The 71596-nt window shown below is 46.5% G+C and overlaps 1 protein-coding gene and 1 long non-coding RNA gene across 2 annotated transcripts; both read left to right on the top strand.

The window, feature by feature from the left end:
- The first annotated feature begins 37602 nt into the window (after window positions 1–37602).
- LOC120297787 lies at window positions 37603–53015 on the top strand. The gene is made up of 4 exons (XR_005553886.1): window positions 37603–37732; window positions 39509–39612; window positions 39845–39959; window positions 52705–53015. It is a non-coding gene; the product is annotated as an uncharacterized LOC120297787 (long non-coding RNA).
- A 12941-nt stretch (window positions 53016–65956) lies between these two features.
- LOC120297785 (maestro heat-like repeat-containing protein family member 1) lies at window positions 65957–71236 on the top strand (the record flags this gene model as incomplete). The annotated part of the gene is made up of 5 exons (XM_039320801.1): window positions 65957–66172; window positions 66700–66816; window positions 68398–68520; window positions 69232–69381; window positions 71073–71236. Coding segments are annotated over exons 1-5 (689 nt in total), but the record flags the coding sequence as incomplete, so codon positions are not given.
- Between the last annotated feature and the right edge of the window lie 360 nt (window positions 71237–71596).

The raw sequence follows: 71596 nt of genomic DNA, 5'->3' as shown, positions 1-71596 counted from the left end.
CTAGCTGCCCAGGTCAGTAAGGGCCGCGCCAGGGGTTCAAGTTCCTGGACATCTGGTGGAAAATGATCTGCAGGACTCAGGATGGTCGGCTGAGCACCCAGGGCCGGCAGCTGCCAAACTCCTGGAAGGAAAGTGTTTCCCCCCAAAATGGCATCCAGACTCAGGAGGGTTTTTTCCCCCTGCTGAGAGTCTCCTGGTTTCCTCACCAGAACTGTCTCTTTTCTCTTTTCTTTGTATGCCCTTTTTAAATGTAGCTTTCTTTAGCTTTGGGGTTTTGTTGGTTTTTTTATTTTATTTTGGGGAGTTTGTATTTTAAGGTTTTGAATAAAATAAAAAATTGATTTTTAAAAAAGGAAATGATATGAGAAAAAGTACAAAAGAAATCTTAATAAAAGATTCACATTGTAGCTGCCATCCTGTAAGGACCCACCCCACTTTGCCTCTTAAGAAGACAGAACTCTTGGAATAATTCTTCCAACAGGAATCCTTTATTAAGAAGAAGTGGCTGCAGGCATGCTAGACAGGACTTGGGGTCCAAGCTCTCCCATTCAAGGTTTTAAGGGGTTCCCCAGCAGTCCCACCCAATCACCCCCCTTCCAGTGATAGTTTCAGGCATCACAGTTCCACCCCTTTGCTTCTTTCTTCCGTCTGTATAGAGACTTCAGATAAACTACATGAAAGGTAATTAGTTCTCTTTGTCATGGTAAAGTTCTTTGATGCTAGTTATATTCAAAGTCTTTCTTTGAAGTTGCAATAAACACATTCAACTTCTTAGGAGTATACTGAAGGAAGTGAGGGCCATAAAGCCCCTTTGTTCTCCCCCTTCTCTCCCTCTTATGGCAGAATCCAGAGAAGGCAGAATTGGGGTTTTCTATAATTGATGATTAAAGATGAAATATAATTGGATTCTGACATCCGGCCCCTCTTAACAATAAGAGAGATCCACCTGAAAGAAAACAAAACAGGTATAAAAGTAGGTATAAAAGTTAGTTAGGCTTGTTGGGATACTCTGTGTGAAACTTCTTCAATAGCTTCGGGGCTCTGACATGACGTTTATGGACCCACTCATTTTGTGAGGCAGGGAGGTGTTTCCAGGCAACTAGGTACTGAGTTGCTCCATGATATCTCCTAGAATCAAGGACTTCCTTTATTTCGAAGTGTTGTTCACCCTCCACCATGATTGGAGGTGGTGGGGGGGGGGATTTTTGGCCGTAGAGGTGACTGATGCTCTCTTTTCAGCAAGCTGCAATGAAAAATTGGGTGTATTTGCCTGAGATTTTTGGGTAATTCTAATTCTACTGTTACTGGATTTATGATTCTTTTAATTGGAAAAGGTCCTATATATTTTGGTCCAAGTTTTTTACAGGGCTGTAGGGACTTTAGGTATTTTGTAGATAAGTACACCATTTCTCCTATAATGAATGGTGTAGGCTCAACCCTTTTTTTATCGGCTTGTGCTTTGTATGCCTGCCTAGCTTCATCTAGTGATTTTCTGACTATTGGCCAGGTGTTTTGTAGTTTTTCCATCCATTCTTTCAGTGAACGGATCGTTGGTTCGTTTGGGGTTAACCCTGGCATAGGGTTGAAACTTTGACCGTCCGTCCAATCACTCTGTTGGAAATTTAAAAAACATCTCAAATATTGCTCAAGTACCGAATGGCACCGTTCCTTTTGTCCATCCCCTTGTGGATGATGGCTAGATGTCAGTCCCTGAGTGGTCCCTAAGAGGGATAAAAATTCCTTCCAAAATGCAGACGTAAATTGCACTCCCCTATCAGAGATGATGCGTTGGGGTGCCCCGTGCAATCTGTAAATGTGCTGGATGAAAAGTTTTGCTAAGGCCTTTGCAGTGGGAATTTTTTGGCAAGGGATAAAGTGCACCTGTTTGGAAAATAGGTCCGTGACTGTCCAGATAACAGTATTCCCATTGCTTTCTGGCAATTCCACTATAAAATCCATGGCTATTTCCCTCCAGGGGGCTGAGGGACTTGCCACTGGTTGTAATAGCCCTGGCGACTTCCCTTGCAACCTCTTTGCCGATGCACAGGTTGGGCAGCTGGCAACATAACTTTCTATGTCCTTTTTTATTGATGGCCACCAAAATTGCCGTTTCATTAAGTGTAAAGTTTTTACAAATCCAAAATGCCCTGCTGATTTTATGTCATGGCAAAGCTGCATGAACGTGATTCTTTGGGTTGTTGGTATATATAACTTTTCCCCTACCCAAGGCAACCCGTCTCTCATTGTGCACACATTTTTATTTTTCTGGAACCATTCATCTGTTTCCAAACTTTTTCTGAATTCAATTCCAGTTTGGCTGTCCAGTTGTGGTTTTAATTTGGCTTGGGTTCTTGTGGTTACTGGTGCTGCCAGTTGTGACTCTGCCATTATTGGTCTAGAGTCTGTGGTTAGTGCGCTGTTATATTGAGGCATGCATCTGCCAGGATTAATTGCATAAAGACTGCAGGGCCCCCTTGTAATCCAAATGGCAAGACTTTGAATTGATAGCACCCCATGGGGCAGTTAAATGCAGTCTTCCATTCGTCCCCTTCCTTAATTCTCACACGATAGTAAGCTTCCCTTAGGTCTTGTTTAGAAAAAAATTTCCCTTTCGATAGGTGTGACAGCATGTCTTTCATGAGGGGCAACGGGTATAGGTTGCTTTCACTGATTGTATTCAGGGGCCTATAATCCACGCATAAACGTAAAGAGCCATCCTTCTTCTCTCTAAAAAGGACCGGGGCAGCCACTTTAGGCTTGGCTGGCTCAATGAAACCTCTCTCTAGGTTTTTTTTAATGAATGTTTCCATTTCCTCCTTCTCCTTTGGGCTCATGGAGTATAATCTGGGCTTCGGGAGTTTTTCCCCAGGCTTGAATTCAATGGCACAGTCTGTGGGTCGGTGGGGGGGGGGAAGCTCATTCGCCCTCTCCTCACTGAAGACTTCAGCAAGGTCCTTATATTCCTCTGGTATTTCTGTTAATCTTTTTTCCTCTCCTATGGATGCTTTTTCTATTCTTGATTCTGGTAGCCTCCCTTGGGGTTTTAAGTCCATAGGGTCCCCCTTCAGGAATTTGATTTCTGTCGTCCTCCAATTTACCCAGGGGTTCCATTTTTTCAACCATTCCATTCCTAGAATCATTGGGCATTCCATACCTGGGGTCACCACAAACGTTATGTCCTCTTCATGTTTGCCCAGGGAGAGGTGTATTGGTAGAGTGGCTAGGGTAGCTGGCACCCCCCCTGCTATGGATCCATCTAACTGGCCAAATGAGATTGGTTGTTCCAGTCTCCTGGATGGGATGCCCAGATTCCCCACTAGTGTTGGGCTAATGAGGCAGCGGGTGCAGCCAGAGTCTATTAAGGCTTTCACCTTCACAGCTTCGGGCATGGGGGGGATTAATATAGTCACTGTTTTGAAGATGGGTGTGATGCATCCACTTACCAGGGGTTCGCCCTCTGAGCTGTCCTCTGAGGCATCCACCGGCCCTGTGGTGTAGGCTGGAGTTCTTTCCCCTTGGTGAGTAGAAGTGGGGGGTTCTGCAATTTCCATCATTCTCATGGCCGTTTCTTTTGGCTTAGCTGAAGACTTTCCGTGTTTGTTGATTGGGAATCTGTCTGGGTTGTGCTGGGGGGCCTTTGAGCGGCATTCTACAGCTCGATGCCCTTCTCTTCCGCACTTGAAACACCCCATTTGCTTCTTGGCTGTATCCGATGATTTCACCGGTTGGTGTGTCAGCTCAGGCGGGGGGCGGCTCCATTGTTTTCTTCGGCGGTGCCTCTTCAATATGTCGATCTCTGCTTCCTCTGCCAAGACGTACCATTCCTCAAGTCGATGTGGGTCCCCTCGGGGCAGGCAAGCATCATATAGATCATAGTTTAGTCCGTCTTTGAAATGGCCAAGGAGGATGTCTTCTGGCCAATTCAGTTTGCTGGCAATGGCCCGGAATTCTTGTGTATATTCAGCCACCGGGCGTTTGCCTTGCCTCATCGTTTTTATCCTTTCACGGGCTTTGCGATTATTATCTCAATAAAGGATTCCTGTTGGAAGAATTATTCCAAGAGTTCTGTCTTCTTAAGATGCAAAGTGGGGTGGGTCCTTACACATGGATTTTATTGTGGAATTGCCAGAAAGCAATGGGAATACTGTGGTCTGGACGGTCACGGACTTGTTTTCCAAACAGGTGCACTTTATCCCTTGCCAAAAGATTCCCACTGCAAAAGCCTTAGCAAAACTTTTCATCCAGCACATTTACAGATTGCATGGGTCACCCCAACGCATCATCTCTGACAGGGGGGTGCAATTTACGTCTGCATTTTGGAAGGAATTTTTTTTTTTTTTTTTATTGAAATTTTTCAAAAGTTTTACAAATAAAAATCCACCCCCCCCTCCCCAACCACCCCACCCCCCCCCCGACTTCCCAGAACTGAATATAGGATTATTTAACAAATATTTTAAAAATAACATTTGCAATTTATAAAATAATTAATAATAATAATAAAAATCACAGTAATAATATATATAGAAATAATATACATAACATAAACTTTAAAATGAATAATATATACTAAAAAAGAAAAAAATAAAAAATAAAAAGAGAAGAGAGAGAGAGAAAGAAGAAAGAAGAAAGTGGACGAAAAATAAAGCATATATATATATAAAAAAAAAAAATATATGAATAATAATACATTAAAAATGTATATATATAAAAAAGAAAAAGAAGAAAGAAAGAAAAGCATTTTGGAAGGAATTTTTATCCCTCTTAGGAACCACTCAGGGACTGACATCTAGCCACCACCCTCAAGGAAATGGGGGGGGGGCTGAAAAAATGAACTCAGTACTTAAGCAATATTTAAGATGTTTTCTTAGTTTCCAGCAGACCGAGTGGGCGGACTTACTCCCTTTTGCAGAAGTTGCCTACAATAATGCAGTCCACTCCAGCCCAGGTTACATTCCTTTTCAAATAGCCACCGGTCAAAGTTTCAACCCCATGCCAGAGTTAACCCCAAACGAACCAACGATCCGTTCACTGAAAGAATGGATGGAAAAACTACAAAACACCTGGCCAATAGTCAGAAAATCACTAGATGAAGCTAGGCAGGCATACAAAGCACAAGCCGATAAAAAAAGGGTTGAGCCTACACCATGCATTATGGGAGAAATAGTGTACTTATCTACAAAATACCTAAAGTCCCTACAGCCCTGTAAAAAACTTGGACCAAAATATATAGGACCTTTTCCAATTAAAAGAATCATAAATCCAGTAACAGTAGAATTAGAATTATCCAAAAATCTCAGGCAAATACACCCAATTTTTCATTGCAGCTTGCTGAAAAGAGACCATCAGTCAGCTTTACGACCAAAATTTCCCCCCCCACCACCACTTCCAATCATGGTGGAGGGCAAACAACACGTCGAAATAGAGGAAATCCTTGACTCTAGGAGATATCATGGAGCAACTCAGTACCTAGTTGCCTGGAAACACCTCCCTCCCTCACAAAATGAGTGGGTCCATAAACGTTATGTCAGAAACCCAAAGCTATTGAAGAAGTTTCACACAGAGTATCCTAACAAGCCTGACTAACTTTTATACCTGTTTTGTTTTCTTTCAGGTGGATCTCTCTTATTTTTAAAAGGGGCCGGATGTCAGAATCCAATTATACTTCATCTCCAGTTATCAATTATAGAAAACCCCATTTCTGCCCTCTCTGGATTCTGTCATAAAGAAAGAGAGGGGGGTGAACAAAGGGGCTTTATGGCCCTCACTTCCTTCGGTACAACTTCAAAGGGTTTGAATGTGGTTAGCATTAAAAGGCCTCATCATAACAAAGGAGGCTATTTACCTTTCATGTAGTTTATCTGAAGTCTCCATCCAGCCGGCAGAAAGGAAAAAAGTGGTGGGATTGTGATGCCTGAAACTGTCACTGGAAAAGGGGGGTGATTGGGTGGGACTACTGGGGAACCCCTTAAAACCTCGAATGGGAGAGCTTGAACCCCAAGTCCTGTCTAGAACGCCTGCAACCATTTTCTCTTAATAAAGGATTCCTGTTGGAAGAATTATTCCAAGAGTTCTGTCTTCTTAAGATGCAAAGTGGGGTGGGTCCTTATAGATAGGATAGCTTGTTAAGTCCTACAGCTAAAAATTATATATTTTTCTATTGAATTTTACTTATGCACTCCATTAGAAACTCACAAATATTGTTCTAAAAGCTGGGTATTTTTAAAACAACAACAAAATTGCTTTGTCTAAAAATTGGTATAAATGTTGTATCACAAAACCATATTTCTTCAACTACCCGCCTGCATTAATGACAATATAGAAGAAAAAAGGACCAAGGACTGATGGTTATTCATACCTTCTGAGTTTTATGAGGCATTAATTACCTCAATTAATCAATCAATTTAATTATCAGGAAGTAGTTTGTTAATACTTTGCAGGATCAAGGTATGCCACCAGCATTCCCACAAGCTGTTAAGGAAGTGTAATTATATGTGCAAATAAAGTGTGGGAGATCGTGAGTTGAATCCCGCCTTAGCCATCAAAGCCAGCTGGGTGAATCTGGGTCAGTCACTATGTCTCAGCCCAACCTACCTCACAGGATTGTTGTGAGGGAAAATAGGAGAGGAAGATGTGTTTCATGTGTTCACCTACTTGGATTATTAATAAGAAATAACAAAGGCAGAATGGTAACAAATAAATAAAAATCACTAAATGACCTGGGGGGGGGGTGCTGCCTAGGGTCAGACCAGGTGGGGGAGCCCACAGGGGCATCACTGGCAGAGAAAGAACTCAGAAAGGATCTTCCCTAAGTTTCCATGCTTTCCAAAGAGTCGGTGGGAGATTTGTACTTGCAGCCTTGCCAGATTCTCTTCCCTTCCAATGAAGGAGAGTTCGCTCACGTGGTCCTGCTTCCCGTCTGGAGTACCTGGGAGAAGATGGGGGGACTTGCTACCTGGTGGGCCAGGAAAGTCTGACCAGAGCCGGATCTGGGAGCTGGGATGTGGCTGCTGCAGACTCCGGAGGTGCTTCTTCTTGTTTCCCCCCATACTCTGAAGAGGGTTGACTTTCTCCTTCAGTTGGCTGGAGTGGCTCTTCTCCACAGGGAAACGGAGGTCCATCTCAGCCAGTTCATGCTGCAGACTCTGGAGGAGTTCCTTGACTTCTGGCCGAAGGTTCCTCGCCTCTTTGAGGTCCTTCTCAGAGTCAGCCTTCTCTTGTCTGAGGTGGACACTTGGCTAGTGACCTCGCACAGCTCTTTGTGGAGTTCTTCAATGTAGTTCACCAAAGATTTCTTCTCCTCTAACTGATGGCATGATCTCCCTCAGGTTTTCTGCAGGTCTTCCATGGTGGTCTTAAGTTGACCCAGTGTCTGCTGGAGACAGCCGTGCTGCTCTTTCATCCATTGATCATCTCTCTGGAATTCCTGGGTCTGAAAGTCAAGGGTATCTCTCAGTTCATCACCCTGGAGGTTGGGACCATCAGTGGTCACTGAGAGATCACCTTAGGATATTGACGGTATGACCATTTCCTCCTCGTTGCCGACCTGTTTGAGAAATGGAAAGACACATCAATCACCTCCTCTCTCAGGTCAGGGCTAGTTTTGCTAATCTGCCTTCTCCACTCTGGCTTTTTCCTAACATTTTGGAGTCCATCATCTTCTGCTAGCATGAGATGCAGCGGGAGTTAAGAACCAACAGACAATCTGCAGGGGGGTCTCATTTTGATATAATCTACCCGGATCAGTTCTCAGCCACACAGCACCAGCTTTAAAATAGAATATTTGAGGGCACATCAAGAGAAAACCTGGAGATGTTCCTAATGCTGGGAAAGGTGGCAGGAAAGAGAAGGAGAGGACAATTTGGGGTGAAGATAGTGGATTTGATTACCGTGTTGATGGGTGAACTTTGGGGAGACTTGAAAGTCCAGACTGGAGACAGGTCATCCATCGACCTCTGGGGTCACTCAGAGACCACATTGACTTCAATGCTGTCAATCAATGCAGACGGAATTCCCTGGAGAAGTCTGCCATGTTGGGAAAAGTGGAGGAAAGGAAGGAAGAGAAGGATCCCCAGGAAGCAGCTATAGTGGGGATGGGGGCAGGTTGGGAGAACCGAAGGACCAGGTTGGGGACAGATCTCCATGGGGAAAATCTCTCTATGTCAATACCAACTTGGTGATATTAATAAATCCATCAGTCAGTCAGTCAGTCAGTCAGTCAGTCAGATGACCTTCAAGGTCCCTTTCAGCTCTAGGCTTCTATTGTCTGTTTCCTTTTCACTGTAGCCTTAATCTCCAAAGAGGGAACAAATTAGGGTTAAAACTAATAAGTGACAATAGCCTCACACATTCATTAAATTGTAACAACTTTGTTTAAAAACCACAAATTTGGCCCCTTTGTGGCATCTGTGGCCTTCAACCCCCAGAATCCAGCTGGGTTACTAGGGAATTCTGGGAGATGAAGTCCACACAGGCCTTTAAAATGGCCAGGTTTGAGAAACACCCACACAATCCATCAACATTGATCTCTTTTCAAACTACGCTGACTCCCCTTTGATTCTGACTCCAGTTCAAGGCAGATCATCTCTCGAAACCCTCCAAAGGAGCCGGAATCCTCCATCGGCCACTCTGGCCATCTCTGGCCTGGCTTTGATGTTTCTGATGACTGGAGAAGGGGATGACCGTTTGAATTAAGATGGACACCCCCCATTACTTACAATTTCCATCTTCAGCAGGAAAGCCACGCGTGTGACTTTGAGACGGTCTCTCTCTCTCCCACCTCACAAGGTTGTTGTTGAGGGAAGGATGGAGCCTCAGTCAGGTTCATTGCCTTGACCTATTTAGAGAAATAATCAAAGTCAACTTTATTAAAAATAAAAATAAGTAAGTACTTCAGTCCCCAGGCGGAGAGTGTTTGGGAAATAATTATATCTGGCCAACGGTGTCCCTTTCCGGTTAATTTCCCCAAATCCTTGAACCAGGCCAATTTCTACCTTGGGGGGCCCAAGGCCCATCCAACCGGGACACCCTGAATCTTGCAGAGTTTTCCTAGCGCAAAGCACGGCTGCCGGCCGGCCGGCCCGTGTCCTTCTCTGGAGACCTGCACCTTCCACCTGGCGGGTGGGGAGTTTGGTCCCAGGTAGGGAGGCTCCTGACGCGGCAGGTGGGAGCCCTTCTGGGGTGCTGGGGCTGAGCCCCCTTTTCTCACCTCGTCCCCCAAATGGGCCTTCGGGGGAACCGTCTCTTCCTCCGGACAAGCCCAAAGCAGCGAGACCCTGCCGAGGCCCACAGAGCCGGCCGTCCACTCCGGCGGTCCAGCCCCACCAAGGATGCTGGATGTTGCCATGGTGAGCTCCGGCCAAGGGGGTTAGGGGGGGCCCCCGAGGTCACCAGCCGAGGCTCTGATTGGCCTGGACCGGAGATTGGAAAAACCCTCCTCAACCGCCCGCCTGGCCTGTGAAGGGATGGGCGGCTCTGGAGGGGCTTCTGCAGCCGCCCTGGAAAGAGGGACCGCTTTTCAGACTTACGACCGCTGCAGCATCCCCACAGTCTCGTTGTGGGGAAAGAGCTCACTGTGTTTCCAGAGCTGCGAGAGGACACGCTAGCCTGTGGAGCAGATGCATTGCGTGCATTTCAATCTCAGGAGCCTGGCTTGAAGCTGGAGAATTGCATCCAGGAAGGCCTCTGCCCCGCTGAAAACCCCTCCTAGCCAGAATCTCCTGAGAGGAGAGCAACTTTAGGGACAGCCCTAGGAATGCCCGCCCTAAAAGGGAATTGGCCAAGAAGGGCCGGGGTGAGAAAAGTGGGGTAGTGGGAGATGGACTCAGGGGCAGAGAGAATTATTCTGCCCTTCAGGCGCTTGGGAGAGGGGGTGAGGAGAGGAGGGCAGAGGAGGACGAAGCCAAGGAAGAAGAGGCGAGGGAGAACACAGAGGAGGAACAGGGAAGGTTTCAGGGGTGTCCACTGTGTGCTTGCAAAGGAGAACCACCAATGAATCCCCATGCTTTTCCCTGGGAAGGTTTGGCTCGTGCTTTTTATTTCAGCTAGACAACGAGTCCCACACTGTTATTGCGACACAAGAACGGAGGGGTCCGAGTGGCGGGAAAAGGGAGTCGGGAGAGACCTCGGAGGTCATCTGTCCCCCTGCCCAGCGCAGGGCCTCCACCCTGAGCAGCTGGAAGATGACCGGACTTCAACCCCCAGAATTCCCTGGGCAGCACTCAGGGTCCTCGATCCTCTCTCCGTGCTTTAGGTGTTCCTCACACTGCCTGCAAGGAGTGGTCCACGGTCCGGCCTTTCAGTCCCAGCTGGCCAGCCAGGCAGTGAGGAGGGCAGCTAAAGCTGGCAAAGACCCCGCAGCGTCCTCCATTTTGTGGCCTGTCTCTCTTTCCTGAGGGAATCTTCCTCCCTCCATTTCAAGGGGGAGATTTCCTCTCCTCTCCAGCCGGGAGTCAGGGAAGGTTCCCCAAAGGGGGGAGGCTGGGTGGGGGTGGAGGGGGGACTTCCCGGTTCTTTCGGGGGGTCCCAGAGGATCCCAGGGCTGGAGGGGCCCCCGGAGGTCACCTAGTCTGACCCCGGCCCAAGCAGGAGCCCCCTGCCCCCTGAAGGGATCCCTCTGGGGCCCCCGAGCCGCTTGTGTGCCCTGGGAGGGCAGGGTGTCTCCCCTCAGATGGGAAAGCGGGGAACGGGGTGGTGGCCCTCCCTGGGCTGGCCTCCTCTCCCCTCCTGCCAGGGGTCGGGAGGAAGGATGGACGCTGCTGCTTGGCGGACTTCCCCCCAAGCGCCTCCCCAGCCGCCCCTTCCAGAGGCAGAGACCACAGCTCTTATCAGCCACCACTAGGCAGTGGGCAGAGGCCGAAGACGGAGCTCTGGAGTGGGCCCTTCTGTCCCCCGAGGGGGCCGGTGGGCTGAGTGGTCGCAGCCGGAGAGGAGGAGGAGGTGGAGGAGGAGGCCCTCCTGGAAGAGCCCGACCAGCCCTTCCTGCCCCAGGGAGGTTTGGGGCAGGAGAGCCTCGCTCAGTCCCCGGGAAGCTTTGGCAACCTGTTCTGAGTCCCTCTTGGTGAGAACAACAACAACAACACGTGGCTGGGTTAAAGAACTTTTGGGCTGGATGGGAGACCACCAGGTGATCTTAAGGCTATAAAGTTGGGTAAACCTTCCAGAAGAAGGTGAGGGCAAAACAAAATAGCCAGGTTGTTTTCATGAAACATTTATTTGGGGAGCCAGCTGGATAGAGGGGTTTTTTGGGCTCAAAGTCACAATTCTGTGATCATATTTTGCCTCATTTATAGAGGGACTCTGCTACCGTGGCCAGTGCGAATTCAGTTCAGTGTTGTCCATATCACACGAGGCTGGATAATCCAGATTTTTTTTCCCAAAATGTAAGGCAAACTTTGACATTCTGGGGGCCAATTTTTTTCCCCAATGGGTGGGAATGATCAACTCCACTGCGTCTCCAGTGGAGACCGACACTGGATCTCATCCCTCTGATCTCTGTTTTGCCGTAGGTACCCAAGATCCTCAGGGAAATTTATCAGCATCTGCCCAACATCAGTGAACCGGCCACAAAACAAAACACCCTGAAGTCCGTGTGTCACCTGGCCTCTAAATGGGTGAAAGAAGTGGTGGACTTTCTCCTGGAAGGCTCCCCGGATTGCGATCAGTAAGAACCTCAAGGAGATGACGACTCCTGTTTTCTTACGGTCTCAATCATTTGTGATAGTGGAGAATATCTGTAGCTGGGGTGGAGGATGAGGGTGGAGGTTCGTCCTCCGAGCTTCTGCTTGGTTTCCGAATGTTTCATTACCAGTCTGGGTAACATCTTCAGCGGAGTTTGTGGGATGTTGGTTTTTGTTTGTAAGGGCAAATGTGTGAGTGAACGAGCCCTCTTGATGTGGAGCCCCCATGGGACAGCTGCCCCATATGCTGTGGCTTTGGGGAGGGCAGATAGGAATGAAACTGAGCTGGTGTAAGGACCCACCCCACTTTGCATCTTAAGAAGACAGAACTCTTGGAATAATTCTTCCAACAGGAATCCTTTATTAAGAGAAAATGGTTGCAGGCATGCTAGACAGGACTTGGGGTTCAAGCTCTTCCATTCAAGGTTTTAAGGGGTTCCCCAGTAGTCCCACCCAATCAACCCCCCTTCCAGTGATAGTTTCAAGTATCACAATTCCACCCCCTTTCTTCTTTCTTCCGTCTGAATGGAGACTTCAGGTAACTACATGAAAGGCAAGTATCCTGCTTTGTTATGATAAGGTTCTCTAGTGCTAACGCTTTGATGTTACAATAAACACACATTCAGCATTCAGCTCTTTGAAGTGTACTGAAGGAAGTGAGGGCCATAAAGCCCCTTTGTTCTCCCCCTTCTCTCCCTCTTATGGCAGAATCCAAAGAAGGCAGAATTGGGAGTTTCTATATTTGATAATTAAAGATGAAATATGATTGGATTCTGACATCCGGCCCCTCTTAAAAATAAGAGAGATCCACCTGAAAGAAAACACAAGTATAAAATTTAGTTAGGCTTGTTAGGATACTCTGTGTGAAACTTCTTCAATAGCTTCGGGGCTCTGACATGACGTTTATGGACCCACTCATTTTGTGAGGGAGGGAGGTGTTTCCAGGCAACTAGGTACTGAGTTGCTCCATGATATCTCCTAGAGTCAAGGACTTCCTTTATTTCGAAGTGTTGTTCACCCTCCACCATGATTGGAGGTGGTGGGGGGGGGATTTTTGGCCGTAGAGGTGACTGATGCTCTCTTTTCAGCAAGCTGCAATGAAAAATTGGGTGTATTTGCCTGAGATTTTTGGGTAATTCTAATTCTACTGTTACTGGATTTATGATTCTTTTAATTGGAAAAGGTCCTATATATTTTGGTCCAAGTTTTTTACAGGGCTGTAGGGACTTTAGGTATTTTGTAGATAAGTACACCATTTCTCCTATAATGAATGGTGTAGGCTCAACCCTTTTTTTATCGGCTTGTGTTTTATATGCCTGCCTAGCTTCATCTAGTGCTTTTCTGACTATTGGCCAGGTGTTTTGTAATTTCTCCATCCATTCTTTCAGCGAGGGGATCGTTGGTTCGTTTGGGGTTAATTCTGGCATGGGGTTGAAACTTTGACCGGTGGCTATTTGAAAAGGAGTGTAACCTGTGCTGGAGTGGACTGCATTATTGTAGGCAACTTCTGCAAAAGGGAGTAAGTCCGCCCACTCGGTCTGCTGGAAACTAAGAAAACATCTTAAATATTGCTTAAGTACGGAGTTCATTTTTTCAGCCCCCCCATTTCCTTGAGGGTGGTGGCTAGATGTCAGTCCCTGAGTGGTTCTTAAGAGGGATAAAAATTCCTTCCAAAATGCAGACGTAAATTGCACCCCCCTGTCAGAGATGATGCGTTGGGGTGCCCCATGCAATCTGTAAATGTGTTGGATGAAAAGTTTTGCTAAGACTTTTGCAGTGGGAATCTTTTGGCAAGGGATAAAGTGCACCTGTTTGGAAAACAAGTCCGTGACCGTCCAGACCACAGTATTCCCATTGCTTTCTGGCAATTCCACTATAAAATCCATGGCTATTTCTCTCCAGGGGGCTGAGGGACTTGCCACTGTTTGCAATAGTCCTGGCACTTTCCCTTGCAACCTCTTTGCCGTGGCACATTTTGGACAACTGGCTATATAACTTTCAATGTCCTTTTTCATGGATGGCCACCAAAATTGCCGTTTAATTAATGTAAAGTTTTTACAAATCCAAAATGCCCTGCTGATTTTGTGTCATGGCAAAGGTGCATGAAAGTTACTCTTTGAGTTGTTGGTATATATAACTTTTCCCCTACCCAAGGCAACCCGTCTCTCATTGTGCACACATTTTTGTTTTTCTGGAACCATTCATCTGTTTCCAAACTTTTTCTGAATTCAATCCCAGTTTGGCTGTCCAGTTGTGGTTTTATTTTGGCTTGGGTTCTTGTGGTTACTGGTGCTGCCAGTTGTGACTCTGCCATTATTGGTCTAGAGTCTGTGGTTCGTGCGCTGTTATATTGGGGCATGCGAGATAGAGCATCTGCCAGGAAGTTCTTTCTTCCTGGTAAATGTTTGAGCTTAAATTGGAATTGGTGAAAATGCTGGGACCAGCGGGCTTGTTTGGGATTGAGTTTCCTGGAAGTTTTCAGGGCTTCTAAATTTTTGTGATCAGTCCACACCTGGAAGGGGATTTTGTTGCCTTCCAGGAACTGTCGCCACGTGAGTAATGCCCAACGTATCCCATAAGCCTCCTTCTCCCATACGGGCCAGCGCTGTTCTGTTTCCGTGAGTTTCTTGGATGTATATGCACAGGGTTGCAATACTGCATCATCATTTTCTTGTAATAGCACAGCCCCCACTGCCACATCACTTGCATCTGCCTGTATTACGAAGGGCTTGTCCATGTCTGGGTGCCTTAGTATTGGTTCGGCAGAAAAAAGTCTCTTTAGTCTCTCAAACGCTGCTTGGCACTCCATTGTCCATGTTAGTGGCTGGCTAGGTTTTACTGAGGATGCTCCCTTCGTTTTTAGTAAGTTAGTGAGGGGCAAGGCTATCTGGGCAAATGAGGGGATGAATTGGCGGTAAAAGTTTGCAAAGCCCAGGAAACTTTGTAGTTGCTTTCTTGTGCGGGGTGGTGCCCAATTTAGTACTGCTTTGACCTTCTCTGGGTCCATTTCAATGCCCTGTGGGGATATGCGATAGCCTAGGTAGTCTATCCTTTCCTGGTGGAATTCGCATTTTGAGAGTTTGGCATATAGGTGGGCGGCTCGCAGCTTCTTTAAAACCGCTCTGACAAGTTTGACATGTTCCTCTTTTGTTTCGGTGAAGATAAGAATGTCGTCCAAGTAAACAAGGACCCCCTTAAACAGGTGCTCCCTTAGAACGTCATTGATTAATTGCATAAAGACTGCAGGGCCCCCTTGTAATCCAAATGGCAAGACTTTGAATTGATAGCACCCCATGGGGCAGTTAAATGCAGTCTTCCATTCGTCCCCTTCCTTGATTCTCACGCGATAGTAAGCTTCCCTTAAGTCTAGTTTAGAAAAAATTTTCCCTTTCGATAGGTGTGACAGCATGTCTTTCATGAGGGGCAGCGGGTATAGGTTGCTTTCACTGATTGTATTCAGGGCCCTATAATCCACGCATAAACATAAAGAGCCATCCTTCTTCTCTCTAAAAAGGACCGGGGCAGCCACTTTAGGCTTGGCTGGCTCAATGAAACCTCTCTCTAGGTTTTTTTTTATAAATCTTTCCATTTCCTCCTTCTCCTTTGGGCTCATGGAGTATAATCTGGGCTTCGGGAGTTTTGCCCCAGGCTTGAATTCAATGGTACAGTCTGTGGGTCGGTGGGGGGGAAGCTCATTCGCCCTCTCCTCACTGAAGACTTCAGCAAGGTCCCTATATTCCTCTGGTATTTCTGTTAATCTTTTTTCCTCTCCTATGGATGCTTTTTCTATTCTTGATTCTGGTAGCCTCCCTTGGGGTTTTAAGTCCATAGGGTCCCCCTTCGGGAATTTGATTTCTGTCGTCCTCCAATTTACCCAGGGGTTCCATTTTTTCAACCATTCCATCCCTAGAATCATTGGGCATTCCATACCTGGGGTCACCACAAACGTTAAGTCCTCTTCATGGTTGCCCAGGGAGAGGTGTATTGGCAGAGTGGCTAGGGTAGCTGGCACCCCCCCTGCTATGGATCCATCTAGCTGGCCAAATGAGATTGGTTGTTCCAGTCTCCTGGATGGGATGCCCAGATTCCCCACTAGTGTTGGGCTAATGAGGCAGCGGGTGCAGCCAGAGTCTATTAAGGCTTTCACCTTCACAGCTTCGGGCATGGGGGGGATTAATATAGTCACTGTTTTGAAGATGGGTGTGATGCATCCACTTACCAGGGGTTCGCCCTCCGAGCTGTCATCTGAGGCATCCACCGGCCCTGTGGTGTAGGCTGGAGTCCTTTCCCCTTGGTGAGCAGAGGTGGGGGTTTCTGCAATTTCCATCATTCTCATGGCCGTTTCTTTTGGCTTAGCTGAATACTTTCCGGGTTTGTTGATTGGGGATCTGTCTGGGTTGTGCTGGGGGGCCTTTGAGCGGCATTCTACAGCTCGATGCCCTTCTCTTCCGCACTTGAAACATCCCATTTGCTTCTTGGCTGTATCCAATGATTTCACCGGTTGGTGTGTCAGCTCAGGCGGGGGGCGGCTCCATTGTTTTCCTCGGCGGTGCATCTTCAATATGTCGATCTCTGCTTCCTCTGCCAAGACGTACCATTCCTCAAGTCGATGTGGGTCCCCTCGGGGCAGGCAAGCATCATATAGATCATAGTTTACTCCGTCTTTGAAATGGCCAAGGAGGATGTCTTCTGGCCAATTCAGTTTGCTGGCAATGGCCCGGAATTCTTGTGTATACTCAGCCACTGGGCGTTTGCCCTGCCTCATCGTTGTTATTCTTTCACGGGCTTTGTGATCAGCCAGGGGGTCTTCAAATCGTCTTCTCAAAGAGGACATGAAACGGTTGAAGTTACTGAGTTCTGGGGCATTGGAGTCATGCAAGTTCACTACCCAATCTGCAGCTGGTCCATCCAGGGCAGATTGCACGATCCGGATGCGGGCTTTGTCGCTGGGAATATCCTGCCCATATTCCTCCATGTAGCTGAGGACTTGGGTTAGGAAAAACCCCAAGCGTGTTGGCTCCCCTTTGAATTTCACTTCCAACGGTGGACGTCTTGGAATGGATCGGTGCCTCTGTTGTGGGTGGTAGTGCCTTCCGTCCAGATTGCCATCTGTGGTCCGGTAGGGGGTGGGGGCTCCTGGATCAGTAGATGTCCCTGGGGTTGCAGGTTCCATGTCCCCCTCGGTGTCTCTCCCTTTGCGGCTCCAGGAACTGGGGCGGCCGTAGGGTTCAGTATTCTCCTCTCCTAGGGAGCTGAGAGTTCTCTTCATCAGGTCAATAGCTTTCTCTAGGATCCAGTCTGAGTACGGTGCCCAGCTTCCTCCCTCTTCACTTGCGTGCAGGGATTTCTCCATCTCCTGCTTCCATTCTGGTTGCTTGGTCCCCCGTCTCAGGGTCACCTTTCTTGATTCCTTTCCCCACTCACTTTTCTTTCCAACGCCCATCGACCAGCGAGGCTTGTGGTCCTGTGTCTCCACCACTTCTTCTCCTGAGGAATCTGGCCTCTCAGATCCCAACATCTGGCAAGGTTCCAACTGGGTCAGCGGCTCTCTTTCCAGGGAGTTTTCCCCCTCTCTTGCTCCATTGTCTGACATGGTAAATTTTTGCAAAATCCCCCGGCAAGGGTCTTCCTTCCAGGTGGATTAATTTTGCAAGTCCTGTCTAATGTAAGGACCCACCCCACTTTGCATCTTAAGAAGACAGAACTCTTGGAATAATTCTTCCAACAGGAATCCTTTATTAAGAGAAAATGGTTGCAGGCATGCTAGACAGGACTTGGGGTTCAAGCTCTTCCATTCAAGGTTTTAAGGGGTTCCCCAGTAGTCCCACCCAATCAACCCCCCTTCCAGTGATAGTTTCAAGTATCACAATTCCACCCCCTTTCTTCTTTCTTCCGTCTGAATGGAGACTTCAGGTAACTACATGAAAGGCAAGTATCCTGCTTTGTTATGATAAGGTTCTCTAGTGCTAACGCTTTGATGTTACAATAAACACACATTCAGCATTCAGCTCTTTGAAATGTACTGAAGGAAGTGAGGGCCATAAAGCCCCTTTGTTCTCCCCCTTCTCTCCCTCTTATGGCAGAATCCAAAGAAGGCAGAATTGGGAGTTTCTGTATTTGATAATTAAAGATGAAATATGATTGGATTCTGACAGCTGGTTTTAACTTTTGTTGTTCTTTTAACCTTTATTGTTCTTTTCTGTTCCAATTTCTTAATCCAGGAAGCTTTATATAAAATTCACGGGTTGAAGTTTTTAAACTTTGTGTCCAAAGTCCAGAAGTATCTACCTTAAATCATAATGGATATGGCCTACATCAGAAGAAACAAGTGTGCAATAACTGGGAATAAACTAGTGAAATCAGAGGAAATGGGGAATACAACAAAGAAACAAAATAATATCAGAACAGTCTGGCCTTCGTATAGCCGGTCCGTGTCCTCAGTGGGGGCGCTTGTTGGGAGATCGTTATGATGGGTAATGTTGTCATCAAAAACGAAATATTGTTGGTTTTTAGATGCTGTAAGGACCCACCCCACTTTGCATCTTAAGAAGACAGAACTCTTGGAATAATTCTTCCAACAGGCATCCTTTATTAAGAAAAAATGGTTGCAGGCGTTCTAACAGGACTTGGGGTCCAAGCTCTCCCATTCAAGGTTTTAAGGGGTCCCCCAGTAGCCCCACCCAATCACCCCCTTCTTCTAGCGACAGTCTCATGCATTACACTCCCACCCCCTTTTCCTTACTGCCGGCTGGATGGAGACTTCAGAGAGAACTACATGAAAGCTAATAGCCCCATTCTTATGGTTAGTCCTTTTGGCGATATCCACATTCAGTCCCTTTGAAGTGTACTGAAGGAAGTGAGGTCCATAAAGCCCCTTTGTTCACCCCCTTCCCTTCGCTGTATGGCAGAATCCAGGGAAGGCAGAAATGGGGTTTTCTATATTTGATAAATAGAGATGAAATATAATTGGATTCTGACAGATGCAGTTTGTTACGTAGTGACTTCTTGAAGGCATTGACCAGACCGATCTAATGCAATATGTATTATTGCAAGAATAACAGAACTGAACTCAACCAGTGATAGTCAGATTTAGAGCTGGTTATCCACTCAAATATAAACTTCAGTTTCCCTCCAAAACAGTTGGAGACACATTTACCCAAACACATTAATGTTCACTATCAATACACCCCATTCCCTTGGACAAGTCAACCCCCAGTACATTTTGTGTACATAATCATTTAAGTATGCTGGTGGATTACGGGTTCTTTTGGAGCGCCCCAAAACTTTTTGCCTTTAGCCATACCCAGTAGACCCGTGCCGCTAAGTCTGTCTGCACCAGGTAGACAGGTCCAGCTGCATTCGGCCAAACCGAATAAACTTGTACCGCTGTTTTTGCTTGCATCACTCGTCGGCAAACATGGTTCGCTTTCTGCGTTGATTCTGGATTAACTCATACAGTCTCTGTGGGTCTGGCCTATTTGGGAATGTCCACTTCCCCATGCAAGTCTATAGTTCTCTCGTCCTCTGCACGAAGACTCTGCCTTGCCAGCCGCTGCCGCAACTGATCAATGTGGCGTTGGACCACACGACTGTCATACAAGGCCACCTCGTAGGATAGTGGCCCTGACACCTTTGTCACAATAGCAACCACCCAAGGTGCTCCGTTCCCATAGTTTCTTGCCCCAAAACAGTCTCACCCAAACATAAATTCCTTGGAGGCTTCGGTTGTGACGTTTCTGCAGCTGCTCTGTCGGGATGGAGACGGTCCAACTTTGTCATTAGTCGACGACCCCATCTCAGCTCGGCTGGGCTGTGACCTGTAGCGGTACTCGGCATTTAAAACTGGTGAAAACTGGTCATAAGTCCCTTTTTTCAATGCCGTTGTAACTTTAAACGGCCACTAAATGAACTGTTGTAAGTCCAGAACTACCTGCATAACTGTCCACGGAGATTCCCACTCATCCAGGTCCTCCTTATCCCAAAGGTGCTTTTTCACCAGGCAACTGGACTTTCTTCTTTTTCGTTTTTCTTTGAAGACGTTTTGCTTCTCATCCCAGAAGCTTCTTCGGCTCTGACTGAAGGGGAACGGAAGGGTTTCATTGATTCTTGACGTCCAGGAGAGATTTTTGTCTTGTTGTGTAAGACTGAAGATGGTGACCCTGAAGACACAGATAAGCTTCCAGGTAGCTTGAACGACTCGCAGAAAGAATGCAAACGACCAGCTGCCTGCAAGGAAGAGAAGTCCTTTCATTGCCCACCATCCAGTCAGAGCTGAAGAAGCTTCTTGGCTGAGAAGCGAAACGTCTTCAAAGGAAAAAACAAAGAAGCAAAAAAGTCCCGTTGCCTCGTGGAAAAGCATCTTTGGGATAACGACCTGTATATTTCTTTTCTTGGATGAAAGCCGTTAGTTTGGCCATCACCGCAAGCTCCATCAGTTCTTTAATTCTTTCTTCTATTGGAGCTTTTTCACCTCTGGACTGACAGTCTCTTCTGAAAGGGGGAAAGAATCTGATTGGTCCAAATCTATTTTTTTCCACCTCTGCAAGAGAGATATGGAGGGTTCTGGTTGCAGACCCCTATGCTAACAGGAAGATGATGAGACCCCTCCTGAAAAGGCTCCAGGACAAAGACCCCGTTTCGGAAACTAACGGCATGTGAAACAGCCAATCGACCATGCCAATTGTGGTAAACCATCAGCCAGCGACTCTGTTTTCCTTTTGTCTAGACATGGGGCAGGGCTGATGGAAGGGGGAAGGGCTGAGCAGAAGGGTCACCTCCGGTGGCCTCCCCCTCAGAGTTGGTGAGAGGCACAAGAGCAGGCTTGCCCTGGTCCGAGGGAGACAGTGGGCAAAGTGGGGGACGGAAATTGGAACAAAACTTGTGGTAAGGCATCCCCCAAAAGACCCCCCTGAAAGTTGAAGCATCTGTGGGCTTCCTTGCCAGAAGCAGAGCAGCTTTGGTATCCATCCATTCATTCAGTTGCTCATTCATCCATCCACTCATTCATCCATCCATTGTTTCATTTATTCATTAATCCACCAATCCATCCATTCATTGGTCCATTCATCCATCCATCCATCCATCCATCCATCCATCATCCATCAATCCAGTGGTTCATTCATCCATCTATTCATCCATCCATCAATTCATCCATCCATCCATCAATTCATCCATTCATCCATCCATTGTTTCATTTATTCATTAATCCACCCATCCATCCATCGGTCCATCCATCCATCCATCCATTGGTTCATTCATCCATCCATTGGTTCATTCATCTATCCAGTCATCTATTGGTTCATTTATTTATCCATCCATCCATTCATTAGTTCATTTATCCATCCATCCATTCATTGGTCCATTCATTCATTCATTCAGCCATCCACCCACCCTCCCACCCACCCACCCACCCATCCATCCATCCATCCATCCATCCATCCATCCATTCATTGGTTCATTCATTCATTCATTCATTCATTCATTCATTCAGCCAGCCTTTCATTATTTATTTATCCATCCATCGATCCATCGATCCATCCATCCATCTGATGGTTCATTTATCCATCCATCCATCCATCCATCCATCCATCCATTCATTGGTTCATTTATCCATCCATCCATCCATCCATCCATCCATCCATCCATCCATCCATCTGTTCATTTGTTCGTTCGTTCATTCATTCATTCATTCATTCATTCATTCATTCATTCATTCAGAAAACCTATATGGTTGCCCAGCTCACTCTTGGTGATTCTGGGTGACTTACAGAAATAACTAAGAAAAGTTTGATTTAAGAAAATACATGAAAGAAACCAGCAAAGCCAAACACCTGAATGTTGTGTTTTGTTTCAAATACTTTTAGTCTGTGTTTTTATTCATGTGTTTATATTGTTTTATTCCGTTGTTCTAAACTGCCCTGTGTTAATTAGCTGTGATGGATGGTGTAGAAATTAATTAAGACGAAGAGAAGAAAATATTGGTAGCTCAGGGTTGAACTGTGGGGTCCTTGGTGCTCTCTGAGCTTGATGGTTTTCTTGGAGACGTTTCATTACCCTAACTAGGTAACATCATCAGGGCTAGAAGGAAGTGGAGTTTATGGAGTGGAGAAGAAGAGGAAGAATGAAGGGGACTAAGAGGTCCTTGGTGTCTATGAGCTTTCTTGCAGACGTTTCATTACCCAACCAAGTAACGTGATCAGGAGGAGGAGGAGGACTGTGTGGTCCTTGGTGCTTACTGAGCTTGGTGGTTTTCTTGCAGATGTTTCATGACCCAACTGGATTACATCATCAATGCTAGAAGAGGGAGGTTCTAAGCTTAACCCTTCTAGCACTGATGATGTTACCTAGCTGGGCCATGAAACATCTGCAACAAAAGAATACGCTCAGACAGCACCAAGGACCCCACAAATAAATAAATAAATAACATAACAGGTGGGGAGTCCAGAGCCCACTTAGGAATGAAGACAAAAAGAGGGACTTCAGATGAGCAATCTCTTTGTCCCCCCTTCTGTCTCACTTGTGCTACTTGTCCTCTCCTTTTTGTTCTGCATCTACACCCCACTGTCCTCTCAAAGTAGAATCTAGTAGAATTTTGTGCTGTGTCTCAGACCTGGACATTCCTGGCTCAGTTTTCAGGGACATGAGAATTCTTTTCTCCTGGTTTGCCTACATCAAAGGAATTCCACTTTGGGACTTTGTAATCTAAGTCAGGGTTCTCATGGTTTCTGGGTTGACAGCCCAAAGGGGGAAGGGGGAAAGGGGTGGTTTTGTGGAAGGGGCAGGCACGTGTGCACGTGAGTGAGTGTGCAAGAGCACCCTTTGCTCATGGGAGTGGGGCTGAGAGCACCCATGATGTTCGTGTGAGGGAGACTCTGAGCGCCTGCAAAGCTTGTGTGAGGCCCCACGTGTTTGCAATGCTCATGAAGTGGGGCCCCGAGTCCCTACGATGTTCATGTGAGTGGGGCCTGAGAGCCCATGACACTTGCATGAGTGAAGCTGTACATGCGCGCATCAGCCAGCCACTTACACGGCCCAGTTCTGAATAGGCCACAGACCAGGAGTGGGCCGTGGCCCATAGGTTGGGGGCCCCTGATCTAAGTAACCTGGTGGGCCCCCAGTGACTCTCCTTTCCTCCCGTGTCTAGGCCGCCAATGCTCTCTCTTTTCTCCTCTCCTTACCTGAGGCAGCAGAAGCCGTGGGAAAAAAGTCCCCCACCTCCTAAGGTCACTGATCACCCAGATCGACTTCCTGCTCGGAGGGAGCAAGTGGGGACTGGGAGAACCAGGCGCCTCCCCTGGGAACTCAGGACAAGTCAGCCCTTGAGGTAAGGAATCTCCTGGGCCCAATTTCTCCATCTCTACAAACCTCAGCAGATGCCTACAGGTTTTTCCTCAGAAGCGATTTCTGTTGCTAAGTGAGACAGTCTTTAAGTGGACTTTGCCCCATTGTACAACCTTCCTGGCCACAGTTGTTCAATGAATTGTTGCCTTTGTTAAGTTAGTGACACCGTTGTTAAGGAAATCTTTGCTGGTCAGAAAGGCGCAAAAGGGGGTCGCCTGACTCTGAGACGGTCATAAATCCGAGTCAGTTGCAGAGCCTCTGAATTCCGGTCAGGTGACCAGAGGGAGGCTACAATGGCCGTCAGGGTGGAAAACGGCCAGACGTCCCTTTTTTCAGCAGGGCTGGACTATAACCTGCAACGGTCACAAAAAGGAACGGTTGTAAGTCTCAATAAGTTCAGCCACAGCCATCCCAAGACTGGCCCATAAACACTGACTCTGCCAGCCATCGTGGCTCGGTCCAACCATGGTTTTACTGCAAAGCTTTTTGATCAGAGTAGGTGGAAGCCCACATCATCATCATACCGTATGCTGCAGTCCTGGCTAGCCATAAGACTCAATGCTGGTCAGTTGGGTGATATTGGGGCCGGTGTGCCCAAGCACACTCAGAGCCTACTTTTACCCCAAGTTCATCTTAGCCTGCGCAAACCACGATCTCTAACCTACAGACTGTTTTGCAGATTTTCTCATTGCCTGCCTTTCACCAGCGAGGCAATCCCTGTCGTGTACCGACACACTCTTCAGAAGAATGTGCAGCCTTTCCAACAACTTTATTTTGTGGCTGCCGCTACCTCTTTTTGGGCCAGGTGTTTGTGGCTTCTGTTGTTGTTGTTTATTTCTCCTGGAGTTAAGAATGCTTCTTTGTGACGCAGACTAAGGAAACCTGGAATTAAGCAAACCACCTTGAGCCCTAATAACCCTTTGTTAATGCTAGGCTGCATTAACAGAGGGAGAGAATCAAGACCTCATGAAGTATTAATACCACTTTACAAGGCCTTAGTAAGGCCACACTTGGAATACTGCATCCAGTTTGGGTCACCACGATGTAAAAAAGAGGTTGAGACTCTAGAAAGAGTGCAGAGAAGAGCAACAAAGATGATTAGGGGACTGGAGGCTAAAGCATATAAGGAACAGTTGCTGGATTTGGGTATGTCTAGTTTAAGGAAGAGAAGGACGAGGGGGGACGATATCTCAGGGGCTGCCCCAAAGAAGAGGGAGTCAAGCTATTCTCCAAAGCGCCTGAAGGCAGGACAAGAAGCAACGGATGAAAACTCATTCAGGAGAGAAGCAACCTGGAACTAAGGAGAAACTTCCTGACAGTGAGAACAATTAACCAGTAGAACCACCTGCCTCCAGAAGCGGTGAATGCTCCAACAATGGAAGTTTTTAAGAAGAGACTGGACAGCCATTTGTCCGACATGGTATAGGGTTTCCTGCCTGAGCAGGGGGTTAGACTCGATGACCTCCAAGGTCCCTTCCCTTGTTGTTGTTGTTATAACTTTATTACTGGAGGGGGGAAGAAAAAGTGGGGGAGGGGCTGATTTTTGTTGTTGTTTGTTTTGTGTTATGTTTTGTGGTTGCCACGCAAGCTGCAAAATGAAACCTGACCATATCCTGAACACCAGCGGGAGACGGATTGGTGTGGATGCCAGCCTGGGCTTTGCAGGGCAGGGGGGATCGGCTGGACGGTTGGCCCTGATTCTCCTTCCTGTGTCTGATTCAGCTCGGCTGTGCGAGCTCTGAAAAGCCTGATCCTCTGCACCGGCCATCTGGAGGAGTACAAGGCTGTGGGGAAGAAGGGCTGCTGGAAGATGCTGGTGAGCCCTGAAGCCATTTCCCACCTGGTCGGGTAAGGAATTCAAAGTCAAAAGAGCTTGGCTCTACGTGGCTGTGTGGGGAGGAGAGAGGGGGGAGAGGGGAGAGGGAGGCTGAGAGAGAGGGATAGAGACAGAAGGAGAGAGAGAGAAAGAGGGAAAGGGGAGGGTGGGAGGGGGAGAGGGAGGGGGAGAGAGAAGAAAGGGAGAGGGAGGCAAGGGGAGAGGGAGAGAGGGAGAAGAAGGGGAAAGGAAGAAATAGGGAGGGGGAGAAGGAAACAGGGAGGGAGAGGGAGGCAAGGGGGAGAGGAAGAGGGGGAGAGGAGGCAAGGGAAGAGAGGGGGAGAGGAAGAGGGAATAAGGAGAGAGGAGAGATGGGGAGAGGGAGACAGAGGGAGAAAGAAAGAGCGAGAGAGGAGGGGGGAGAAAGGGGGGAGAGAGGAAGAGAGAGAGAAGGGGATCAAAGGGGGGGGGGGGTCAGACAGCCACTAACTTTTGCAGTGATTTGCATTCGTTTGTCTAAACGTTGCAAGATCCAGACTTCTGTAGCCCATTCCATATCCACAGGCATTTTAAATAACCACATGCTTGTTTTTATCCACATTATATATCCACCTGGTTATTTTTAACTTGGTTTGGATTTGTGTTTTGAGATTTTCTTTATTTATGAACTGTTGTTAAACACCCGTGGAGGGTGGGCAGCCATAGAAATTCTCTAAATTGAGTAATTCGTTCAATCACTTTATCGATGATTCAGATAATGATTTCTCTGCCTTGGTGATTCTTCTCACTAACCAGCAGATCTTGTCTGATCTCTCCGTACTTGATCTTTTAGGACCTTGTTCACGTTCTCTACAGCACAACTCAAGCTGATGTTTAGACAGACCAACACATACCTATGTCATTCTGATATAAAGGTGAAGACCATCGGGATGGCTTTCTTCTCAGAGGTGAGCAGATGTTGTGGTGCACCTCAACATTCTGAAGGTCAAGGAAAGTGGCCCAGGGTTCAAGAGAACTTTTATTGTTAGAAACCAGATGTTATGGATGCTCCATCACTGGAGGTTTTGAAGAAGAGACTGAACAGCCATTTGTCTGAGATGGTAGTCCATGCGTTGAATTAGCAGGTCAGTCCCAGAATTTGGAATGTTGTGTTGTGCAGGCTCTGAGGTTTTGCTTGATAAAAAATACAGGAAACCAGAAATTGCCTTTAAGCTTTACGTTTTTATTCAGCTGAACAAAGATGGGCTCCTTTAAAAGAGAGAAGCTCTAAGGACCCACCCCACTTTGCATCTTAAGAAGACAGAACTCTTGGAATAATTCTTCCAACAGGCATCCTTTATTAAGAGCAAATGGTTACAGGCGTTCTAGACAGGACTTGGGGTCCAAGCTCTTCCATTCAAGGTTTTAAGGGGTTCCCCAGTAGCCCCACCCAATCACCCCCTACTTCCAGCAACAGTCTCAGGCATTACACTCCCACCCCCTTTTCCTTACTGCCAGCTGGATGGAGACTTCAGAGAAAACTACATGAAAGGTAATAGTCCTTTTTGTTATGATTAGGCCTTTAGGTGCTATCCACATTCTGTTCCTTTGAAGTGTACCGAAGGAAGTGAGGGCCATAAAGCCCCTTTGTTCACCCCCTTCTCTTCATCGTATGACAGAATCCCGAGAAGGCAGAAATGGGGGGTTTTATAGTTGATAATTAGAGATGAAATATAATTGGATTCTGACATCCTGCCCCTTCAAATATACGACAGATCCACCTGAAAGAAAACAAAACAGGTATAAAACTTAGTCAGGCTTGTTAGGATACTCTGTGTGAAACTTCTTCAATAGCTTCGGGGCTCTGACATAACGTTTATGGACCCACTCGTTTTGTGAAGCAGGGAGGTATTTCCAGGCAACTAGGTACTGAGTCGCTCCATGATATCTCCTAGAGTCTAGGATTTCCTTTATTTCAAAGTGTTGTTTGCCCTCCATCATGAGTGGAGGTGGTGGGGGGGGGATTTTTGGCCGTAAAGGTGACTGACACTCTCTTTTCAGCAAGCTGCAATGAAAAATTGGGTGCATTTGCCTGAGATTTTTTGGTAATTCTAATTCTACTGTTACTGGGTTTATGATTGTTTTAATTAGAAAAGGCCCTATATATTTTGGTCCAAGTTTTTTACAGGGTTGTAGGGACTTTAGGTATTTTGTAGATAAGTACACCATTTCACCTATAATGAATGGTGTAGGCTCAATCCTTTTTTTATCGGCTTGTGCTTTGTATGCCTGCCTAGCTTCATCTAGTGCTTTTCTAAGTATTGGCCAGGTGTTTTGTAGTTTTTCCATCCATTCTTTCAGTGAAGGGATCGTTGGTTCGTTTTCGGTCAATTCTGGCATGGGGTTGAAACTTTGACCGTTGGCTATTTGAAAAGGAGTGTAACCTGTGCTGGAGTGGACTGCATTATTGTAGGCAACCTCTGCAAAAGGGAGTAAGTCCGCCCACACAGTCTGCTGGAAACTAAGAAAACATCTTAAATATTGCTTAAGTACGGAGTTCATTTTTTCAGCGGCCCCATTTCCTTGTGGGTGGTGGCTAGATGTCAGTCCCTGAGTGGTTCCTAAGAGGGATAAAAATTCCTTCCAAAATGCAGACGTAAATTGCACGTAAGGTGCATGAAAGTTACTCTTTGAGTTGTTGGTATATATAACTTTTCCCCTACCCAAGGCAACCCGTCTCTCATTGTGCACACATTTTTGTTTTTCTGGAACCATTCATCTGTTTCCAAACTTTTTCTGAATTCAATTCCAGATTGGCTGTCCAGTTGTGGTTTTAATTTAGCTTGGGCTCTGGTGGTTACTGGTGCTGCCAGTTGTGACTCTCCCATCATCAGTTTAGCGTCTGTTGTTCATGCGCTGTTATATTGAGGCATGCGAGATAAGGAACTGTCGCCACGTGAGTAATGCCCAACGTATCCCATAAGCCTCCTTCTCCCATACGGGCCAGCGCTGTTCTGTTTCCGTGAGTTTCTTGGATGTATATGCACAGGGTTGCAATACTCCATCATCATTTTCTTGTAATAGAACAGCCCCCACTACCACATCACTTGCATCTGCCTGTATTATGAAGGGCTTGTCCATGTCTGGGTGCCTTAGTATTGGTTCGGCAGAAAAAAGTCTCTTTAGTCTCTCAAACGCTGCTTGGCACTCTATTGTGCATGTTAGTGGCTGGCTAGGTTTCACTGAGGATGCTCCGTTTGTTTTTAGTAAATTAGTGAGGGGCAAGGCTGTCTGAGCAAATGAGGGGATGAATTGGCGGTAAAAGTTTGCAAAGCCAAGGAAACTTTGTAGTTGCTTTCTTGTGTGGGGTGGTGCCCAATCTAATACTGCTCTGACCTTTTCTGGGTCCATTTCAATGCCCTGGGGGGATATGCGATAACCTAGGTAGTCTATCCTTTCCTGGTGGAATTCGCCTTTTGAGAGTTTGGCATATAGGTGGGCGGCTCGCAGTTTCTCCTGAGGAATCTGACCTCTCGGATTCCAACATCTGGCAAGGTTCCAATTGAGTCAGCGGCTCTCTTTCCAGCGAGTTTTCCCTCTTTCTTGCTCCATTGTCTGACATGGTAAATTTTTGCAAAATCCCCTGGCAAGGGTCTCCCTTCCAGGTGGATTAATTTTGCAAGTCCTGTCTAATGTAAGGACCCACCCCACTTTGCATCTTAAGAAGACAGAACTTTTGGAAGAATTCTTCCAACAGGCATCCTTTATTAAGAGAAAATGGTTGCAGGCGTTCTAGACAGGACTTGGGGTTCAAGCTTTCCCATTCAAGGTTTTAAGGATTTTCCCAGTAGCCCCACCCAATCACCCCCTTCTTCCAGCAACAGTCTCAGGCATTAGATTCCCACCCCCTTTTCCTTACTGCCGGCTGAATGGAGACTTCAAAGAAAACTACATGAAAGGTAATAGCCCCATTCTTATGGTTAGCTATTTTGGCAATAAACACATCCAGTTCCTTTGAAGTGTACTGAAGGAAGTGAGGGCCATAAAGCCCCTTTGTTCACCCCTTTCCCTTCATCATATGGCAGAATCCATAGAAGGCAGAAATGGGGTTTTTTATAATTGATAACTAGAGATGAAATATAATTGGATTCTGACACATGAGCTGTTTTCCTTGCTGCCCTTTCATGACCTGCATCCATGACTCTACAAGGGCCCAAAGTCAGCGGGGCCCTCTGCACATATTCACAATTGATACTTCCTATGCTGTCTCCTAATTTGGATCAACACATTGATGATGTTACCTAGTTGGGTCATGAAACGTCTGCAAGAAAACCACCAGGCTCAGAGAGCAGCAGGAACCCCCCAGTTCAGCCCTGAGCTACACATTTTCTCTTTGGTTGGAACGACTAAACCAGCAGTTGGGCAAAGGATGTTCAGAGGTTCTGAAGGCCAAAATCTGACCTTGTGGTTTTTTCCCTCCCTACAAAGCTCAAGAGATGGCGATGAAGCCAAAAAATAAGAAGGGGAATACCGTAACATGGGCAAAAGAAGATTTCCTCAGTTTGGGCCCAGGGATCTTCTATAACAACATTTCCAAAATGGCTAAGGTAGGTTTTAGTCCAGCCTTCTTCTTCTTGACCTTCCTTTCTATCCTCCTCCTTAGGACCTGGAGATGCTCCAAAAAGCCAGTGTAACAGGCATGATCCAAAGCATGGAGTTTGGCTGTCCATCCCATACAATCCATGGGATGAATGTATAAGAATGTATTAGAATCAAGATCATGTGAAGGGTTAATACCACTTTGTAGTACCTCAATAAGGCCACACTTGGAATACTGCATCCAGTTTTGGTCACCACGATGTAAAAAAGATGTTAAGACCCTAGAAAGAGAAGTTGTGAATGGTGCAGCACTGGAAGTTTTCAAGAAGAGATTGGACAAGCATTTGTCTGAAATCATGTAGGGTTTCCTGCCTGAGCAGAGGGTTGGACTAGAAGACCTCCAAGGTCCCTTCCAACTCTGCTATTCTATTCTAATGGCTGGAAGAGGCAATTGCAGCTGCCATGTTGGCTTCTTTTTACTCACACCCTAATATCAGTGAACCTCATTGACGACATGGAATAAGCCCTGCCTCTCTGTAGGATGTCCTTTCCCCAAATCTGGGTCAAAGTATCTGAACACCCCCCCCTGTAGAGACAAGAAAGTCAAAAACCCAAATTCATTTCTGTGTGGTCTCCTTTTCTTATCTCCGATAATCCTTTGGTGAGCATCTCTCCCCCATGCAGATCACAGACCTGATGTTGAAAATCATTGAGGCTCTCACACATGAGGAGAAGACCATTTGCCAGGCTGCGGGAGTACTACTCCTCTCCTTCCTGGAGGAATGTTGTATGGACATGGAGGAAGTAAGAAATGCAGGGTTTGGAGCAAGAGGGATATAGGAGATTTTGTAGAAAAGAAGGATGAGAATGGATGAGACCTTGTGCTCTGAGGCCCTCTTGGTGATGACAATATTTTGGCTGGTTTTAAGAAAGTTAGGGCTGGATGGGAGACCACTAGGTGATCTTAAGGCTATAAAGTTGGGTAAACCTTCCAGAAGAAGGTAAGGGCAAAACAAAATAGCCATATTGTTTTCATGAAAACTTTATTTAGAGAGCCAGTTGGATAGAGGGTATTTTGGGGTCCACAGTCACAATTCTGTGATGATATTTTGTCCCATTTATAGAAGGCCTCTGCACATCTACCGTGGCCAGTGCAAATTTGGTTCAGTGTTGTCCATATCACAAAGGGCTTGATAAACCAGAAGTTTTTTTCCAAAATGTAAGGCAAACTTTGACACTGTGTGGGCCAATTTTTTTTTCCCCAATGGGTGGGAGTGATCAACTCCACTGCATCTCCAGTGGAGACCGACACTGGAGCTCATCCCTCTGATCTCTGTTTTGCCGTAGGTACCCAAGATCCTCAGGGAAATTTGTCAGCATCTGCCCAACATCAGTGAACCGGCCACAAAACAAAACACCCTGAAGTCCGTGTGTCACCTGGCCTCTAAATGGGTGAAAGAAGTGGTGGACTTTCTTCTGGAACGCTCCCCGGATTGCGATCAGTAAGAACCTCAAGGAGATGAGGACTCCTGTTTTCTTACGGTCTACGGAGATTCTCAATCATTCGTGATAGTGGAGAATATCTGTAGCTGGGGTGGAGGATGAGGATGCAGGTTCGTCCTCCGAGCTTCTGCTTGTTTTCCAAATGTTTCATTACCAGGCTGGGTAACATCTTCAGCAGAGTTTGAGGGATGTCGGTATTCTTCTTGTAAGGGCTCCAGGTGTGGGTGTGTCAAGTGAGGGTCTTCTGAGGGGTCGGGTGTGAGTCATCAGTGAGACACTTGTGATGGGGAGGTGATGTAAGGACCCACCCCACTTTGCATCTTAAGAAGACAGTACTCTTGGAATAATTCTTCCAACAGGAATCTTTTATTAAGAGAAAATGGTTGCAGGCGTTCTAGACAGGACTTGGGGTCCAAGCTCTCCCATTCGAGGTTTTAAGGGGTTCCCCAGTAGTCCCACCCAATCACCCCCCTCTTCCAGTGACAGTTTAAGGCATCACAATCCCACCCCCTTTTTCCTTTCTGCCATTTGGATGGAGACTTCAGAGAAAAGTACATGAAAAGTAAATAGTCTCCTTTGTTATGATAAGGCCTTTTGGTGCTATCCACATTCAATCCCTTTGGAGTTGTACCGAAGGAAGTGAGGGCCATAAAGCCCCTTTGTTCACCCCCTTCTCTTTCTTATATGACAGAATCCAGAGAGGGCTGAAATGGGGTTTCCTATAATTGATAACTGGAGATGAAGTATAATTGGATTCTGACAGGTGACTTTTTGGCTTTGGGCAGGGGGTTGGACTAGAAACCCTCCAAGGGGCCTTCCAGGGCTATGAACCTAGGAATGACAGAATAATAGAGTAGGTAGGGGCCTTGGAGGTCTTCTAGCCCAACCCCCTGCACAGACACAAAACCTTACACCATTTCAGACAGGTGGTTGTCCAATCTCTTCTGAGAAACCTCCAGTGTTGGAGCATTCAGAACTTCTAATGGCAAGTCGTTCCACTGGTAAAATTGTTCTCAGTGTTAGGAAATTCCTCCTTAGTTCTGGGTTGCTTCTCTCCTTGATTAGTTTCCATCCATTTGTACAAATGATTTGTGTTGGTGAACAAGCCCTCTTGATGTGGAGCATCCGTGGCACAGCTGCCCCATACGCTGTGGCTTTTGGGAGGGGCATGTAGGAATAAAAGAGGGGGAAGCTAAGCTGGTTTTCACCTTCATTGTGGTTTGCAGTGGTGGTGACTATCTTTAGCTCAGGTGAAGGAAGCGGGTAAAGATTCGTTCTTGTGGGTTGGTTTCCAAATATTTCATTACCAGGCTACGTAACAACTTCAGCAGAGTTTAGGGGATGTTAGTGTTCCTCTGTTTATAAGGGCTTTGTGTTGTGATGGGGAAGCCAGGTCAGGTGAGGGTCTTGTGATGAGTCTAGTGATGGATCTTCTGATGAGTCGGTTGTGGGTCACGGGTGAAGATCTTGTGATGAGTCCTGTGATGGTCACGTGCTGGTTGGGGGGAGTTGTGGTGGGTTGGTTGAGGGTCGGTGTCATCGCCGGTTGGCTGCGCAGTCGATTTGAATGCTGCAAAGGTTGTAAGGATGAAAACTGGTCATACGTCCCTTTTTTCAATGCTGTTGTAACTTCAAACGGCCACTAAATGAACTGTTGTAAGTCCAGAACTACCTGCATAAATGTCCATGGAGATTCCCACTCATCCAGCTTCTCATTATCCCAAAGGTGCTTTTTCACCAGGCAACTGGACTTTCTTCTTTTTCTGTTTTCTTTGAAGACATTTTACTTCTCATCCCAGAAGCTTCTTCGGCTCTGACTGAAGGGGAACGGAAGGGTTTCATTGATTCTTGACGTCCAGGAGAGATTTTTGTCTTGTTGTGTAAGACTGAAGATGGTGACCCTGAAGACACAGATAAGCTTCCAGGTAGCTTGAACGACTCGCAGAAAGAATGCAAATGACCAGCTGCCTGCAAAGAAGAGAAGTCCTTTCATTCCCCACCATCCAGTCAGAGCTGAAGAAGCTTCTTGGGTGAGAAGCGAAATGTCTTCAAAGGAAAAAACAAAGAAGCAAAAAAGTCCCGTTGCCTTGTGGAAAAGCATCTTTGGGATAACGACCTGTATATTTCTTTTCTTGGATGAAAGCCGTTAGTTTGGCCATCACCGCAAGCTCTATCAGTTCTCTAATCCTTTCTTCCATTGGAGCTTTTTCACCTCTGGACTGACAGTCTCTTCTGAAAGGGGGAAAGAATCTGATTGATCTAAATCTATTTTTTTCCACCTCTGCAGAAGTGCAAGAGAGATATGGAGGGCATTGACTGAAGATCCCTATATAAATAGGAAAATAATGAGACCTCTCCTAAAAAGGCTCCAAGGAAGATTCCGGGGACGTCGTTGGCTATAGACCCTGGGATACGAACTCTCCATTCCCAGGGTCCGATTTTCTCTGATGGCGGGCCCATCAGGGCTGAATGCCACCCTGGAGGGGTGGCCACCGAGAGATGAATTCTTTGAAGAAACTCAAAATAGCCTCTGGAACTGGCAAGAGAAAAGCGGAGAGCTTCGCGTTTGCTACCATTTGCAGCAGAAAATCAGAGACAGGAGTCAGCAGTTTCAGGAAGCAAGCAACCTTTCCAGGTGAGACGATATTAGTTTTTGTTGCAAAGTGGACCATTGAGAAAATTGTCTGCCTTTAAAGCAAAACTGGAAGCCTAAAGGGAGGAGGAGGGGGGAGTTTTGCTTCTCCCTCACCCCCCTAAAAAGCAGCGGTTTCAGCATTTTAAGACTTTTGAAAACTTTTTGAACTCAAGCTGAATTGAAGGAATCAGCCTGTTTTATTATAGAGGGAAAGAAGACCTACTATTATTATAATTGTTTGTATTTGTATTTGGTGGATTACAATTGGCTGTCGGGGGACTTCCGGTGGTGATGTTGAGGTGGTGCAGGGAAAGAGGACAGTCTCCGTCCCCCAACTCTGATTTTTTCAAGTTTGGAGACCCTTCGGGGGCACAGAGAGTCTGGAGGGCTACGTGCGAAAAGGGTGAAGCCTTAGGGAGTAGTGAGGTGAGAGGCAAGCACCCACTACGATGGAGGAAAACCCTTAAATCCAACTTGAAAACTTCTGCTTTCAACTCATGGCGGATCCGAGGCCTCGACTAACCACAGAGGATGCGGAAGCAAGATATTCTTAATGGACTATGTCATAGTGTGAGTTATAAATTCATAAAAATATTCCAAAGTATTAGAAAAGTTTAAAAGATCTACCTGTCTGTTGGCTGTGGTGTTGCAAGGAAGCTCAATAGGAAAGGGAATCCTCAGCACAAACAGCGACCTGGTGGGGAGACCTGTGATTTAGCATATACCCATCAGAAGATCTGCACCTGTGACCCACACCTGACCTATCACAAGACCCTCACTCGAAACACCCACACCTGGAGCCCTTACAAGAAGAATACCGACATCCTTCAAACTCTGCTGAAGATGTTATCCAGTCTGATAACAAAACATTCGGAAACCAACTCAAAAGCTCGGAGGACGAACCTCCACCCTCAGCCTCCACCTGAGCTACAGATATTCTCCACTATTACGAATGATTGAGACTCTCCATAGATTATAAGAAAACAGGAGTCGTCATCTCCTTGAGGTTCTTACTGATCACAATCCAGGGAATACTTCAGCAAGTGGTCCACCACCTGGTTTACCTGTTTTGAGGCCAGGTGACACACGGACTTCTTTAGTGGCCAGTTCACTGATGTTGGGCAGACGCTGACAAATTTCCATGAGGATCGTGGGTAGCTATGGCAAAACAGAGATCAGAGGGATGAGATCCAGTGTCGGTCTCCAAACCCTGCATTTCTTACTTCCTCCATGCCCATCACACATTCCTCCAGGAAGGAGATGAGTAGTACTCCCGCAGCCTGTGAAATGGTCTTCTCCTCATGTGTGAGAGCCTCGATGTTGTCATCAGGTCTATGATATGCATGGGGGAGAGATGCATACCAAAGGCCTATCAGAGGGAAGAAAAGGAGACCACACAGAGATGAATCAGGGTTTTTGACTCCCTTTTCTCTACAAGGGGGGGGGTTCAGATACTTTGTCCCAGAGGCAGGGCTTATTCCATGTCATCAATGAGGTTCACTGATATTAGGGTGTGGTTAAAAAGAAGCCAACTTGGTAGCTGCAATTGCCTATTCCTAGCCATTAGAATAGAATAACTGAGTTGGAAGGGGCCTTGGAGGTCTTCTAGTCCAACCCTCTGACATGGCTTCCCCATCACAAAACCCATCAGAAGATCTACACCTGTGACCCATACCTGACCCCCTCAGAAGACCCACTCGACACATCCACACCTGGAGCCCTTACAAGAAGAATACCGACATCCAATATTTGCAAATAGTGGAGAGGTAGACCTTAGATAAGAAAGTGGGAATCACCTGAGCAGATGAAAATTTGGTAATTCAGGTTAAAGATCAGAAATATGCTCATATTAAAAAGAATTTATAATGAGTTAATAAAATTGGATTCGGAAACAGAGCTAGTAAAAGATTGTATGATTAAATATGCTCAGAATATTCAGGAACCAATTTTATTGGATTTATGGGAGTTAATTTGGCTTAGAAATGTTAAATTAATGCAGGCTCAAAATCTGAGTGAAAATTTTTATAAAATGTTTTATAGATGGCATCATTGATCCTAAAAAGTTGTCTTGTATGTACCCGAACCTGCAACCTAAATGTTGGAGATGTGGTAGCTTGGATGCAACTTATTTTCATGTTTGGTGGACTTGTAAAAATGTTAATTTTGGATTATGATTTGGTGGAACATTCAAAAGGTTTTTAAGAGGGAGAGGAAGATTAAGTTTACTCCCTAATTACTTCTTTTGGGTATTTTTGTGGATTTTGATGCTAAAGAAACTATTTTAATGTTGAATTTAATAACAGCAGCAAGATTATTGGTGGGTCAATATTGGAAGAAAGACTCTCTGCCTTCTTTAGAAGAATGGGTATTTAAGGTTTCTAATTTAGCAGAAATAGCTAAAAATTCTGCTTATTTAAAGGATCATTCACAAGAGAGATATATTATTGTATGGAGAAGATGGATAGAATATGTTCAGAAGAAATATGGAACTACAAAATTTCATTTATTTCATGAGTAATGGATTTGTTTATAAAATTATGATGTTAAAGTTTGAAGAGAGTTAAGGGTTAATATGATTTTGGTTAATGTATAATTAATAAACTTAAGCAGATTATGTTTAATATTTTTGTATAACCCTGTACTTGGTTCTGGGAAGTCGGGGGGCGGGGAGTGGGGTGAGGGGGGTGGGGGAAGGATGGGTTGGAGGTTAAATAGGTCAGATAGGTAGAAACAGTTTTATTGTATATAATACTGATTTTTTAACTTGGAGAGAGGAATTGCTCGGGCATTTCCCCTGGACCGCATCCGGAGTGAGAAGATAGGAGGAAGGGGAGAAGTAAGTTGGAAGGTTGAGGAGAAGGAGGAGAGGGGGAGAGTGAGGAAGAAGAGGGAAAGAGGGAAGTGAGAGAAGAGGTTAGAGGGTGGATGCGGTTTGGGGGGAAATGGGTGAGCAATACCGAAAATTGTCTGTTTTGAGGCCAGGTGACACACAGACTTCAGGGTCCACTGATGTTGGGGAGATAGTGGTAAATTTCCGTGAGGATCGTGGGTAGCTACGGCAAAACAGAGATCAGAGGGATGAGATCCAGTGTCAGTCTGCATTGGAGATGCAGTGGAGTTGATCACTCCCACCCACTGGGGAAAAAAATTGGCCCCCAGAATGTCAAAGTTTGCCTTACATTTTGGAAAAAAAATCCATTTTATCAAGCCCGTGTGATATGGACAACCGTTTAATTAAGTGTAATGTTTTTACAAATCCAAAATGCCCTGTTGGTTTTGTGTTATGGCAAAGCTGCATGAAAGTGACTCGTTGGGTTGTTGGTGTATATAACTTTTCGCCTACCCAAGGCAACCCGTCTCTCATTGTGCACACATTTTTGTTTTCCTGGAACCATTTGTCTGTTTCCAAACTTTTTCTGAATTCAATTCCAGTTTGGCTGTCCAGTTGTGGTTTTAATTTAGCTTGGGCTCTGGTGGTTACTGGTGCTGCCAGTTGTGACTCTGCCATCATTAGTTTAGCGTCTGTGGCTCGTGCACTGTTATATTGGGGCATGCGAGATGATGCATCTGCCAGGAAGTTCTTTCTCCCTGGTAAATGTTTGAGCTTAAATTGGAACTGGTGAAAATGCTGGGACCAGCGGGCTTGTTTGGGATTGAGTTTCCTGGGCGTTTTCAGGGCTTCCAAATTTTTGTGATCAGTCCATAACTGGAAGGGGATTTTGTTACCTTCCAGGAACTGTCGCCATGTGAGTAATGCCCAACGTATCCCATATGCCTCCTTCTCCCATGCGGGCCAGCGCTGTTCTGTTTCCATGAGTTTCTTGGATGTATATGCACAGGGTTGCAATACCCCTTCATTGTTTTCTTGTAATAGCACAGCCCCCACTACCACATCACTTGCATTTGCCTGTATTATGAAGGGCTTGTCCATGTCTGGGTGTCTTAGTACTGGTTCGGCAAAAAAAAGTCTTTTAGTCACTCAAACGCGTTAATTGGAACTGGTGAAAATGCTGGGAATTTGAATTTGTCTGACCTGCCTTTTGCCTCCATTCTTCAGGAGTTTGTGCTGGGAGGTGGGGACCTGATAGACCTCTCGGGCAGCTGTTTCCACCACAAGCTCGACACTGGGGCTCTTCTGCCAAATTTGTGCATGCACAAGAAGCAGAACGCGTGGCTGTCCCACAGGTGTGGCCATATGTGATAGGGGGAAAGCGACTTCATAGTCACAGACAGGGAGGATGTTGGGAAAGGGGCTGCCCGTCACATTAGCAGTAGGTGCCATACGGCCGGATAGGTCTAATCCCTGGCAGCAGCACCTGAAAGGCTCTGGACACGGCACTAAGGCTGGCACAGGTCCAGACACTGCTTCTTCTCCCCAAAGGCAGAGCAGGTGCCCCACAAAAGGGGATGCCCGTCCGGTACATCCCTCAGCAAGGACAAGTAACAAAAATACTGGGGGAGGGGCCACACATTTCTTTAAAAGACGTCATACCCAGTTTAGAATGTTAAGGAGGGACTTTGATTTAATCTGCCAGGAAATAAAAATAGACTAACCCAAAGGAGTCGTGTTTATTTTCATTGTTAATGTCTTGTATACTGACTGCAGCTATATATTATATACCTCAACAGATCTCCAGCCTTCTTTGCAGATGTCATAGGAGGAGGCCTTCCTTGCTCTTCCTGGAACATTGACAAAATGCCATATTTTAAAGAGACAAACTTACTGACAGTGATTCAAAACACTAAAACTAAAAATTCTCAAAACATTCGGAGAGTGGGCTGACTTCTTGCGCAGAGTCTGGGCGCCCCAAACGCCCCCGTCCCCGCTTTAGCTTCTCTCTCCCCAGACCAGGAAGTCTGGTTTACTCATGGTGGGAGAGAGGACCCCCCTAGATCTCTTGGGCAGCTGTTTCTACCACAAGCTTAAGACAGCAAAAATGTAATTTCTATTAAATAATGGCAATTATCACTAAATATATGAATTCATCTAATTCTTGGTTGGCTTCTTCATTGCCACCTTATCTAGATTCCTCAGCCAGGTTTAATACCAATACATTGAAATAAAATTGAGATGGTTCATGTTGTGTGAACCACTGTGTTTTACATTTCTTAAACAATTTAACTAAAATGATCATTTTCTACCTCAGAATGAATAACCTTTATTGCCCTGTGGAGCATCTACAGCAGTTAATTGGGGTTGCACATGTGTATGGAAATACTGACATGGATATAAATATGCACTTATTTGTATATCTATATCCCAGATTCTTTTCCTAAAAAGGAAGTTTAGCCTAACAGCCTCTTTCTCTCTGCTGACATCACAGAGAAATTATTTTATGGAAAACAAAGTTACGTAAGTCCTCTCATGACCATGAAATATATCACCGTGAAGAAATTCTTCTTAATGAAGGAAAATTATCAAGCAAATCTCTGATTCACAATTCATTTTATTTTTTTATAGTTGTTTGCCCCCCAAAGTCACTGATTTAACATGTGTTGCTACACAAATTCAGTAATTCAATAATTCTTTAATTAAATACTACCATTTTAGTAGTATTCAGCAAATTTATGAAAAAGGAGTATATTCAGTTGATCTGATCTCAGCTCCGACTGATAATTCTTTGATGCCACCTGGCTAACCATCAGGAAAGTGACCGAGGAAATAAATCTGGTTTGATAAACCTGAGGTGTCTTTGTTTATGTGCGTATGACAAGAAGGATCTAAATAATGAGGGTAATGAAGTAGTTCATAGGGGCAGAAGGTATTTACAGAAGCTGAACTTTTCAGTGTCCTTAGTGGCATATTTTAATAATTCTTATGATTTTGATTGTTTTTAAACTCTCTCCTTGACACAACTGCCAAATTCTCAGGCATTCAAAAGATCTTACGACACATCAAGAAGAGGCAGGGCGTAATTTATATTTCATGAAATTTCCTGCTCTGTTCTTCCTCATTTATAGAAAGTCAAGCAGAATCAAGATCTGAGTTGCAGGGTTCAAAAATAAGATGGGGAGAAGGCGGAAGTCCTGAGAGGAAATAACAATATGAAAGAAGAATTTAAAAGGTGAGAAATATTTAGATAGTAATCTTGACTTTTTTCTTTCAGATTCAAATGGATTGATTGGAGCCCTGAGGCCAGACATAAATAAGATACTTTTTTAGATATCTAAATGTGATTAGGAAAAAACAAAATATAATGGACTATAAAAATAATTAAGGCTGTAGTGACACTTGGCGATGTGAATAAAAAAACTAAGGAGGCTTATTTTTCTCTCTTCTCCATAATTTTTGGGAAGACAACAGAAATCTCAAGGCTGCTGTCGGAAAAAGACGAGCTCCGATTGAAGAACAAGGAGCGTTTGGTGAAAAAGGACCAATTGCAGAAAAAGAGTTTGAAGAAAGACAGAGCAGGTAAGAACTTTGTAAGGACCCACCCCACTTTGCATCTTAAGAAGACAGAACTCTTGGAATAATTCTTCCAACAGGAATCCTTTATTAAGAAGAAATGGTTGCAGGCATGCTAGACAGGACTTGGGGTCCAAGCCCTCCCATTCAAGGTTTTAAGGGGTTCCCCAGTAGTCCCACCCAATCAACCCCCCTTCCAGTGATAGTTTCAGGTATCACAATTCCACCCCTTTTTTTCTTTCTTCCGTCTGGATGGAGACTTCAGATAACTACATGAAAGGCAAATACCCTTCTTTGTTATGGTGATGTTCTTTGGTGCTAACGCTTTGAGGTTACAATAAACACACATTCAGCATTCAGCTCCTTAGCAGTATACTGAAGGAAGTGAGGGCCATAAAGCCCCTTTGTTCTCCCCCTTCTCTCCCTCTTATGGCAGAATCCAGAGAAGGCAGAATTGGGAGTTTCTATATTTGATAATTAAAGATGAAATATAATTGGATTCTGACATCCGGCCCCTCTTAAAAATAAGAGAGATCCACCTGAAAGAAAACACAAGTATAAAATTTAGTCAGGCTTGTTAGGATACTCTGTGTGAAACTTCTTCAATAGCTTCGGGGCTCTGACATGACGTTTATGGACCCACTCGTTTTGTGAGGGAGGGAGGTGTTTCCAGGCAACTAGGTACTGAGTTGCTCCATGATATCTCCTAGAATCAAGGATTTCCTTTATTTCGAAGTGTTGTTCACCCTCCACCATGAGTGGAGGTGGTGGGGGGGGATTTTTGGCCGTAGAGGTGACTGATGCTCTCTTTTCAGCAAGCTGCAATGAAAAATTGGGTGTATTTGCCTGAGATTTTTGGGTAATTCTAATTCTACTGTTACTGGATTTATGATTCTTTTAATTGGAAAAGGTCCTATATATTTTGGTCCAAGTTTTTTACAGGGCTGTAGGGACTTTAGGTATTTTGTAGATAAGTACACCATTTCTCCTATAATGAATGGTGTAGGCTCAACCCTTTTTTTATCGGCTTGTGTTTTGTATGCCTGCCTAGCTTCATCTAGTGCTTTTCTGACTATTGGCCAGGTGTTTTGTAGTTTCTCCATCCATTCTTTCAGCGAAGGGATCGTTGGTTCGTTTGGGGTTAATTCTGGCATGGGGTTGAAACTTTGACCGGTGGCTATTTGAAAAGGAGTGTAACCTGTGCTGGAGTGGACTGCATTATTGTAGGCAACTTCTGCAAAAGGGAGTAAGTCCGCCCACTCGGTCTGCTGGAAACTAAGAAAACATCTTAAATATTGCTTAAGTACGGAATTCATTTTTTCAGCCCCCCCATTTCCTTGAGGGTGGTGGCTAGATGTCAGTCCCTGAGTGGTTCCTAAGAGGGATAAAAATTCCTTCCAAAATGCAGACGTAAATTGCACCCCCCTGTCAGAGATGATGCGTTGGGGTGCCCCATGCAATCTGTAAATGTGTTGGATGAAAAGTTTTGCTAAGGCTTTTGCAGTGGGAATCTTTTGGCAAGGGATAAAATGCACCTGTTTGGAAAACAAGTCCGTGATCGTCCAGACCACAGTATTCCCATTGCTTTCTGGCAATTCCACTATAAAATCCATGGCTATTTCTCTCCAGGGGGCTGAGGGACTTGCCACTGTTTGCAATAGTCCTGGCACTTTCCCTTGCAACCTCTTTGCCGTGGCACATTTTGGACAACTGGCTATATAACTTTCAATGTCCTTTTTCATGGATGGCCACCAAAATTGCCGTTTAATTAAATGTAAAGTTTTTACAAATCCAAAATGCCCTGCTGATTTTGTGTCATGGCAAAGGTGCATGAAAGTTACTCTTTGAGTTGTTGGTATATATAACTTTTCCCCTACCCAAGGCAACCCGTCTCTCATTGTGAACACATTTTTGTTTTTCTGGAACCATTCATCTGTTTCCAAACTTTTTCTGAATTCAATTCCAGTTTGGCTGTCCAGTTGTGGTTTTAATTTCGCTTGGGTTCTTGTGGTTACTGGTGCTGCCAGTTGTGACTCTGCCATTATTGGTCTAGAGTCTGTGGTTCGTGCGCTGTTATATTGAGGCATGCGAGATGATGCATCTGCCAGGAAGTTCTTTCTTCCTGGTAAATGTTTGAGCTTAAATTGGAACTGGTGAAAATGCTGGGACCAGCGGGCTTGTTTGGAAGTTTCCTGGACGTTTTCAGGGCTTCTAAATTTTTGTGATCGGTCCACACCTGGAAGGGGATTTTGTTGCCTTCCAGGAACTGTCGCCACATGAGTAATGCCCAACGTATCCCATAAGCCTCCTTCTCCCATACGGGCCAGCACTGTTCTGTTTCCGTGAGTTTCTTGGATGTATATGCACAGGCTTGCAATACTGCATCATCATTTTCTTGTAATAGCACAGCCCCCACTGCCACATCACTTGCATCTGCCTGTATTACGAAGGGCTTGTCCATGTCTGGGTGCCTTAGTACTGGTTCGGCAGAAAAAAGTCTCTTTAGTCTCTCAAACGCTGCTTGGCACTCCATTGTCCATGTTAGTGGCTGGCTAGGTTTTACTGAGGATGTTCCCTTCGTTTTTAGTAAGTTAGTGAGGGGCAAGGCTATCTGGGCAAATGAGGGGATGAATTGGCGGTAAAAGTTTGCAAAGCCCAGGAAACTTTGTAGTTGCTTTCTTGTGCGGGGTGGTGCCAAATCTAATACTGCTTTGACTTTCTCTGGGTCCATTTCAATGCCCTGTGGGGATAGTCGATAGCCTAGGTAGTCTATCCTTTCCTGGTGGATTTCGCATTTTGACAGTTTGGCATATAGGTGAGCGGCTCGCAGCTTCTTTAAAGCCGCTCTGACAAGTTTGACGTGTTCTTCTTTTGTTTCAGTAAAGATAAGAATGTCGTCCAAGTAAACAAGGACCCCCTTAAACAGGTGCTCCCTTAGAACATCATTGATTAATTGCATAAAGACTGCAGGGCCCCCTTGTAATCCAAATGGCAAGACTTTGAATTGATAGCACCCCATGGGGCAGTTAAATCCAGTCTTCCATTCGTCCCCTTCCTTAATTCTTACGCGATAGTAAGCTTCCCTTAGGTCTAGTTTAGAAAAAATTTTCCCTTTCGATAGGTGTGACAGCATGTCTTTCATGAGGGGCAGAGGGTATAGGTTGCTTTCACTGATTGTATTCAGAGCCCTATAATCCACGCATAAACGTAAAGAGCCATCCTTCTTCTCTCTAAAAAGGACCGCGGCAGCCACTTTAGGCTTGGCTGGCTCAATGAAACCTCTCTCTAGGTTTTTTTTTATAAATCTTTCCATTTCCTCCTTCTCCTTTGGGCTCATGGAGTATAATCTGGGCTTCGGGAGTTTTGCCCCAGGCTTGAATTCAATGGTACAGTCTGTGGGTCGGTGGGGGGGAAGCTCATTTGCCCTCTCCTCACTGAAGACTTCAGCAAGGTCTCTATATTCCTCTGGTATTTCTGTTAATCTTTTTTCCTCTCCTATGGATGCTTTTTCTATTCTTGATTCTGGTAGGCTCCCTTGGGGTTTTAAGAATTTGATTTCTGTCATCCTCCAATTTACCCAGGGGTTCCATTTTTTCAACCATTCCATCCCTAGAATCATTGGGCATTCCATACCTGGGGTCACCACAAACGTTATGTCCTCTTCATGGTTGCCCAGGGAGAGGTGTATTGGCAGAGTGGCTAGGGTAGCTGGCACCCCCCCTGCTATGGATCCATCTAGCTGGCCAAATGAGATTGGTTGTTCCAGTCTCCTGGATGGGATGCCCAGATTCCCCACTAGTGTTGGGCTAATGAGGCAGCGGGTGCAGCCAGAGTCTATTAAGGCTTTCACCTTCACAGCTTCGGGCATTGGGGGGGGTATTAATATAGTCACTGTTTTGAAGATGGGTGTGATGCATCCACTTACCAGGGGTTCGCCCTCCGAGTTGTCATCTGAGGCATCCACCGGCCCTGTGGTGTAGGCTGGAGTTCTTTCCCCTTGGTGAGCAGAGGTGGGGGGTTCTGCAATTTCCATCATTTTCATGGCCGCTTCTTTTGGCTTAGCTGAAGACTTTCCGGGTTTGTTGACTGGGGATCTGTCTGGGTTGTTCTGGGGGGCCTTTGAGCGGCATTCTACAGCTCGATGCCCTTCTCTTCCGCACTTGAAACACCCCATTTGCTTCTTGGCTGTAGCCGATGATTTCACCGGTAGGTGTGTCAGCTCAGGCGGGGGGCGGCTCCATTGTTTTCCTCGGCGGTGCCTCTTCAATATGTCGATCTCTGCTTCCTCTGCCAAGACGTACCATTCCTCAAGTTGATCTGGGTCCCCTCAGGGCAGGCAAGCATCATATAGATCATAGTTTAGTCCGTCTTTGAAATGGCCAAGGAGGATGTCTTCTGGCCAATTCAGTTTGCTGGCAATGGCCCGGAATTCTTGTGTATACTCAGCCACTGGGCGTTTGCCTTGCCTCATCGTTTTTATCCTTTCACGGGCTTTGCGATCAGCCAGGGGGTCTTCAAATCGTCTTCTCAAAGAGGACATGAAACGGTTGAAGTTACTGAGTTCTGGGGCATTGGAGTCATGCAAGTTCACCACCCAATCTGCAGCCGTCCATCCAGGGCAGATTGCACGATCCGGATGCGGGCTTTGTCGCTGGGAATGTCCTGCCCGTATTCCTCCATGTAGCTGAGGACTTGGGTTAGGAAAACCCCCAAGCGTGTTGGCTCCCCTTTGAATTTCACCTCCAACGGTGGACGTCTTGGAATAGATCGGTGCCTCCGTTGTGGGTGGTAGTGTCTTCCATCCAGATTGCCATCTGTGGTCCGGTAGGGGGTGGGGGCTCCTGGATCAGTAGATGTCCCTGGGGTTGCAGGTTCCACGTCCCCCTCGGTGTCTCTCCCTTTGCGGCTCCAGGAGCTGGGGCGGCCGTAGGGCTCAATATTCTCCTCTCCTAGGAAGCTGAGAGTTCTCTTCATCAGGTCAATAGCTTTCTCTAGGATCCAATCTGAGTACGGTGCCCAGCTTCTTCCCTCTTCACTTGCGTGCAGGGATTTCTCCATCTCCTGCTTCCATTGTGGTTGCTTGGTCCCCCGTCTCAGGGTCACCTTTCTTGATTCCTTTCCCCACTCACTTTTCTTTCCAACGCCCATTGACCAGCGAGGCTTGTGGTCCCGTGTCTCCACCAGTTTTTCTCCCGAGGAATCTGACCTCTCGGATCCCAACATCTGGCAAGGTTCCAACTGGGTCAGCGGCTCTCTGTCCAGGGACTTTTCCCCCTCTCTTGCTCCATTGTCTGACATGGTAAATTTTTGCAAAATCCCCCAGCAAGGGTCTCCCTTCCAGGTGGATTAATTTTGCAAGTCCTGTCTAATGTAAGGACCCACCCCACTTTGCATCTTAAGAAGACAGAACTCTTGGAATAATTCTTCCAACAGGAATCCTTTATTAAGAAGAAGTGGTTGCAGGCATGCTAGACAGGACTTGGGGTCCAAGCCCTCCCATTCAAGGTTTTAAGGGGTTCCCCAGTAGTCCCACCCAATCAACCCCCCTTCCAGTGATAGTTTCAGGTATCACAATTCCACCCCCTTTTTTCTTTCTTCCGTCTGGATGGAGACTTCAGATAACTACATGAAAGGCAAATACCCTTCTTTGTTATGGTGATGTTCTTTGGTGCTAACGCTTTGAGGTTACAATAAACACACATTCAGCATTCAGCTCTTTAGCAGTATACTGAAGGAAGTGAGGGCCATAAAGCCCCTTTGTTCTCCCCCTTCTCTCCCTCTTATGGCAGAATCCAGAGAAGGCAGAATTGGGAGTTTCTATATTTGATAATTAAAGATGAAATATAATTGGATTCTGACAAACTTCTAGATAGCAATCCTGAATTTCTCTTCCAGAATTTTATATTTAATTTTGGTACGTAAGAGAAAAAAAGAATATATATACCGTATTTTCCGGCGTATAAGACGACTGGGCGTATAAGACGACCCCCAACTTTTCCAGTTAAAATATAGAGTTTGGGCTTTACTCACCGTATAAGACTACCCCTCTTCCAACGCACACCAAATAAAAATTAAAAAACATCAGATTTGATTTCAATATGGTAATTTTAATTCAAATGCTTATGACATGCAGGTACTTAGCAGAAAAACTGTCATTTATAAACATAAGGCTGTCATCAAACATATAAACATAAAACAGTGCAAGTGGATTAAACTTTTCCTAATTCACTCTAAAGCTGAAAGGAAGGATAAGACAATAAAACCATGGGAGCTGCCATGCTGTTTGTTTTCTAAGCTGTCAACCAAACTGAACTGATGATGATAGGAGCACACACACACATGCCTCCTTTCCCTCTTCCCTCCAATCCTTCCCAGCTCAGAAAGCAGCGAGGAGAAGCGTGCGCGCGCACACACACACACACACACTCGCCTCCTTTCCCTCTTCCCTCTCCCTCCAATCCTTCCCCCCCACCCTGATTTCCAGCTCAGAAAGTGCAAAGCAGCGAGGAGAAGTGTGTGTGTGTGTGTGTGCGCGTGCACACCAGACTGCCAGAGACACTTAGGGGCAGGGAGCACAATGAGAGACAGCAAGGGAAAGAGGAACTTGCCTTACTCTGTTTCCTGGAATGCCATGGAGAGAATGGCACGTCAAGCGGAGGGGGGGGGTGACGCCTCTGCTAATTGCTTTTATTCACCACAGGCTGGATGCTGGTTTGCCGGGTGGGGGGGTGGGAACAGCAAGTGGGAGCCTATGTAAAGCACTGGGAGCAACTCACTCCCAGTGCTAACTTTGTTGCTGTATGGATTAAAGGCCATTCGCTTGTCATTCGTTCCTGTTTGTCGGCTCTTTTCTGGGCACCGAAGAGGACGCGCTGACAGATATTTCAGTAGTTGCTTGTTGTAATTTTTAACTTATTTAAACCTTGCTGATTTCTGTACAAATGATTCACCTGCTGTAGCATGCATATCTGCATTGGCTATTCATGGCACATTAATGAAAATTAAGGAGTGAGATAAGGAAAAAGTAATTTTTGTGCAGTACTGTAAAAATGGCTATTGATTTCCAGTAAGCACGCACGCACGCACGCCTCCTTTCTCCCTCCAATCCTCCCTTCCCACCCCGATTTCCAGCTCGGAAAATGCAAAGCGTGTGTGTGTGTGTGTGTGTGTGTGCGTGCGTGGGCGTGGCCTCCTTTCCCTCTTCCTCCAGTCCTTCCCAGCTCAGAAAGCAGCGAGGAGAAGCGCGCGCGCGCGCACACACACACACACACACACACACACACACAAACCCTCCTTTCCCTCCTCCCTCTCCCTCCAATCCTTCCCTCCCACCCTGATCTCCAGCTCAGAAAGTGCGAAGCAGCGAGGAGACAGATTGAGACCCCCAGGCATTTATCAGCCTGTGACTTCAAGTTAGCAAAAAGCAGCTGCAAACCACACGCCTGCTAGAGGTGAGCCGCGGGGACGGATTGCTGAAACAAACAGCTTAGAGTTTAATTGCTCTTCCCACTGCCACTCTACCAATCAAGGTGTCAAGACTGCTAACATCGGATGTTCTTGCTTGCCATAGAGGAAGAAGCAAACCTGTTTTATTTAGCCGTACAGCATTTCTAGAGTTAAACCACATAGCAGTAGTTTAAGGGATGGGAAAGTATGCAAGTTACCCATAACAGAGTCTGGGCACAGTGTGGCCAAGGTCAGCTCAGCTGCAACGGGAGGGGCACCTCACACTTCACATTAATTGGAGAATGTGATTGATGACGGTAAAATGAAGGAGTGAGTTATGCTTTGTTACAGATGCTTGGGGGAGGGAGGATTCAGTTTCTGGCTTAACTTTGTTAGTGCCGAAGCTATGCAGAATAATAAAAGTTTTTTTTAGAGGAAAAAGCCTCTAAATTCTTTGAAAATCTGCTTTCTTTCGGAACCATGTCATCAAGCCAGAAACCACAAACTTTTAAATTCATCTAGGGGTCCCTTACCCCAGTCACTATCCCTAAGCTAACGGGGATAGCAGACAAAGATTTGGGGAAGATCTCGCCATGGAAGAGAAAAAAGTGCCTGAGGCCGGCACCCCCCCAGCCGCAGCTTCTCCAGGAGGAACAGCAGCAGCAGCTTCTCCAGGAAGGGAGGGGCCAGCTACCCAGACAGTGGAGAAGAAACTCTGGCAAACTCCACAGCTGGGAGCAAGGCCAAAACTATCAGGAGAGCTGATTTGGTCGTCAGACTGGGACAAGCCAAGCAAAGGCTCTGGAAGTTTTCACACAGCCTTGCCAGCAGATGAGCGTGAGTCACAGCGAAGGGAGATCTACATATCACCTTCCTCCCAACAATGGAGAGCTGCCCGGCCATCTATTGCTGAAGACTCGGGTGAGTGGAAATACCCACCTGCAGCTTGCAGTGGGTCATTAGAATACCTAGCAGAAAGATTTGAAGAATTAGAAGTGCAGAGTGAAGAGCAACTCCCATTGAGAGAGGCCCCCAGACCCTTCCTTGCAGATCAATTGGCTTTTCAACCCCTGGGGACCCCTGCCAGAGCCTCTAGCCCCACACAGAGAGGAGATTCCAGCCTGGGGCCCCTGCTGCAAGGTGAAATTGAGCAAATTCCACAGATAAGTGATCAGCCGTCTCCAAGCCTACACCAAATAATAGAGGCCTTGCAACAGCTCGGGCTGGTGCCAAAGCCAGGGGAGCTACAGCCAGTGAGCTTGCAGATGAGGGAGGCCCAACATGTCCAGCAGCCATTGAGGGGCCTACAGCAGCAGAGGGCATCACCACCCCCTGCAGCCCAACAGCAAGGAGGGCTGCTACTACCCCCGCTTGCACAACCACCATTGGGAGGCCTGCAGCAGCAGGGGGCACCCCCAGCCCCCACTGCCCAGCAGGCAGGGTGGGGCCAACAGCAACTGGGGGCACCACGTCGACAGCAGAGAGCCCCGCAGCAATGGGGCCAACAGCAACTGGGGGCATCACGTCAACAGCAGAGAGCCCAGCAGCAATGGGATCGACAGGCTGGGTGGGGCCAACAGCAACTGGGGGCACCACGTCAACAGCAGGGAGCCCAGCAGCAATGGGATCGACAGGCCGGATGGGGCCAACAGCAACCCGGGTGGGGTCCACAGCAGCCTGCATTCGCACCACCCTTCAGAGCAACGTTCGATGGGGACCCAGAGAAGCTGATTTTTTTCCTCAACCAAGTGCGTTCTCATTTAAATCGCTGGGCCTATCTCTATCCAGAACCAGGGGCCATGGTTGACGTCATTGCGGCCAACCTGGAGGGAGAAGCATCTGAATGGCTGAACAATCTATATAGCGAGCAAGCCCCTGAATTGGAAGATCCCCATCTCTTTCTCTTAGGACTGAGAGAACGATTTGAAGACCCATCCATCGGCCTCAAAGCAGCAGGACAAATTCACAAGATAAAACAAGCAGGGAGGCCTGCCCTAGAGTACGTGCGAGAGTTCCGCAAGATGGCAGGTCGAATAGAGGGGTGGCCTGAGCAGTCCCTCATCCATCACTTCATCGAGGGATTAGATGATCACCTCTCCCAGGCTTGCATCTATCGAGAAATACCTGATCGGCTTCAGGAGTGGTACCAGACAGCCGTGAAGCTAGATGTTAAGCTCTCTCGCTACAAAAAGCCTCCCCCACAGGAACCCGAACAGCAACCAGAGTCACCCGGACAGCAATCACCCCCACGAAAGCCTTCAACTACTGCAAGGGCTGAGACCCCCAGGTCACCTGCACGCCCTTCCTTCGAGTGTTTCCGGTGTGGACAAGGAGGACATCGAGCGGCCACCTGTCCAGTCCCCTACCCTCTACTGCAGAGCAAGCCAGGACCGGCAATGCAAAAGAAACCTGCTCAGCAGCTAACGAGAGAAAAATCCAATCGACTCACGCAAAAACCAGTTGCCCAGGTTATACCCCACACACAGGAGGATGCCAAGACTCCAGGTGGACCTGCCCCTGCTCTTCCCTTCTTTGATAGCGACGATGAAGGAGAAAACGACCCAATGGTGAGTCAACAAATCCTGCCTTTTTCACTGCCCGCCAAACTTATAATCCCTAAGTCTGGGGCACAAACAGACTTAAACATACTAATTGATTCGGGATGTACCCGCTGCATTATTAGTCAGGCGTTTGCCATGAAAATGGGCATAAGGGCAAAACAGCTTTCCAAACCGATGAGATTTGAGCAAGCCGACGGCTCCCTGATGGGAGGGACTCTTATTACACAGGTAACTGAACTCTTACGCCTAGAGATAGGTGCACACTGGGAGTTTATTCGCTTCCTGGTGGCTCCAAAAATGACCGAGGCGGTGATCCTAGGACTAGCCTGGTTGGACAAATGGAAGCCGTTTATCTGATGGGAGAAAGGAATGAGAATTGTGAGACTACCTAGAGGGCCTGATCCCCCCATTGATTCAACAGATGTTACTGGGCATCTTAAGCCACCCAATGAGCGAGCGCACATGGCCGCCTCACTGACTCCAGGTGAACCAGTCATCCCCAAAGAATACTTGGACCTGGCGGAGATGTTCAATGAAAAAGAATGTGATGCGCTATCCCGGTTACCCCAGTACAAAAGCGAACGAGAGCAGGTTAACGAGGCAATTATTCTCAATTCACAAACTGTTGCTCAACTTACCCCTCGCAGGGTCCCCAATCCTGATGACCCTGGAGTGAAGAAAATAAAACGAGAGCTCCTCACTGACCAATGGTTCAAAGATAATCAAGCGTCCCTAACATGCAGAGATGGCTTGGCTTACAAAGGGGGGAAGTTATATTTGCCAGAAGTGCTCCGTCTTAATGCTCTCAAACACAGCCACGATGTAAAGCAAGCTGGACACTTTGGATATTTGAAAACCCTACACCTCACCCGCCGGCAATTCTGGTGGCCGGGGCTGAAAAATGATGTGGAAAACTATGTAAAAAGTTGTACCGTATGTGCCACAATGAAAAGAATCCCGGGGAAAACTCCTGGGCTACTGCAACCCGTGGCGGACCCTTCTCAACCCTGGGAAGAAATAGCTATGGACTTTATAGTAGACCTACCTGAAAGTAGTGGAAATACTGTCAACTGGACTGATCTCCTCCCTTTTGTGGAGGTGGCGTACAATGATTCCGTGCACAGCAGCACCGGCTACACGCCTTTCAAAGTAGCCACAGGGAAAGAAAAATAACCCTTAACCTATACTTATGTTTATATTCCATGGTTGTCCTTTTTGTAAGGAGGGCCGGATGTCAAGACTGCTAACATCGGATGTTCTTGCTTGCCATAGAGGAAGAAGCAAACCTGTTTTATTTAGCCGTACAGCATTTCTAGAGTTAAAGCACATAGCAGTAGTTTAAGGGATGGGAAAGTATGCAAGTTACCCATAACAGAGTCTGGGCACAGTGTGGCCAAGGTCAGCTCAGCTGCAACGGGAGGGGCACCTCACACTTCACATTAATTGGAGAATGTGATTGATGACTGTAAAATGAAGGAGTGAGTTATGCTTTGTTACAGATGCTTGGGGGAGGGAGGATTCAGTTTCTGGCTTAACTTTGTTAGTGCCGAAGCTATGCAGAATAATAAAAGTTTTTTTTAGAGGAAAAAGCCTCTAAATTCTTTGAAAATCTGCTTTCTTTTGGAACCATGTCACAAGGACTCTTTTTGAGTTGGGGGGGGGGGAGAGAAAACTTGATGAGTAATATACCAAACCACATGTGTAAAGGAATAAAATAGAATACCCGTATTTTCCGGCGTATAAGACGACTCGGCGTATAAGACGACCCCCAACTTTTAAGAAGGTTTTTGTGTCTTAGAAAGTCGTCTTATACGCCGGAAAATACGGTATATATATATTTGTTTTCTGAGGTTTTCGCGGGTATTTGTATATAGGTCTTTGGTTGTTTGGGTTTTCTCCCGCGTAAAATTGGAAGTGTCTTTGAGCTTGCTTTAACTGCCAGTGGGGGTATGAACAGATTGGGTGGGAGCTTGGCTGTGTTCTGGCAGTTAAAAGGAAGAAACAGCTAAGACCACACATTGCTGCTCAAAGCAAGAAGCTGAAAACACCAGCCTGAAGATGACGAATGGGACTTCGTCGAAACGCCGCCAAGACACTTCCAATTTTACGCGGGAGAAAACCCGAACAACCAAAGACCTACATACAAATACCCGCGAAAACCTCAGAAAACATATATATATATGTTTATATATATATATATATATATGTTTATATATATATAAACATATATATATATAAAGATCTAATGTGTCAGAAGAACAATTTTGGGTTCCAACTCAAGTCAGTGTTGTGCAAGAATAAATAAAAATGACATCCAGGCAACTGTGAGGAAAGGAGAATTATTTATCCCCCCAAGAAAGGGGGTTTGCCTACGGGGGCAGCTGCAGAGAAATGGGGTGCAGAGCGATTCTTTTGCAGGGGGGCTTCTCCTGGGAGTGCGTGTGACCCTTGAGGGCTGTGAGTGTGTGTACGTGCGAACCTCAGAGAAGGGGTGGGTTAAATCAAGTAATGTGGATTGAGTCTCCTTGTTTGAACTGTAATTATGCTTACATTTTGTTAATTGAGTTTTGCGTGCTTGCTTGTGTGTGTTTACCACTTGAAATAAGTATTTAATTAATTTTTATGTTTGTGTAAGTTTAAAGAAGTTTGGAGGCTGTTAATCAGAACTTTGTGGAGACCGGGTCAGTTGATTCCCTGTACAATATTTCTAACACAGTTGTAAGATTTATGAATTCTCCCCACAGGCTCTTGGTCTTCCTTCAGGGTCTTCACCAAGGACCCCACCACCATTTTGCCCACCTCCCCTCCTCCTCCTCCTCTCGTTGCTTCCAGCCCAGCAGCTCTTCCCAGCCGTGAAGGAGAAGGGAACAGTTCAAAGGGTGCTGGGAGGCATCAGGACCAGCAGAATTTTGCCCCCCCATCCTCCTCCTTGAAATGATTGTTATGTTTCTCCTTTCCAAGTTTGTCGCATCAATTTCTAATCAATATCGCAGATTTTCAAACACCAAGAGTGAGATTGTCCTTGCTGCAAATCATTATTTATGTATCCATTAGATAAATTACAATAAATTGCACCTCTATATCTTCTCACAAAATAAATTTTTTAGCTAGCAAAACTTTATGAATAAAGTTGGGAGCTTCATTTTTTTATTATATTTCTTCTCCTGGAAATGACAAATAAAAGAAAGAATACCTGCAGAGCTTTCTGTAAATATTATTTCCACATTTTTTGCAGCCATTCCCATTCTCCCCACATTGGAAATGAGACTTTTGGGGGGATTGATAATGTTTCCACAATGGCAGCACAATTCGACTGCTGTGACTAAGAGCCAAACAGGATCCGTCCCCTGGATGGTGGGGGGGGGTCTCTATGAAGTTCAATAATACGGATAGTCCTTGACTTACAGCACAACTGAGCCCAAAATTTGCATTGCTAAGCAAATGAGTTTTGCTCCATTTTACGACCTTTTTTGCTTCAGCTGTTAATTGAATCACTGTGCGGTTGCAGATTTTGCTTGCCAGAAGGTCGCCAAAGGGGATCACATGATCCCAGGATACTGGAACTGCTAAGCCTCCGAAGTTTGATCAAGTGACAATGGGGATGCTGCAACGATTGTAAGTGTGAAAAATGGCCATAAGTCACTTTTTTCAGTGTTGTGACTTTGAGGGGTCACTAAAGGAATGGCAGTGGGAGGAAAGAAGGAAGGGAGGGAGGATATTGCAGGAGCAGCTTCCGTCTTCGCCCCTTTCGTGAGCTTTTGTTGTAACTGCCAGAAAGGCTGAGATCTTCCTTGGGAAGTCTTCAAAGGGATTTGACTGTCTTGGTGCAAGTGCAAAGGGCTGGATGTGATGTGTGGATGGAAAGATTGTAAAAAGAAAACCTTAAGAAAAGGGTGTGTGTGTGTGTGTGTGTGTGTGTGTGTGTGTGTGTGCAGAAGCCTTGTGTTGAGTCCCCCCTTCTTCCACCTCTTCCTCCCTGTGTCCCTGACTGCATCAAACAGACAAGAGACAGAAACAGTCATGGGAAATCTTATAACATCCAGAGGAAAGGGCTTGGAGACTGGAAAAGGATAAAGCAAAGAGAAAAAGGAAAATAAAAAAAACCTCAAAAAATGAAAAATAAATGGCAGAAAAGAAAGAGAAATCTCTCTATTTTCTTGACTTATCAGAACATTCACAGGGACCAGAATAAATGGTGGAGGATGGCATGTCCACAATTCGCACTTACTACAAAAAGAAATTTAAGCTATTTAAAGGCAGAAATGTAAGATCTCAAAACTTCTGTATACTTCAACAGGTTTTTAAAACTGGCATTTTGTTTCATGCAGACAGAAATTTATACAGAGAAACAAACACACAAGGAAATCCCACTGGTGCTTTAACACTGAGAATGGCTAAAGCACCAGGCTAGGAAGTAGGAGAGCAGTCACTCTCTCTCTCTCTGCCTCAGCCCAAACAACCTCACAGGGTTGTTGTTGTGGGGAAAATAGGAGAAGGAAGATGCGGTGGATATTTTTGTCACCTTGAGTTATTTGTAAAAGAACAAAAAATCTACAACAAAAACATTTCCTGGCTAATGTTTGCATGGAATCTTATCACAGCCTTGTAGAGATACAGGAAATTCTATTCCCATCCTGGAGAAAGCGTTCCTTACGATCCCTTCCAATTTCATGTGCTCCTTTTCTTTCGCAGCCTGTGAAGGCACCAGTGAGGGCGCTGGACCCACTCCCAGCCCACTCCCAATCTTTTCTTCGGGAAAGAGTCCTTCCCCAATCAGAGTCTGTCTGAGCGCCATTATCCACTTCCCTCCCTGCCCAGGATCAGCTCAGGCAATTCCTCCATTCAGACAATAGGAAAAAGGGAGATTGCACAGAACGTCCAGCTCAGTCTCAAAAAGGTCCCCCTCCCCACTCCAAAGCAAAATTCCTCCTTGCTTCACTTAGCTGAGCTTGCAGCAGGGCCAGGGCAGCGGAAGTGGACAGGACCACATACACTCGACAAACTCCCCCAGCCACAACAAGCTCTTAGACACAGACTGAGGCCTTACACACATTCCTAACAGTGCCTTTGGCACTTGAGATCAATCTCATAGCACTCATCCTACAGGGGAGCCCCAGCTAGGGTCCCTGGTCACAGATCGAAGACTGTGAATCCCACTGCTGACACCAGTTTCTCTGGAATGAAACGCAGGACATAAACAGCCAATAATCCAGGCTCAGTGCCATTATTATTTATTTAGTGTCTATTAGAGGAATTTCCCTGTAGAAAATAGTGGGAGGAAATCCCACAGACAAATATTTATACATTTCAGGAAAGGAGGACAAAATAACAATTACCTGTATGCATATTTAATAGATGATGTAAGCATAAATATTCATAATTAACATGGCTCAAGTCACATCCTCAGCCATCTACTTTCCTATCCCCAAGAAACAATTATTGTGTAAATAAAAAGAAACATTTCAGTTGAGTTCCAGAGCAATTTGAATAAAATGTACTGAGAAACAAGTGTGTTAAGGTTGCTCTATATATTCTTTCCATCTTTCTATCCTGCTACCATACTTCCATTCCCCAAAAATTTGTTTCCTCACAATCTTCCAGCCACTCTTTAATTATTTCAAGAAAAAACATTCACCAACTCATATATGGAGAACAGCTTGAACCATTTTCTAGATTTAACCTATTGGAATGTGCCGAGAGATGAAATTCCTCTGCATCACATTTCTACATTTCTTCTGGTCGTAAGCTGCTCCTTTGTGTTCAGGTCTGGCCTCAAAAGGATAATATAGCACTTGGGGATGAAGATGCAGATCAGCAGACCAGCACTGGAGGCCAACATGGAGAAGACCTGCACAGCCACCATGTATTTCCCTTTGGTGCTCAGGTAGGTGGGCACAAAAGTCACCCAGACACTGCAGAAGACCAGCATGCTGAAGGTGATCAGCTTGGCTTCACTGAAGGCCCCAGGCAGATTCCTGGCCAGGATTCCTGGTGATGAAGCAGATGGCAGCCAGGAAGCCCATGTAGCTGAGGGTGGATGTAGAACATGACAACAGACCCTTCGTTGCATTGCAGGATGATCTCTCCAGGCTGGAAGTGGGGGTCAGAGTCAGGGAAGGGAGAAGAAAGTCCCAGACAAATGGAGCAGATGATAATTTGGAAAGCAGAAGAAGAAAGGATGATGGAGTTGGCCAAGCTCTTCCCCAACCATCTCTTCACTTGGTTTCCTGGTTTTGTGGCATTTAGAGTGTACTGCAAGGACTGCCAGTGTAACTACATGGGGGAAACGGCCAAATGGATCAAAACCAGGGTCCACGAAGGCAGGAGCAGTACTCGCAGATATGGAGACACATGATCAGCAATGGCCACTCATTTGATTTTATGGGAGTGGAAGCCATCACCCAGGATGCCGCTAAAGGAGGATGTCTGCTCAGGGAGGCTTGGATGCTTGCTCGATCAACCGACACACAGAGCTGCCCCCAGTATATCAGGCACTAAAGACACATGAAAAGCAAGCCAGAATGTGGACCGCACTCACAAGGAGAGGAACTAAAGAAGGCATTTATTGTATGGAAAGATGACCGGCTGCACGACAAATTGCTGAGGGTAAGCAGGAGGGAGAACGACAACCGGAGGAGAGTAATGTGATCCGTGGGGAGGAGAAACAAGACGAATGACCTCCCATCCGGGGCGACCAGTGGAGGAATGGTCCTGCAAATATTCCTGTAGGAACACCAGCTGATCGGATACAGATGAGACGGGGAGGAGAATGCCGCAACACATGTGCACGCCCGCACACAGATAGCCACCTGCTGGGCGCAGATGACGAAGTGAATCTGGGAGCGATCCGGCAGTCACCCCAGCTGATCAAATGTGGACGAGACAGTGGGACAGGAGGCTACTGTGCGCACAAGCGCTTAAGCACAAAGGGAAACCAGAGGGAACGGGGCTGATAGGGATAAGCAGCAGAAGAAAGAACAGCAGTTGGATAAATGGGAAAAACAGGGGGGAAGCTGCAATTAAAGGTACCTATAATGCCGGACACAGATGTGCGACCCAGAATGATTGCCCAGGGGGGCGGTTGGAAAATACACCAACAGCAACAACATTAGGAAAGATAGGATTGACAAGGATGGGAAGGGTGGAGAAAGAAACAATGGGAAGAAAGGAGGCTGTGAAATTGGAATGCAAACGAGGGGAGGCAGGACAACTGAGGCAATTACGGTCAATTAGGACGGACAGCCCTATCACATGGTCAATGGGCAAGAAACTGAGTTCGCAAGGTTTATAAGAAAACTCCCCACCCCCTGACACTTACTCTGATGAGGCTGGCAGTGGACCAGCAAAAGCTTAGGTTGTTTTTAGTATTGTAAATAGTTGTTTTTTATTGTTTTAGTTTTTTAACAATAAACAGCTGATTTATATCCTTCCCAGAGTTCGAGGATTTTCTATCATTGCATATATAATATATGTATATGTGTATGTATATGTATATGTATACAATGAATTTGAACATGAACATAATAGGATTTTTAAAAGGTGACTTGTTTGCTAATATAGTGAAAAGCAGCTCTTGAATTCCATAGAGAAGATATGGTTGGATCTATTGCTCAGCTATGCTCTCCTCACTCACTTTTCCAAATGGAGAATAACACACACAAACCTGTGGGACTTTATAGGCTCCATCAAGAAGGGTCACGAGGTTGTCCTTCCTTCTGCAGCCATAGTTGGAGACATTGGCTTCTCCAGTGGAGAGCAGACCCAGCAAGACACCTGAAGTCCATAAAGTGTTCAGATAGTTATCAGGGATGTTGTAGACAAATGTGAGATTGTGCAGGAGCTGGGAATTCTTGTTGACCATTTGAATGGCAAAAATTAATTGTAGGGTTTTTGAATGACCTAAAGGAATCCTAGTGTAAAAAAATGCTCATGTTATTATTATCAATTGCAACAACAAATGCTTTTGTAAAAATTTAATCCACTTTGTATCCACAAGTCTACTGAGCCTTAAGTAGACCCTATTGATCGCAAACCGATGAGCAGTTATACAAATACGTAAATAGGCTGGGCTGAGGCAACTAGAACTGTTTCAATCAGCACTTTAAATATAATTCCCTATTCAAGTGATGAACTCAGGACTGAACTGGGAGAGGAAAATAATCTGGAGTGTTCACAGTTTTTTCAGCCCCATCTTTGGATTTGAATCTCTTCCACAAAATCGACAAAAAAGAGAAGCCATGGAAATACAAGTCATTCATGACATTAGACAGGTCCTGCAATATAAGAGTAAGTGAAATAAGAAGAAAAAAAGAAGAGCACCAGAATTTCAAAAGAAGGGAATGCCACTCCATCACCCTAAATGACTTCCTAATCAAAACAATTAGAAGGAGCCGTGTTGAAAGGCAACGTTTTATCCCACATTACTTGTTCAGTCACAATTATGCCAATGAGATGGTCTCCTGGCCTGTGCTAGCTCCATGAATGTTTTCCATCCTGGGGCTCCAAACCCAGCGGGCAGCATCAGGACCAGAAGCCAGAGCTCCATCATTCCTAGGGCTGAATCCATCGCCTTCCAGCTTCCAAACAAGATTTAGACGATTTTGAAGTAGTTTCTCAAGAGGGAAATGCCAGAGAGAGACGAATGGAGCTTCACCCGAAAAGGAGAGAAAGGAACATTCAAGAGCACAGACAGACCCCGCCTGTTCCAAAACCTGGGCCACACAGAGCATTTATCTTTTTCTGATGCATATTTATCACTCTGATTTATCACTCGGGAGAAGTAGCAGGAGAGCTCTCAAAGGACGGGATGGTGGTTATTACAGGGAGAAGCAACTTTTCCAATGGGGACCTCAAAGACTGATATTCTGAAAATCACAGAGGGAGGTAACTTGTCCTTTGGGGCTTCTGAACTTCTTGCACGGCTCCATGTGAGGATGGTTAGCTGGAGAAAAGCATGTTAGTGAAATATCACAGATACATCTTTGGGGGCACATTCGGAAGTGGTTGTGGTCCTTCCTATCAGGACATTTCCAGAAAGGGATGCTGGGTGAAGACAGTTCAGTAACAAGGGGATTGACTTCTTCTGTCCTTCAACATGGCCTCTGGTCTCCAGAGGCTGCTGTGTAGGGTCTCCCAGACCTATGAGGTTTGGTGCCACTCTAGGTTGATGACACATATCAGTGGTGCTCCATGTCTTCTGACACCAAGGAAGCAATCAGCACCCTTGAATCCTGCCAATGTTAAGAGTAGGGCCTCTTTTATATCAGAGCTGCATCTATTAAACCTGAATTGGAGCTAATTTTAAAATTCCTTGTGCCTGGAGAGAAATTTTATTTCCCATTTTTTTCTAAAAATATAAAATTTGGGATGAGACTTGCCTAAAAGGATTAGGACTGCTTTATAAAACCTTAGTAAGACCACACCTGGAACACTGCAACCAATTTTTGTCACCGTATCACAAAAAAGATGTTGAGAGCTTGGAAACCAATTAGAGAAGAGCAACTAAGATGATCAAAGGACCGGAGACTAAAACATACAAAAAACAGCTGCAGGACTTGGGTTTGGCTAGTCTAAAGAGGGGAGACATGATTGTAGTATTCCAGTGTTTGAGGGACTGCCACAAGGAAGACGGCATCAAACTATTCTCCAAAGCACCAGAGGGCAGGACGAGAAACAATGGTTGGAAACTGACGAAAGAGAGAAGCAACTTGGAATTAAGGAGAAACTTCTAACAGTGAAGACAATCAACCAGTGGAACAGCTTGCCTCCAGAAATCATGGGCACTCCATTACTGGAGATTTTTAAGAAGAGGCTAGACGGTCACTTGTCTGAGATGGTATACCGTTTCAGACAGATGGCTGCCCAGTCTTTCCTTAAAAACTCTAGTAATGAAGCACCTAAAACTTCTGAAGGCAGCTGTTCCACTGGTTAATTATCCTCACTGTTAGGAAGTTTCGCCTTAATTCCAAGTTGCTTCATTAGTTTCCAACTGTTGTCTTGCCTTCTGGTGCTTTGGAGAATAATTTGACCCCCTCTTGTTTGTGGTAGTCCCTCAAATACCAGAATGCTGCTATCATGCTCTTACTAAGGACTTATAAAGGGATACTAAAACTTAACGTGATTTGGATTCCATCCCTCTGTTTACACAACCAAGGGTTGCATTAGCATTGCTGGCTGCTGCCACACACGGCTGGCTGATTTGCCCACAAGCTGCAGCATGAGAGAAGCAGCGTCTCTTTTGCTCTCCCCCTTCGTAATTGCCCTGGAGGTGCTGTGAGGTCCTTTCTTCCCCCTTTCTCTCTCTGGGGTCCCTGCCTGGGGCTCAGGAGGAGCATTTCCCGGCCATCATCGGATCAAGTGGGAAAGAAGCCCCAAAGGAAAGACATTCCTGCCTTGGCTGTGATTGGGGCTCAGAGGGGACACAACACCCACATTTGGGCAGGGAACATAGTTTGAGAGAGGAGTGAGAGAATCCGTTGGTGCCAAAGCAGAGGCTCCTTCCCTCAACAGAGACGGAGGCCTCAGACACAACCTGTCCCCCATTTTCTGGGCTGCTCTCTCATCGGCCCCCAGGAAGAACACATGAACCCATAATGACCCCTAAGAAGTTCAGGAGTTGGTACATTCCAACCGCTCTCTGCCTGTCCAGAATCCCTCTATCCAAATGGTTCAGACCGAAGAAACTGCTGGAGAAGCAGAAAAACCTCTCACCTAATAAAAAATAAATCCAGTTACCCCAACTCCATTTCCAGACCTCCATTGAAAGTCTCCCCTTTGCTGGCAGCGAGGGAAACGTGGGGGGGGGGGAATGCAATGCCTGGGATCTGGGAAAAGAGAAAATAAGTGATCGTGCTGATGGAGCGGACTGATGCTATATTTCCCTGGACTTGACAACTAGAAATCTGCCGAATTGACTCGCCCGGAAGAACTGTGGGATGGGGTTGCTTGGGAACACTTTAAAACACGGAAGGGTGGGAGAGGATCCCCCAGATCCTGTCTAGGATGCCTGCAATCGGTTTCTCTGAATAAAGATCCCTGTTGGAAGAGACTTTCCAGGCGTTCTGTCTTCTCAAGATGGAAAGTGAGCTGGGTCCTTACAGGCCCCTGGGGTCAGGATATCAGTTGCCCATTGTGAGGTCATCAATAATGCTGTGATGTCACCCCTGAGGGCAGATATATAAAGGCAAGCTTGAGGACAGGAAATCTGAGGCGAGTTGAGGCGAGGCGAGGAGAGGAGGGAGTTGAGTTGTATTGTGTTCTGTTGTGTTGGAGAGGAGAGTGAAGTCAACGAGATTGGAGAAGATCGGAGGAGAGCTAAGGAGAGGAGAGTGGTGTAGAGTGGACAAGATCGGAGGTGGGAGGAGAGGAGAGGAGAGGAGTCGCACTGTGTTTAAGTCGAAGAGAGGAGAGTGAAGTGGACGAGATTGGAGAAGATCGGAGGAGAGCTAAGGAGAGGAGAGTGGTGTAGAGTGGACAAGATCGGAGGTGGCAGGAGAGGAAAGAAGAGGAGAGGAGAGGAGAGGAGAGGAGAGTGTGGAAATCCATCAAGTGAAGAGAAGAACTTTGCAAAGTTTGGAAGATTAGAAGATCAGGTAAGACTAAACCTTGATTCTGCAGATTATCTTTCCTCCTATTAAAGATAATAGGGGTGGGGGGTGGGGTAGAGTGGGGTGGAGTGGAGTGGAGTGGAACAGAACAGAACAGAACAGAACAGAATAGAATAGAATAATAATTCTTTATATGTCCACGTACGATTGGACACCCGAGGAGAGATGGGAGCACCAAGGACCCCTCATTTCAACCCAGTTACAGACCTTCTCCTTTATTGGTAGGGTCTGCTTCCAGTTCTAGCCCTCACTCTTCACGGCAGGATGAGTCGCAGGCTGACCAAGTTGCCATTGCTAAAGAAGAAGGACAGCAAGGAGTCCAACCTTCAGGTCAATCGTGACCAGCAGCAGTGGGACCGCCAGGTAGCCCATTTCTCTGGCTCCCACCCATCCACTTCCCAAGACGCAGCCACTCGGAGAACCACGCAGCTCCTGCCTCTGCTTGTGAAGTCTTCCGCAGCTCCAACGCAGGCCAGGAAGAGGGTTCAGCTTCCAGCGCTGGTGCTCCCCGACCTGGGCCAAAGGACAACCCTGAGGACCACTCCAGGGACTGCTCAGGCGGATGACCAGCAAGGCGAGAAAGAGCCCGTGGCCTTGCCAAGGGTGCCGGAGAGGGAAAGGTCTCAGAGGAGCAGCCTATCCCAGGGGAGAAGGCCTTCCAAGGCCCTCCTGCCTTTATATCCAGGTACACACAGAGCAGGGCTGGGCTATCTATGGAAGCAGCTTTGTCCTATCACATTAGCCCATCCCACTGTTTCCATCAGTCAATCAATCAGTCAATCCATCCATTAATCAATCCATCAATCAGAATAGAGCCGGAAGGGACCATTTGGGATCCAGAACATTGATTTAATAGGTCCCAAGACTTGATCCCGCCTCAGAGCTCTTTCAGGGTGTTTACCTACCCCTTGGGTACAGTTCTTTCTCTGTTTATTACAGAACAATCGAGTTGGAAGGGACCTCAGAGGTCTTCTAGTCCAACCCCCTGCTCAGGCAGGAGAGTCTATGCCATTTCAGACAGGGGGCTGTCCAGTCTCCTCTTAAAAACCTCCAGGGATGAAGGAAGCTGCTCCACTGATAGGTTGTTCTCACTGTTCGCCTTAGTCCAAGTTAGTTTCCCTCCAGGGCTTCTTCTCCTGCCCTCCGTGCTTTGGAAAATAAGGGGACCCCCTCTTCTTTGTGGCAGCCCCTCAAATACTGCATCATGTGACCCTAAGTCCTCCTTTCCTTGGGCCAGACCCAGTCCTAAGAAAAGGAGGACTTGGGGGAGCACGGTCCAGGAGTTGAGGGGCTGCCACAAAGAAGAGGGGGGTCAACCCAGCCCCTGCAGCCGTTCTTCCTCAGGCAGAGAACTTAGGCCACAGACCCCCTCAGTCCAAGAAGGTCGGCCGGTGGGGTCTGGGCAGGGGCCTTCTCTACCCCTGCTGCTCCTCTGTCAGGAAACCCTTTGCCCTCTGAGGGGAGGGGAGACCCCGTTCTCTTCGCCTTTCACAAAGCGGTCGAAACCTGGCTGTGTGGCTTTGGGTGGCAGGCACAAAGGGCCACACAATCCCGGGGCTGGCTGGTACCACGAGAGCCCCCCCCCTCCGCCTTTTTCATTCACCCACCTTGAACGATTGCCAGTATTGATATACCAATATACAGCGTCCCCCCAGGATAGGGTCTCCTGCCTTCAGGATCCCTTCCAGCTCTGTCCTGTTCAAAGACCCTGGGATTTTTATTGCTTTGGAATGTCACAATGTTGCAATCTTACCATTTTTTCTTTAAAAAATGTCATCCTAAATTAATCTTAATATTTTATGGCGAATTTTATACGCTGCTTTATATGCTGTTTACACGGCACAGTGTCCAGAGTGCCTCGCCGAGATGGGTGTCTGGGAACATGACCTATAAATAAATTCAGTCAATAGATTTCAGGCAAAAGGCACTTAGAGGTTGTGGTTAAGACACCCGTCCAGAAACAGGGAGGTGGTGAGTTCTAGTTCTGCCTTATACGCATGACAACGGGCTGGGTGACTTTGGGCCAGTCAAGCCAAAGGAAGGGCCAGGGCTGAGAGGATAGCAGTGTTCCAATATTTGGGGGGATGCCACAGAGAGGAGGGGGTCAAAGCCCCCGAAGGCCAGACAAGGAACATTGGATGGAAACGGATGAAGGAGAGAGTCGACCTAGAACTATGGAGGAATTTCCTAACAGGGAGAACAATTAATCGGGGAACGACTTCCCTTCTGAAGCAGTGGGTGCTCCATCCCTGGAGGCTTTCAAGGAGAGACTGGACAGCCACTTGTCAGAAATGGCAGGGGGTCTCCTGCCTGAGCAGGGGGTTGGACTAGATGACCTACAAGGTCCCTTCCAACTCTGTTATGCTGTAAAGGTTCAGTCACTTCAAAATGAGCATGAAGATTTATGGCAAGCTGAAGCTCCCTACAAGAACCTGACCAGCTGGCCATTAAGGGGAAGGGTCCCTGTGACAACTCGCCACGGCCAACGTCGGTGGCCAACTAGCCGAGGGACAACTCACTGCGGGTTACATTAATATCACAGAAATGGTGGAAGAGAATCGTGAAAGAAAGGATGGCAAAGGAATGAAATGTGGACGATAAGAATTAAAATGATTTTTTATTTATTTTAAATAATGAAATTGAATTGTTACATTTTCCTGTGGCGAGTTGTCCCATTCCACAAAGGTCAGAAAGACACACATTCAAGTTGGGCTGGATTTAGATCTCCTGCGGACGCGAAGGGACTTGTGACTAATGACGCCTTGGACCCCTCCCTCCCTCCCTCCCTCCCTCCCTCGGGCTCAGCCTGGTCTTCCCCTACGCACCCTTTTTTCTCCTCCTTTTGGGAAGGTTTGTCCCGTGGAATTGCCCATCGTCAATCCCAGTCTCTCTCTCCTTCTCAGAACTCTCCGACCAATGTTTCCAAACCTTCTGGGAGAGCAAGGAGCCACTGAACGGCAGATCTGTGACAGAGATGTTGGAGCAGATGGATGAAAAGGAAATACTAGATACCATCCTGGAGCATCTTCGTCCCTCCCTGCATGTAAGCAGATTGGTTTGTGTCAGGGGGATTCCAGGGGTCCATCCCGGAGAGGGTGCAGAAGCAAGGGCTGTCTCCGTGGAGATAATGTATCCCAAAGTGGAACGTGGTTGTGGAGAATGTGCTGAACTATGGGGCCTTTGGTGCTCTCTGAGCTGGGCTGTTTTCTTGCAGACGTTTCACGACCCAACTGGGTAACCTTATCAGTGCTAGTGGGTGTGAGGCTCGCTCCCTGCTTATTCAGGGCAGGCTACTGGGTATAAACAGACAGCAAATGCCACTCCCTTCTGCTACTGATGATGTTGCCTAGTTGGGTCATGAAACGTCTCCAAGAAAACAACCAAGAGAGCACCAAGGACCCCATAGTCCTCCTCGTTCTCCACCATCTTCCTCCCACCTCTTTCCTCTCTCCTCCCTCCTTCTTCCTCCCCTTCTTCTCCTCCACTCTCTAAACCCTCTCCCTTGGAGCCCTGATGGTGTTCCTAGTTGGATCGTGAAAACTCTGCAAGAAAAAAGCCCATAGTTCTCATTGTCCACCATTTTCCTCCTCCTCCTCCTCCTCCTCCTCCTCCTCCTCCTCCTCCTCCTCCCCATAACCCCTCCCCACCCTTCTAGCACCGATGATGTTACCTTGCTTGGCCCTGAAACATGTGCAAAGCTCAGAGAGCATAAGGGCTCCCCAGTTCACAACCCTGAGCTGCAAATAGTCTTTTCCGTCTGCTGAACTAACCTCAGTTCCTGCCTGCGCAGCCAGCCAGCCAGCCAGGGGGAGGGAGACTGGAGTTGTACAGGGGGTCCTTGACTTACAACCTCAACTCCGCCCAGGTTTTAGGGGGCTGAGCAAGACATTTTGTAAGTGGGCTTTGTTCCCATTTGACGACCTTTGAACCCCTGCCAATGTTCAGTTAGTCACAGGGTTGTTAAGGGAATCGGGCTCCTCCCTTGACTTTGCTGGTCAGGAAGTCGCAAAAGGGGATCACGTGACCCGGGACGTTGCAACCGTCACAAGTACATGCCAGTTGCCAAGCATCCGAATGTTGATGGCATGACCGCACAATGGTCATAAGTGCGAAAAACGGTCAGAAGTCATTTCTTTCGGTTGTAAATTATTCCTTATAAATAAATGGCTGTAAATCAAGGGCCAGCAACCTCTGGAGACGGGTTGTTTGCCTGTCCTTCCAGTCAGAGGAAGCAAATCTAGGGTCTTCATGCGGACAAGTGTTCTCACAATTTGTGGCAGAGATTTTCCAACAGCTCCTCTCCAAAGCTGCCTCAGCTTCAGCTGACACAACGCGGGAGGGTCCTTCTTACGTGCCTTGTGTCTGTCCCGGCTAGAAAAGTCAAGTAAACTGAGGCAGAAGGGAAAGGGATGCTTTCCTTGGAAACACACAAGAGAACCCGTTCCTTCCTCTGCTCCTTCGCTTTGCCTCCATGCCTTCCTTCTTGCTGCCTCAACAGATCTCTGCAGGCCCCCAACTGCCCAGGAGGAAAACGGATGGACTTCCCTCCCTCCACCAGAAGTCTGCGCTCCGAGAAAGTCATTCCCATCTCTTGCCTCAAGAGAAGGTAAATATGCTGAGCTTTTCCCCTTGGGGGGGGGGGCACAATTGTCCTAGACACAACGCCAACACAATGCGAACTCATTTCCTTCCAATGATTTAAAGAATTATTTTCATTTTTGTCGTTCACGTTTCATTTTGTCCCTCCTTTGGCATCGTTCCTTTCATGATTCCGTTCCACCATTTCTTCGAGATTAGACAGACTAATGAATAGTAGCATAACAGAATTGGAAGGGACCTTGGAGGTCATCTATCCCACCCCCTGCTCAGGCAGGAATCCCCATGCCATCTTGGACCCATGGCTGCCCAGTCTCCCCTTAAAAACCTCCAGTGATGGAGCACCTGCAACTTCTGGAGGCCAGATTGATTGTTCTCACTGTCAGGAAAATTCTCCTTCGCTCTAGGTTGCTTCTCTCCTTCATTAGTAGCTGACCACACGGTGCCCATTTCTGAGCGTAGTTTGTCCCCCTTTTCCTTTTCCTGACCCATTGGTGGACCTCCCTACGATTCCCTGACTCTTTTCCCAACCTTCAGATTTCGCTTTACAAATACTACGGGGTGAAACTACGCAACTCGAGACAGAAAGACCTGGTCAAGGAACAACTGAAAAGTCTTCTGGGTTTTTCATTTCAAGAAGAAACAGACAGAGAAGTGAGTGGAAGTGGGGTTTCTGCAGGGGCTGAGCCCTCCAACTGTGTGGGGCCCTTGGTGCTCTCTGAGCCGGGTGGCTTTCTTGCAGACCTTTTGTTACCCAACTAGGTCACATCATCCGTGCTAGAAGGGAGTGGGGTTTGTGGGGAGGAGGAGGAGGAGGAGGAGGAGGAGAACTGTCTTTGGTGCTCTCTGAATTTCATTTTTTTAAAAGACATTTCATTACCCAGCTAGGTAACATCATCCGTGCTGGAAGGGAGAGGGGATTGCTCTCCTTTTGCAGGTGGTTCTCAACTTACGGCCACAAGTGGGATTGGTATTTCCATTGCTAAACAAGGCAGTTGTTAAATGAATTGTGCTGGATTTTGTGACCTTTGGGGCTATGTTGTTTAAGTGAATCACCACAATTGTTAAGGGAATCCTGCAATGCCTTTTTTAAATTTGCTTTCTTCAAGGATGCTCTAACTTGGAAAAGTCACAGAACAAATGGTTGTAAGTCGAGGACTGCCTGTATTTAATTCCTATCCACCCTCCCAAAGCTTGGAAGGAATAAAAAGAAGGGTGCAGTTAGTAGGGCAGTTCGTTTAGTGACCATTGAAAGTTAGGACGGCACTGAAAATGTGACTTATGACCGTTTCTCCAACTTACGGCCGTCGGAGCATCCTTAGAGTCACCTGACCAAAATTTGGATGTTTGGTTCCTATTTGTGACAGTCGCAGTCTCCCAGGGTCACCTGATCCTCCTTTTGCGACCTTCTGGAGAGCGAAGCCAGTGGAGAAGTCAGAGGCACTTAAGAATTGTGTTACTAACTGAACAACTCCAGTGACTCACTTAACAACTTGGCAAGAAAAGTCGTAAAATGGGGCAGAACTCCCCTAACAAATGTCTTGCTTAGCAACAGAAATGTTGGGCTCACTGGTGGTTGTAAGATGAGGACTACCCGTATATTAACAATAATAAGACGATAACATCAGTGACTCTTCTTGACCGAAAGAGGATGATCCTTTTTCCACTGGCTCATAAATTTATTCCTAGAGAGGCAGGAAGAACAAGGTAGGCAGAGGGTGAAGGACTGGAGCTGGGTCTCCACAGGGAGGCTCCAAGCGTCAAGATGGTGGCCACAATGCGGCAATTGTTCCATCCTGGGACTTCAAACTTGGCGACTTTCAGATTTGTGGACTTCAACTCCCAGAATTCCTCAGCCAGCACTCTGGGAGTTATAGTAATAATAATACTAATAAAGTTGGAAGGGACCTTGGAGGTCATTGAGTCCAACCCCCTGCTCAGGCAGGAAACCATTTCGGACAAATGGCTGTCCAGTTGAAGTCCCCAAGTCTTAAAAGTTGCAGGCTGGGGGATTCTGGGAGTTGAAGTCCCCGAGTCTTAAAGTTTGGAGACCTCTATTTTTGACCCATGGACCACTCTTGTTTGGAGCAAACGACTCCAGAATGTGGCTCACCTCGAGAGCAAAGAAGAGGTGGCTCTTGCTTAGCCTTTGTCACAGAAGCAGCCTGCAATAAAGACACACGATGACGGGTCAAATGTTGAAATGTCCTAATTCGCAAGCATCGCTTTGCTTAGGGAATCTCTGAAGCCATCGGAGTGGTTGCCTTTTGCCATCTTCCTGAGATCCTGGTGGCCCTGAGGCAGGTTGGCCACTTTGTGCGTGCAAAGAAACCTGCTCTGCAAGAAGCCCCCTTTCAGGTAAGGCCAGAGATGGGCTTGCAAGGTCTGAGACTCAGGACAGAAGAACGCTGGGGGATTCTGGGAAGGAAAGTCCAACGTGTTACCAGCGCTGGGAGGTGGAAATTCTCCATCTCCACCTCCCGGAGGGCTGTTTTATAACGCTAGAGGAGGTTATGAGTTGCCCCAACAAACATCTCCAGTAGACCCAGAGATGCTTTTTCAGAAGGCAACTGGACTTTGTTTTTCCTTCCTTTCACTTCTCATCCAAGAAGCTTCTTCTGTTCTGACTGAGAAGGGGATTGGACCGAGGGATGATGGAGAATAGTTCTTATCGCCTCATCCCTTCCGGTGGTTGATGACCACTTCCTGGACCTCAGTGTGGAGGTGGGAAAGGGACCCCAATTGGAGGCCAGACATGTGGACTTCCCAAAGACATCCAGTGGGCCATTTGGGATCCAGAACGGTGATCTAATAGGTCTCAGGACTTGATCCAGCCTCAGAGCTCTTTCAGGGACAAATGGTTGTCCAGTCTCTGTTTGAAAGCCTTCAGTGATGGAGCCCCACAACTTCTGGAGGCAAGCTGTTCCACTGGTTAATTGTCCTCACTGTTAGGAAGTTTCTCCTTAATTCCAAGTTGCTTCTCTCCTTGGCTAGTTTCCATCCATTGCTTCTTCTCCTGGTGCTTTGGAGAACAGGTTGACTCCTCCCCCCCCGTCTTTGTAATCACAGGACCCACACTCTTGTTTTGAGAGACAAATTCGCACAGCCGTGATCCTGTGCTATGGCCACGCAGCCCTGGGAGCCCAGCCAGAGGACCTGATGCCTTTAGCGGAACACATTGTCTCTGAGATTCTCTTCCAGTATTGGACCAGGAACAAGGTAGGCTGGCTTCCACCCTGGGCTTCTCTTTGCCCTTTTCTCAGAAAGGGGGGAGTCATGTCACCGGTCTTCCCGCTGAATTAAGATGGAAAAAGAACCTCCTGTGATTATTGTCCAGAATCGCCTTTCATTATTTCCCCTCTTTATTGCGAGAACAAGGACAATCTGGAGTCCTTAGCTGGGTTGCCTTCTTGCAGACATTTCATGACCCAGCTGAGTAATGTTATCAGTGCATTGTGGGAAAAGAGGAGGAGGAGGAGAAGGAGGAGAAGGAGAAGGAGGACAGTAGAGTCCTTGGTGTTCTCTGCTTAGTTGTTTTCTTGCAGATATTTCCCTACCCAACTAGGTAACGTTATCAGTGCTAGAAGGGAGTGGGATTTGTTCTCCTTCTACATATGAGTGGCTTGCCCTGTCAATGCCGGCAGGACTGTTGTTTTTCTTCTTCATATTTCCTTCATCTCTTGTTTACCACTGAATAGTTTCTCTGGTGTTAATCACCGCTTATCTGGGTTTGCATTGCTAGTGAGGAAATACAAGGAATGTCTGAGGAAATCCAGCTGGCTCGCAGAGCACCACCCCTGAGCGACAAAGACCCCCCTCTATTGAATTCTCTGACTGCCCATCTTAGAGGCAGAAGAGAGTAGAACGACAGAGTTGCTTGGAAGAATCCTGATCTCTGGATCAGCAGGAACCCTCCAGCCCCCAGTTAGGCCTCTAATTCAGATTCGCCCCCTATTCCGATTGCAGAGTAGATGTTTAAATGCTAGTTGTTCATTTATCTATTGGAGGGTCAAGCCGCCTTTATTACACTCAAGGCAGCGGACAAGCATAATATTCTTCCCTCCTTCCCCCAACAACCTTGTGAGATAGATGGACTGGCCCAAAGTCTCTCAGCTGGCTTTCATCCTAAGACGGGACTCGAACTCACAGTCTCCTGGTGATTGGCCCAAAGTTACCCATCCAGAACTCGCCATTTTGGGTGACGGCACAAAGTCTCTCAGCTGGCTTTCATCCTAAGATGGAAGAAAAACTCAGAGTCTCCTGGTGACTGGCCAAAATCACTCAGCCATCTTTCATGCCTAAGGCAGAACCAGAACTCAGAACGTCCAGGTGATATTTTGATTGGCAGCCGCTCAGAGTTCAACAGAAGATGGTTGGCTGCATCGAGGTTTAAATCAATCAGTGCTTCCTTCTGGTTTCCTCTAACCCTCCTCTATCCACCCTGTGTAAGGACCTACCCGACTTTACATCTTAAGAAGACAGAACTCTTGGAATATCTCTTCCAACAGGCATCTTTATTAAGAGAAGATGGTTGCAGGCGTTCTAGGCAGGATCTGAGGAGTTCTCTCCTATCCTTCAATGTTTTAAGTGTTCCCAAGCAGCCCCCACCCCACAGTTCTTCCGGGCGACAATTCCCCCCCCCTTTTCCCTTACTGCCGGCAAAAGGGAGACTTCAGAGAGGAGTAGATGAAAGGCGATGGCCATATTGTTATGGTCAGTCCTCTTGATGAAATTCTGACATCAACATCCAGTCCTTTTGAAGTTTAAGGAAGGAAGTGAGAGCCATAAACCCCCCCCCTGCTCATCCCCCTCCCCCTTCGTAGTATGGCAGAATCCAGAGAGAGCAGAAATGGGTTTTTTCCATAGTAGATCACTAGAAATGAAATATAATTGGATTCTGCCTTTTCCAGGATGAAGCCTTGACGAAAGCGTTCCTGACGTCCGTGATCAGGATCACCAAGGCTCTTGTCCAGACCAAGAGTCAGGATGTCCATTTACCCCACAAATCTGAACTGGCCCTCAATATAAATGTAAGTGGGGGGACAGGTGATCCCGGGACAATTTATTTCGGAAAGTGAATTTGGATGGAATTCTATGGAATATACCAGGTTCTCCTCGCCTGCCATTCAGCCCCAAATGGTTGTTGCTAAGTGGGACAATTGTTAAGTGAATTCTGCCCCATTTTACGACCTGTCTTGCCACCGTTGTTAACCGAATCACAGCTGTTAATTAGTCACATGGTCGTTAAGTGAATCTGGCTGTCAGAATCCAATTATATTTCATCTTTAATTATCAAACATAGAAACTCCCAATTCTGCCTTCTCTGGATTCTGCCATAAGAGGGAGAAAAGGGGGAGAGCAAAGGGGCTTTATGGCCCTCACTTCATTCAGCACACTTCAAAGGACTGAATGTGTGTTTATTGTGGCCTCTAAG

The sequence above is a fragment of the Crotalus tigris genome, unplaced genomic scaffold (genome assembly GCF_016545835.1).
Source record: "Crotalus tigris isolate CLP2741 ecotype Arizona unplaced genomic scaffold, ASM1654583v1 scf7180000023700.154260, whole genome shotgun sequence".
Lineage (NCBI taxonomy): Eukaryota > Metazoa > Chordata > Lepidosauria > Squamata > Viperidae > Crotalus > Crotalus tigris.
Note: the sequence above shows the minus strand (reverse complement) of the source record. Positions and strands in the feature narration are given on the sequence as shown.